The following is a 60,948-nucleotide window of genomic DNA, read 5'->3' on the forward strand; positions in this document are numbered from 1 at the left end:
ATACTTATAATATTTTTTTATATACTAAGTAATATTTTAAGTTGATATTTCACTAAATTTGAATTGGCGATTAGTTTACTTCAGATTAAAAGTTATTTTCATATTGACACTTTTTTTTTTGTGTAAAACACAAGCTCATAGTTTTCTAAATATACATTATCTGTAATTAGCTTTTGATATTGTTACTAGTTCATACTTTTAATTTGAGTCCACATTTTATTTTCTAAAAAAAGCTGGTCATGATCATGCACATGAATTTGCAAAAATATCCGTGACATCATTTTCTTCAACCTCTTGGCCGCATGTGCTTCACCCTGAAACCCTTTCGCCGTTTTTCCAAGCAGCTGCCATGGCCAACTCTTCTATAGATTCCGACCCAATGGATCGCCTCTCTAATCTCCCCGACGAGTTGCTTGTCACAATCATCTCCTTTCTCTCCACTCATATCGCCGCTCGCACCTCTGTCCTCTGCTGCCGCTTCCGCCACCTTTGGGACGCCTCTCCTTCTCTTGCGCTCATTAGCTACGTCCTTCCTAGACCCCAATCTAAAAACTTCATTGCCATGGCCGAACGTGCGTTGCTTCGCCGCAATCCCTCCCACCCCCTCCACAGGTTGTGCCTAAAGGTATCCCACTGGGACAGGCAAAATGCCATAGCGATCATTCCGTCCTTGCTTACCAAGGCCTGTTCCCTCGACTTGCACCACCTCACCATGGAAGGTTTCTCTTTGTCAGATTTCTTACCTATTCTCCCCATTATTTTTACAATTAACTCTCTCAGGGGCCTTTTGCTTCATCTCTTACCCACCCCTTGCCGATATCCTGAAGAACTTAATTTTCCTTCTGGAATCAATTTAACCTGCCTAAGAAACCTTTCCCTTAAATTGTTTGATATTGACATGGCCAATTTCAACAAACTTCTCTCTGAATTGTGTTCTTTGGAAGATTTACATCTTCATATAAGAGGCACTCCTGGGTTTAGCCTTTCCTCTCAGACAATAAAAAAACTCAAACTGATTATTACCCGTAGAACTGAAAAGCTTGATATGGTAGGGTTATATCTTCCTTTATTGGAGTCACTTCATTTGGAACTTCAGTTCACTTTTAGAAATATGTACCACATCCATGCAAAGGTTCCTTCGTTAAGAACATCTGTTATTAAACTTGGATTTGTTCGTGAGAAAAATATCAGTACTGTTGATGGGCTGCTGAATTGTATCTCACATGTGGAAGAGCTAAGCCTACATTTACACGATTGCACGGTCATACACTTTATCCTCTTAATTATTAGTTTTTTGCACATGTCAGTTATGTTTTCTTTCTTCTCCTCTGATGCACAATTTTAAGTAGAACTAGGGTATTCTTAAGCTCACCAAAGTGTTTGGTGAGCTTAACTCCAAAACCCATCACACTTTGGTGAGCTGAACTCCAAAATCCATCAAATCAGTTCCAAATGACGAATCCGAACTGTTGGAACCCGCCTACCTTACGAGTGATGCGTCTACATGTGAAAATTTTAAACATTCGAATTAATTTAGTATAAAGTAAATCGGTCAAAATTAGAAGGTTAATAAAATAATTTTAGTGCATCATTTTTGAACGTTTTATGACCGCTTGACTTTATACTAAATTAATTCGAATGTTTAAAATTTTCACATGTAGATGCATCACTCATAAGGTAGGCGGATTTCAACGGTTTAGATTCGTCATTTGAAACCGATTTGATGGATTTTGGAGTTGAGCTCACCAAACACTTTGGTGAGCTTAAGAACACCCTAGTTCTACTCGACAATTTTATATAATTACTTGGTAATGTCCGGTACAATTGTAGGTTGATGCTTTACTTTGATATTTATGACATGTGTTTGATTTGTACAGGGTATGAAGCACCCAATTCCTATTTTGTTGGAATCAGGAAAAGATGTGCCACATTTTCATAATTTGAAGCACTTTGATGCGACCCTTTCTTTTCACGAGCACAATTTGGTAGCTGTCATTAAGATGCTCCATAATTGTCCTATTTTGAAATCGCTGAAGCTGGTTCACGAGGTGCGTAACCTTTTTAATTTTTGTTTTTTGTTCTACTTCTTGCTCTCAAGGCTAGGGTTGGGAACTATCAATCCATGAGTCTCCTAACTTCTTGTGTATCTCTCTTTCACAAAATAATAGTTGGTATTATATCAATCAAACCATTATACAGTAAAAGAAAGAGCAACCAGAGTACAAGTTTGGTATTACAATTATTTTGTTAATCCTGATTGCTTCTCTCTGGTTGGGTTTCATTTGTAGCCTACCCCAACTTGTTTGAGACTAAAGGCTTGGTTGTTATTGTTGTTGATTTCTCCTCTTTGTGCTATTGTTAGTTTGTTACTTGTGGCTGATGAGGTTTAGTTTTAGTGTAAAATCTGCCCAATTAAACTAATTGAAGGTTCAAAAATATTTTGCTGTACTTTGCCGATGTAAGCTAGTCCTAAATCAAAGTTTTTTTTTTTCTAAACTACTCATTCAGAAAACATAGAAGGCACTTTAACAGTGTAAGCCAATCCTAGATCACATATTTTTTTTTATTAAAATTAGTCGTACTTGTATAGTGTCATTTCCATTCATACTATACAGTCCAAACCAGTGGTCGTTCTACCGATGAGATGTGGCTAATTAAAATCCTTATTTGTTTGCGAATTACATTGGCCTTGATATCCTTTGTTTCGAGTTCATTGGACAGCAAGAATGTATTTTAGTTACGGCTACTTGAAATTTGAAGAGGATGAATTAAATTAGTTTTTATGTGATGGAAAGGGACTAGGCCTTTATATCCTCTTTCTATTTGTCTTTTCAAATTCTCAAGTTTATGCTACTGACTATATAAGTATACATTTTGTTTTCCACTTTAGGTTCCCGAGTTGACTGGTTTGATATTAACGAAAAGGAGTATGAAACATTGGGCATCAAAGCTGCCGTGTAATTCTGATGGTAATAACTGCTATGCTTATTACAGAAATCTCCATTTGGAGGAGGATCGTAAAGAATTCATGAAGTTGCTTAGCAAGAAATGTCTCTAAGATGCAAGCTTGTAAGTTGTAACTAGGACATGCTAAACAAAAAAGTCATTTTCATAGCTTTGCTTGTATTGCTTATTTTTGTTGGAGCTAAATATCCTAGCCGTGTGTCGTGTTGATATGATTTTAATTATGTTTGAAACATGTTGTCAAATGCTTTTGTTTTTGGTTCACTCTTATGTAAAGTTAGATCAAATTTAGGCATGCATGCATGTTGGTTGATGTGGAATGTGTTTATATTGTTATGTTGGTCCTTGGTGATATTTTGGTTAGATAAAATTATAAATCATCAAAGTTATATTCTTGCTGATTCAACTCAGCTTAAAGTTTCACTTTCAACAATTTAACAAGATATACCAAAACGAAAGAGAGAAAATGCAAAAAAAAAGGATTAAATGCCTTACATTTGGGTACTGTTTAATTTAAGCTGACGCATAGAAATAGCTAGATGTCAGCCATTCTGAAGATGTCCATTGATACACAACAAGAATGAGACACCTTTCGCGAGGATAAAAAAATGACTTTTTGCGACGGACTACTCTCATTTTTCAGCTTTTTCTTTTTGCGACGGTACTTTTCGCGAGGGAGTACCGTCATAAATTTGTTTTTTCTCTCGCAAAAAGTATCTACATTGTTGTAGTGGATATATGGAAAAACTTTGGCAAACAAATAGCAAGAAACAGTAGTTAAACAACAGCCCAGAAATAATGACCCAGCTGGAACTTCCCTCTTCTACAGTTTTCCTTAATTAACAATACACAATACAATTGTTGTTCTAAGTCTAATTGTTTACAAATATTTGTAGTAATTGCAGATGTGGTAGTTGTATAACTGTGCGGGAAATGGCCAAATTTTTTATTTTTTTTTAATTCTGATAGAGGCTAGCTATCAGTTGTAAACAATATATATATATATTTTTTAAATTCTGATAAAGCCATTAAAATATTTTGTGATCCAATAGGCCCTTAATAAAGCCTATTAATTCCAAATCTGCTCCTTGTCAATTCCAAGCCCAACTTTATAAATTCTAAATCCTATACCCTACTAATAAGTCTTTTAACTTTTGAATATTAATACAGATAGAGTCGAATAAAAATATTGATGCAATCAGGCCGGTATTAGAACTTTTGTTCAAGAGGGTATAGAAGAAATTGGTAAAAAGGGAGGGGAGCAGAGAGAAATGAAGGCCTGATCGGATATGTCCGAAATCAGTTACTTGCTCCATAATGGTAATTAAATTCAGAGGTGAGCGGAGCAAAGAGAACAGAAGAAGAGGTGCGTTCAGCGCAAAAGATAAGCAAAATTTTAGCAATCTTATCACCTCCAATTTGAAGTACGTATAGATGAGGTGAACTTGTTGCCTTCTCTCCTCCCCTTTTGTCTTTCTTTTTTTTTCTGAAGCACACCTTTAGAGATGACAAATTCAGCTATTGAGTTGTATTATGGAGCACACCTCTTCTCCCTTCCGCTCCCCTCCCCTCCTGTCCCTCTTTGATTTTTCTCTTATGGAGCCGAACTGCACCCACTCCATAAATCAAGGCTTAATTTTATACCTCAACAAGAAGTGATTAATTACCTCCAGAGGTGCTAATATACAATTTACTAGACAACTTGAGTAACCACAGTCTTAGAACTTCTTCTCCTAACATCCATCTCAACTAATAGGAATGTTATTGCTGAAATGGGAGGATTTGCTTCAAATCATAACAAACACTACACTCGACACAAACACTTCATGAAATCAAATGTAGATAGAATAATCAATGGGGTTTTATTGTCAATGACATATAAATTCTTAAAGTTTAGAGGGATTGCAATTAAATCACCATCTTTTGAGTGTCATTTTGTATAAATTCTAATATAAGCTACTTGTTTCCAAAACTGTTTAATTAGTTATTAGTAACCCTAATGATATATTTTAGATATGCTTGGGAGCATTAATTGTTGCTCGTTTTGTGTTTTATCAGACATTGTTGCTACAGAAAAATGTTTATTCTTTTTTTTCTTTTGAAGGTTAGTGGTTTTAAATAATTATTAACAATTTTATTGATAAAAAAAAAAAACAAATTTAGAATCGGTCAAATGACCGCATTTTCTAAATCTACCTTTTTATTCTAATAAAATCCTCTAAACTCCTCTAATAGCTTAAGAAAAATGCTTATTCAATAGCTCAAGGATATGTAAGACGTAAAACCCACCCGTTTTTGATAGGAAACGAGCTTTATCAGTATGAAAAAAGATGTAAGTTATAAAATTCAAATCTAATTAGAGTTTATGAATAAAATAAAAGAGTCTGAACTACTTTTTAAATATAAAGGTAAAGAAACCAATTTTTGATCTAATTGCTAAATGCAATACCTTATCTGTGAAATGTCACGGGTTCAAAATTTGATGAAATTTTTTATGAATTTTTAAAAATGAAATGTTTCTCTTTACTTTATCATGAAAAAAAAAAATGTTAAAATGTTATGTATAAATCTTTATTTTCCTACTTTGTGGGTTTTGAACTCATAATCTTCTATATGAAAGCCATGTGTATTTGTCACTAGACTAAAAACAAGTTCTTGAATTTCTTACATTATTGTCAAATAAAAAAGAATTGATCTGAATTTGTCAGATCAAGATCCAACAATGTAGAATACACTTGATATTGTACATCCTTGCTCTGGACTCTGGTTTAATGGCTATTAAATACTAGATATGTTATTTAGTTATATTACCAACGTAAATTTCAAGTGGGCCTTGGGCTTCTTTTGTGGGTGATAATGGGCCCCTTTGGGTTAGATATGAAAAAGTCTTTAGGAATTGCTGATTTAAGATTGTTTTTTGTTCTTTAGATGATATGTTCCTTGCAGTGTTATTAAATTTAGATGGGACCGGATGTTTCAACAGAAAATAAACCGGAGACTGTTAACAATCCGGTTTGGTTCATTAAAGGGACTGCATATGGATTATAAACAAATTTATGATAATTATTTTAAAAAAAAATTAACGATTGAACTAGTTGACCTATTGATCTGATCAGTACACTGTTGACCTGATATTTAAGAGGTGTATATTCGGTTTGATTCAGATAACATTGGTTCCTTAAATTGTGGAAGCACAAGTTTGAAAATGCTTAGAAGTCTGCAGATGACATGAGGTATGTAGGTACATGATGATATCAAACCTAATAGACTTTAATAAATCATGAAGTGTTTTGCAATTAAAAAACACAAGCAATTCATAATTCACAAATCCAAAATAAAATAGCAAAATAATTTAAATCTTACAGTTCTGAATTGAAGATGTCCTTAGGCAAAAGCGTTAATACTGATCTTCAATGGTTTTCCTCAAATCTGATGATGGAGACCCTTTTGCATTTTCTTTACTTCTCTCTTTCAAAATGAACGAAATGTTTTCAAAATCAGATCCCTTAAATTCAGTGGGCAAAAAAAAAACATTTTTGGAATGGGATCCGTCTATAGCAATCTGAATTTTTCCATTAAAAATTCAAATGCCTTTTCATCAATTCTTTAAATGAAATTGATGTACAATAATAACATAAGTCACATAATAAAATAAAACTAACACAACCAACATGGGAACTGTAACGTAGTGGAAACCGTAAAATTTTAAAATAATAAGTTTCGAAATAATAAACTGAACACGAATTCTTTTAAATTATAATCTGATATTTTGAGATATATTGAATTTTAACATTTAAAAGATATCAAGGATTATTATGTAAAAATTTCTATTTTTTTTTTTTTTTTTTATTATTTTATCAATTCTTGAAACTAGAGGGACCAAATTGCAAAAATCCAAATATTAATCAAAACCCTTCTTTCTTCTCTTCTCTTCCGTTTGATTCCGTGTGCATGTGTGTGTGCTTTGTGGGTGTGGTAGGTGGCCGAACCAAGAGAGAAAGAGAAAGAGAGGGAGAATTAAGGGAAATTGCTCGGAGATTCGAGAATCGAGCTGAACGAACGTCTGATTTTCTCTTTTAGCTTTCTAATTGGTAAATCTCTTGACTTGATCCTTTCGAAACCTAGTTCTCGATTCATTGTGATATTGGTTTTAAACTTGAAATTAGGTGTTATGATTCGATCGTGTTTCGAAACTTTAAAACCTAAACCCTAACTTCTTTAATTTGAGTTTCTAATGATTAAGGTTTGAATTGAAATTGGTAATGTTAATTTAGTTGTCAATTGAATGAATCAGGTTAGTATAGGTATGGTTAAGAGTTGATTAATCTAAACCCCAACCTATCTGATTGACCATCGATCGAAATGGATCTGGTTTTAAGCCAATTTAGGGTTTCTGATATTGAACTTGAAATTAGAAGTTAGCATTTGTCCAATTAAATGTTTTAACCCTAGATTCAAATCGTATTTAACCTAAACTAAATTGGACATATAAATTGGATATTTAAACAAGGATTAAACCAATTGAATATGGAAAATAGGTGGAGGTTCAATAAGACAAGGGAATTCAGAATCCTTCGAGACGTCTGATCCGTAGACGAACATAACGTGATTCGAACAGGTGCGGGGGTTCACGGAATTTATTTTGAGGTTTATTTACGAATTAAATAGATCGTTTTAAATAGCATGTTGAATGTCTGATTGCTTGCATCATTGAATTATTGCATAACTGACTAAATGAATCGATTGAACTGTGTTAATCTGTTAACCTTGCATATTGGTATGGTTATATCGATTGTTTGTTCCTTGGTTCTGATATGGATTGAAACCACAGTACTGAATTGTTATATATATTGTTTGTTACTGCAAAATCTGGGTCGCTCCTAGACTTTGATTCAGGAACCATATGCGCATTTGGGGAATGACCCCACTGATTCCAGTACCGGTTGGAAAGGGGAACTGTTATTACTGTGATCGTAGGATTACTGAACTGTGGTTTACTGATTACTGTTTATTGTTTACGGAATACTGAATTACTGAATACTGTTTTCCCGGTTATATTGATATAGATGTTTGATTGAGAACCAGAATGAATAGAACGGTTAAGCTGGAAGAGATAGATTCAGATATCTATCCTTTAAACCGGAATGGTTTAAATGCATTTAAGTCCAAACATCTTATGTGTTTTCGATTGAAACTCTCTTTAAAGAGGTTAAATGTAGAAATTCATTTGAATTTCATTTCTTTGATATTGCATTCATGATTCGTAACTGTTTGATCGTATATAATTCTGAAATAGGTTTCTTATAAATTCAGTAGCCCAACGGAAATTCCGCACTGGGAAAAACTGCGAATAAGTTTTTCTCACCCCTTTTTTTTCCATTATGGAATTTTCAGGACCGAAGGAATAAGACGTCGGGATCGAGCAGTGAGGAGCCAGGAGGGTATAGGTATATATGCCTTAGTCTGAGATCATTTTGTACTTGTTATAGTACTCTGATCCTGTTTTGTTGTTTATAAGTCCATATTTACCAGACTTGTGTAAATTATTTCCGTTTCTTTTGAATTTATGTTTATATAAGTTTGTGTTTATGCTTTCTTTTATATATATATGATTGTTATGCATGTATGTTGCTTAATTGGAAAATTGGGGAAAGGATTTTTAAAAGGGTTGGATGGCCGGCGTGGAGGGCCTATACTCCACGGTACCCGAGAATCAATTAAATGGGAAATGGGTTATTTTAAATCAGAGTGTGTATTATTTATCAATTATTCAGGAATCTTTTAAAGTAGATTAATAGTATGGTTTGGGATGAAAAATCCATTCATCTCATCGTTCTTGCCTAGTGAATATATTAAACCTATATATTCACGGCATAACTGCACAACCCCTGGTTCCGGGGTGTGACAGTTATTGGGTGGTATCAGAGCATGGTTTAAAAGCCTAACCAGACGTAATAGGATACGTGACTGGGGTAAATATGGGTTAGATATTAACAATAAACTGACTGAACTGTATACTGAATTGTTCCGATTATTGAATAGACCATAATGGAAAGGGATCTTGCGGAAATGTTGATCATGGCATATGAAAGGGGTCGTACAGCTGAACGACAGACACAAGGACCCGCACCTGATACTGGACCAGCTGGAGAAGAGTTCCGGAAATTGTACGAGTCTTTCATGAAGTTGGCACCCCCTCAGTTTGATGGATCGGGGGGATATTCTGCAGCTGAGGAATGGATAACGAGTTTAAAAGCGAAGTTTGCACTGTGTCGAGTACCAGATGAGCACAAGGTGGAGTTAGCGGTACAGTTGCTGGAAAAGACTGGAAGGCACTGGTGGGAAGGAACAAGGATCGAGCATGTGGGAGGCGAGGAAGGCATCACGTGGGGATGGTTTGAACGGAGGTTCGAAGAGCAGTTTCTGAGTGATCTGCATAAGGAAGCTCTAAGGAGCCAGTTTCTGAATCTCCGACAGAATGAGCGGTCGGTGGAGGATTACAATAGGAGGTTCTTTGATCTATCAAGGTATGCACCGGACGTTAGGGGTGATGCAGTGAGGTACCGGAGGCAGTATTTGGACGGGTTAGACCCGAGTGTAGCACTGGCTATACATCATTCAGCAGCTGATGGGGTTCCGGCTTTAATGAAATGTGCAGAGCAGACGGAGGTGTATCTCAAGAGGAGTGCACAGCAGAGTCAATCCAGGAATGTCCGACCTAAGACTGATTCGCACAAGCAAGCAAGTGGATCGGGGGCGAGACCACCAGCTCCTCGATACCCTACTGGAGGACAAGTAGTGCCGAGTTTTGCTCCTGGAGCTACGAGACCGTGGTGCCGTACTTGTAGGCTGCCACACACCGAGTCCGAGTGTCGTCGCATCAACCAGACTTGTCTTCGTTGTGGCAGCAGGGATCACTGGATAAAGGACTGCCCTGGTACTTATTCGGGCACACCTGGTAGCAGCAGTAGTGATTATAGAGGGCCACCGGGACAAGGACGTGGAGGCGTACCGGTGATTCGAGGTAGAGGCATGGCACCACAGTTGAGGGGAGGCCGTACCGGAGGACGAGTGGGTGTGCACGCGGTGGATGTGATAGAGTTACCGGAGGAGAGCACTGAGATAGTTGCTGTTCCGACTCAGACTGATTTACTGGCAGGTATTATTTCTATCTCGGGACATCTTGCTTATGTCTTGATTGATACGGGTTGTAGCCATTCGATAGTTGCGAGTTCATTGGTGGATAGATGTGGGTGGGCTACGGAGTTGAGCGGGCGAGTATTAGATGTTAATACCCCTCTCGGTTCAACTACCAAAACAGCACGAACTTGCCGAGACTTGAAGGTACGAGTAAATGGACGGGATTTCATTTCAGACATGTTAGTCATGGACATATCAGATTATGATGCATTATTGGGGTTCGACTGGTTAGTCCAGCATGTAGCTACGATAGACTGCTTGCACCGTACTGTTCGGTTTGAATTATCAGGTGAATCATGTATTTTTAAATGTAGAGGAGCTAAAGAAGTAGTACCATATATCTCCGCAATCGAGACGAGGCATCTGATTGAGTCCGGATGCCCAGCTTATCTCGTTATGATTATGAATTCTGATATTAAAGTTCCGGAAATATCTAACATTCCAGTTGTTTCCGAGTTTGTAGATGTTTTTCCTGATGAGATTTCAGGGTTACCACCGGATCGAGAGATTGACTTCAACATTAACCTGATGCCTGGCACAATTCCGATTTCGAAGGCACCTTATCGGATGGCACCTGCTGAGCTAAAAGAATTAAAAGTGCAATTGGAAGAGATGTTGGAAAAAGGCTTCATTCGACCGAGCACGTCGCCCTGGGGTGCACCGGTGTTGTTCGTAAGGAAGAAAGATGGTACTCTGCGGTTGTGCATAGACTACCGAGAGCTAAACAAGGTGACCGTGAAGAACAAGTATCCGTTACCGAGGATTGATGATCTATTCGACCAGTTGCAAGGATCCTCGGTTTATTCCAAGATTGATCTGAGAACCGGGTACCATCAGCTCCGTATTAACCCAAGTGACGTAGAGAAGACAGCTTTCCGAACTCGATACGGGCACTATGAGTATCGGGTTATGCCATTTGGGTTGACAAATGCACCGGCAGCATTTATGGACTTGATGCAACGAGTATTCCGAGATCTGCTGGATTCAAGTGTGGTGGTATTCATTGATGATATCCTAATTTACTCACGATCACATGAGGAACACGCAGCTCATCTGAGAGTTGTGCTACAAAAACTGAGGGATCACAAGCTATATGCAAAATTTTCGAAATGCGAATTCTGGATGAATAAAGTGGCTTTCTTGGGGCATATTGTATCTGGCGAAGGTTTAGCTGTGGATCCTGAAAAGATTCGAGCAGTAACGGAATGGAAAAGGCCAACTACGGTTACGGAGATTCGTAGCTTTCTCGGCTTGGCCGGGTATTACCGAAGATTTGTGGAAGGCTTCTCTCAACTGGCTCGACCACTTACGGAATTATTGCATAAAGGAGTTAAGTTCGTTTGGGGCGAAAAGCAAGAAAGGAGTTTCGAAGAATTAAAGAGTCGGTTAATTTCAGCACCGATTCTTACTATGCCGATAACTGGAAAAGATTACACGGTGTTTACCGATGCTTCTCGTGCTGGTTTAGGGTGTGTATTGATGCAAGAAGAACAAGTAATCGCATATGCTTCCCGACAATTGAGGCCACATGAACAGAATTATCCGACGCATGATCTGGAGTTAGCAGCGGTTATCTTTGCACTGAAGATCTGGAGGCATTACTTATATGGTGTTAAATGTCAGATTTTTACGGATCATAAAAGCTTGAAATATGTTTTTACTCAAAAGGAATTGAACCTGAGGCAACGGAGATGGCTGGAGTTAATGAAGGATTATGATCTCGACATTCAGTATCATGCGGGTAAAGCGAATGTGGTAGCCGATGCATTGAGCAGGAAGAGTCAGATGAATTTAGCAACCGTGGTAACAAGTGAAGCGCGGCTGATCGAGGAAATGAGACTAATGAGTCTACATGTCGGAATATCTCAAGAGTTGGCGAAAACCGTAGCAACTCGCTTGACTGAGTTAGAAGCGGGTTCGAGTATGTCAAAGGAAGTGAGGGTTATTTCTGCAGCAATTGAAGTGAGACCGGATCTACATGATTGTATCAAGGCAGCACAGCAAGGAGATCCGAAATGTCAAAAATTCCAAGAATATGCAACATCGAATCGAGACACTCCTTTTAAATTGGATGACGAGGGTATGTTGAGATTTGGCAGTCGTATATGCATTCCGGATGATTCGGACTTGAAGACTCTGATTCTATCTGAGGCACATGATTCTGGATATACGATCCATCCTGGTGAAGTTAAGATGTATCAGAATTTAAAGCGGTATTTCTGGTGGCCGAACATGAAGCGAGATGTGACAAAATATGTAGAGAAATGCCAAGTCTGTCAGCAAGTAAAAGCCGATCGACGGAAATCAGCTGGACTACTTCAACCGTTGGATAAGAAGCGAAGGAAGTTCGAGGTAATCGCGATGGACTTTGTATCTGGTTTTCCGAGAACTACTGGCAGATACGATACCATATGGGTGATCGTGGATACATTGACCAAAGTGGCGCATTTTATACCACTTGGAACCGATACATCAGGTCGCACTTTAGCCAGCTTATTTCTGAAATCTTTTGTTAAGTATCATGGATGTCCGAGAGAGATTATATCTGATCGAGATACCAGATTCACTTCGCATTTCTGGAAGAGTTTCCAAGAAAACATGGGTACGAAGTTGAGATTCAGCACAGCACATCATCCACAGACCGACGGACAATCGGAAAGGACCATTCAGACTTTAGAGGATATGTTACGAGCTTGTGCTTTGAGCTTTCGAGGATCATGGCTTGATCATTTGCATCTGGTGGAATTTGCTTATAACAACAGTTATCATTCAAGCATTGGTATGCCACCGTATGAAGCACTGACTGGCGAGACTTGTCGTACACCTTTATGGTGGGGTCCAACGGGTATTCACCCGTCTACAGGGCTAGAAATGATTCAAGAAGCAGCGGAGAAAACGCAAGTGATATTGAGCCGATTGAAGTCAGCTCAAGATCGGCAAAGGAAGTATGCAGACGTGCACCGAAGACCACTGGAGTTTCCGGAAGGTGATCATGTATGGCTCCGAGTATCTCCAACGAGAGGAGTACATCGGTTTGGAGTATCAGGTAAGCTAAGTCCGCGGTATATCGGACCATTTCAAATTCTGCATCGAGTTGGACTCGTAGCCTACGAGTTAGCATTGCCACCGGCATTGGACCGGGTTCATCCAGTATTTCACGTGTCTCAGCTTCGCAAGTATGTACGGGATCCGTCACACTGCATTGACCATTCCAACCTATTCCTTGACAAAAACCTGACCTATACCGAAGAACCGATGCGAATATTAGACCGAAAGGAGCAAAGGTTGAGGAATCGAATCATCGATCTAGTGCTAGTGCAGTGGGGCAGACATTCAGAAAAAGAAGCGACGTGGGAACTCGAGACGAAGATTCGTGAGCAGTATCCTGAGTTATTCGACGATTCAGGTATACAGTTAAGTTCAGAGGACTGAACTTTGTTTTAAGGGAGGGAGAAATGTAACGTAGTGGAAACCGTAAAATTTTAAAATAATAAGTTTCGAAATAATAAACTGAACACGAATTCTTTTAAATTATAATCTGATATTTTGAGATATATTGAATTTTAACATTTAAAAGATATCAAGGATTATTATGTAAAAATTTCTATTTTTTTTTTTTTTTTATTATTTTATCAATTCTTGAAACTAGAGGGACCAAATTGCAAAAATCCAAATATTAATCAAAACCCTTCTTTCTTCTCTTCTCTTCCGTTTGATTCCGTGTGCATGTGTGTGTGCTTTGTGGGTGTGGTAGGTGGCCGAACCAAGAGAGAAAGAGAAAGAGAGGGAGAATTAAGGGAAATTGCTCGGAGATTCGAGAATCGAGCTGAACGAACGTCTGATTTTCTCTTTTAGCTTTCTAATTGGTAAATCTCTTGACTTGATCCTTTCGAAACCTAGTTCTCGATTCATTGTGATATTGGTTTTAAACTTGAAATTAGGTGTTATGATTCGATCGTGTTTCGAAACTTTAAAACCTAAACCCTAACTTCTTTAATTTGAGTTTCTAATGATTAAGGTTTGAATTGAAATTGGTAATGTTAATTTAGTTGTCAATTGAATGAATCAGGTTAGTATAGGTATGGTTAAGAGTTGATTAATCTAAACCCCAACCTATCTGATTGACCATCGATCGAAATGGATCTGGTTTTAAGCCAATTTAGGGTTTCTGATATTGAACTTGAAATTAGAAGTTAGCATTTGTCCAATTAAATGTTTTAACCCTAGATTCAAATCGTATTTAACCTAAACTAAATTGGACATATAAATTGGATATTTAAACAAGGATTAAACCAATTGAATATGGAAAATAGGTGGAGGTTCAATAAGACAAGGGAATTCAGAATCCTTCGAGACGTCTGATCCGTAGACGAACATAACGTGATTCGAACAGGTGCGGGGGTTCACGGAATTTATTTTGAGGTTTATTTACGAATTAAATAGATCGTTTTAAATAGCATGTTGAATGTCTGATTGCTTGCATCATTGAATTATTGCATAACTGACTAAATGAATCGATTGAACTGTGTTAATCTGTTAACCTTGCATATTGGTATGGTTATATCGATTGTTTGTTCCTTGGTTCTGATATGGATTGAAACCACAGTACTGAATTGTTATATATATTGTTTGTTACTGCAAAATCTGGGTCGCTCCTAGACTTTGATTCAGGAACCATATGCGCATTTGGGGAATGACCCCACTGATTCCAGTACCGGTTGGAAAGGGGAACTGTTATTACTGTGATCGTAGGATTACTGAACTGTGGTTTACTGATTACTGTTTATTGTTTACGGAATACTGAATTACTGAATACTGTTTTCCCGGTTATATTGATATAGATGTTTGATTGAGAACCAGAATGAATAGAACGGTTAAGCTGGAAGAGATAGATTCAGATATCTATCCTTTAAACCGGAATGGTTTAAATGCATTTAAGTCCAAACATCTTATGTGTTTTCGATTGAAACTCTCTTTAAAGAGGTTAAATGTAGAAATTCATTTGAATTTCATTTCTTTGATATTGCATTCATGATTCGTAACTGTTTGATCGTATATAATTCTGAAATAGGTTTCTTATAAATTCAGTAGCCCAACGGAAATTCCGCACTGGGAAAAACTGCGAATAAGTTTTTCTCACCCCTTTTTTTTCCATTATGGAATTTTCAGGACCGAAGGAATAAGACGTCGGGATCGAGCAGTGAGGAGCCAGGAGGGTATAGGTATATATGCCTTAGTCTGAGATCATTTTGTACTTGTTATAGTACTCTGATCCTGTTTTGTTGTTTATAAGTCCATATTTACCAGACTTGTGTAAATTATTTCCGTTTCTTTTGAATTTATGTTTATATAAGTTTGTGTTTATGCTTTCTTTTATATATATATGATTGTTATGCATGTATGTTGCTTAATTGGAAAATTGGGGAAAGGATTTTTAAAAGGGTTGGATGGCCGGCGTGGAGGGCCTATACTCCACGGTACCCGAGAATCAATTAAATGGGAAATGGGTTATTTTAAATCAGAGTGTGTATTATTTATCAATTATTCAGGAATCTTTTAAAGTAGATTAATAGTATGGTTTGGGATGAAAAATCCATTCATCTCATCGTTCTTGCCTAGTGAATATATTAAACCTATATATTCACGGCATAACTGCACAACCCCTGGTTCCGGGGTGTGACAGGAACGAATATGCTTCGAATGGAAATAAATCTGCTACGATCCTAAAGAATTGCAGATGGAAGAAGGAAACGACCATAGAAGGAAAAATCGGCCGATTCCGATCTGATTCGGCCGATTTGAATCGGAATCAGCCGCCGGCTTGGAGGGAAAAAAATTAAAAAAACCCACCGATTTTGGAATCGACCGATTTAAAAAAAACCTAAACAATCTTTCTTATCACATACTCATTTTTTACGTATTTTAAAAGATTTTTTTTCTTACTTCAATGTCGCCCATATTTTTGACAATCTGTGAATTTTTTTGTAAATCTAAAGTCACAGATGTTTTTTACGTAATTTTATGTTTCAAATGAGATCCATGATGAAGTACTTTTGAGTTGTCCGCCGCACAAGTATTCATACCTCGTCGTGCAAGTATTCATACCTCGTCATGCAAGTATTCATAACTCGTCGCGATCTCGATCCAGACTGCATCACCTCTGACTTCTTATCCATCGGCTCCTACCGATACGCCGGCAACAAGGCAGGTTGTCACAAGTGATCTATGAATACTTTCCCAACGAGGTATGAATACTTGCTCGACGAAGTATCAATACTTGCACAAAAATGTATGAATACTTGCTCGACGTGGTAGAATACTTGCCCGACGAGGTACGAAACTACATGACAAGATATGAATACTTACGCGACAAACGACTCGAAAGTATGTTATCATGCATCTCATTTAAAAGAAAAAATTACGTAAAAGACGTTCGTGATATTAGATTCACAAATTTTATCACAGATCGTCAGAAATATTGGCGAGATTGAACGGGGGAAAAAAAATTCACCTCTAAAAACGTGTAAAAGATGGGTGTGATGTGTCCAGTTTTTTTTAAATACTTGATCTATTATATATTAACACTTGTGTCCATATGTATTCATATTTGCTCACGCCAGTTGTAAAATCTATCAAATATTAAGCAGTCCCTCAAGTAATTAGTGGTCCACCCAGTAAATGAGCGGCCCGTCAACTTAATAATCGATAATGACGCATTTTGTTTTGTCTTTAGTGTTGGAAGTTTTGATCCCCTTTTAATTAGTGGTCAACAAAGACAATTATTGACCGGGGGATAAATAAGGGAAATGAATTGGAGGATAGTTAGTTAATCCCTTTAATTAATTCAAATATCTTCTTATCAATGCAACATCGATCAAGTTGTATACTCAGCGGATTTTATATCATGATAAGATATTATAACTTTTGTGTGATAGTAAAATTTCAAATCGCATGAAATATTTATAATAAGAACAAATTTAATCAATGAATTTTATATCGTGCTCTGTTTCGTCATGAGAAAACAATTTTAACGTTAAACACACATGAAATATTTAAAATAAAAGATGATCTCGAGTTTTAATTAACAGCATATTGTTCTATATAACAGTCTCAATTTTCGCTCAGATAATGGGCTAAGTTTGGTCAACCACCATAGAATTTAAGTTTGGAGATTAATTTCTCCAATTATTATTAGTTAGCTGTGTGCATATAATGTGCTACGAATATTATATTTTGCATGTCAAACAATAACAGAGGCTTTAATGCTTTATTGTTTTAGTATCTAATAGGTGAAGCTCTGTATTTGAAATTTGGAGCTTTGGTGGCTCTTAAATCTTGAGTCATAACTGATAAAAATAGCATTTATTTAGAGTAAATGGATATCTCCAGTTGCATTGACTGGACATCATTGTAATTAATATTTAGTAGAGCCTCCAAATTTATTTAGCTTGACCAAACTAGTTTGAAACTTGAAAGACTTGTGAAAGAGCATTAATTATTGCTTGACTTGAAAGAATGTGTTTACCAAAAAAAAAAAAAAACAGTTATTACTTGTATAGTATTACATGGGATAAATTAATACTTATATATATAGACTAACTAGTCTGAATTTTCAGTAATACTTAGCAATAAGCTATCATGAATCTCAAAGTAAGCTTTTCAATTAATTAAATCAGATGCAATATAAAATAAAAAAAATAAAGTGCAATATCAAACATGAAAAAAATCAACCCTTTCAAAAGTCAAATTGAATAAGCTTTTCTCTAAATTAAACTCTAAACTGAAAAATTACTGTTTCATAATACCTTTACAAATACCTTATCATAATCATCTCTATTGCAAACCAACTGTCCTTCTAGTGTTGGATACAATGTCATATCTGATACCTCATTAAATTTCAATGGAATGCAGGTCATCCCCTTAGCAAGACATGCCCACGGTCAAATCAAAGTGCACGCTTTGCTGAGGAGCCCGTTTCCCCTCAGATGGTTACAAGATAACATGGGATTGTATTTCTCCCTTGTTAGATGTTGAATAGTACAGGCGAGATTGGGGTAGTCTGTGATGAAGAATAGATGGGCAGGTGGGGGGTTTTGTGAGACCAAAATAATTGAGAATCTCATGTCTTTCACATCTGTGAAATGCAAAATGGAAATATCTTATGGGCCAAGATTCTTAAGTGCTTTATGTTTTTCTCAATGTTATAAAAACCGGACCGTATATCGACCTGGAAAATCTTCGAATCAATGGTTTACCGGTTGGACCGGTGGGACGAGCTGAACTTTTTTTTTTCATTATAAAATAAATGGACATTGACATACTAATACATGAAGCTTAACATATTGTTATCGGATTAACTATTAAATAAAGCTTATAATTAACTTAATAAGTAGTTTTGATATGAAATGAACTAATACAGTTTGGTTTGACCTTCATATGTTTACTTACATATGTTGTTAAGTCTTAATTGATTTACTTCAATATCTCATATAATAATTTATTGCAAATACAAGATACAAAATGTGAATATTTTTTGAAAAAAGAATCAATAGAATACAAGACTACGAACCATATATATAGTATAATCGTGTCATACATTTTTAATATAAATGAAAGGCACATAACTAGCTAGCTTTCACAAAAAGTGTATTTCAATCATAACTAATTTGTGATTTAGGAAACAACAATATTCTTTTTCACACAATACGCATGAATAGCTTATTCAGCGTTTCACATGTTTTTTGCATTATGGATTGCGGACATGTCATTTTCCTTGTACTAAGATGATAATTTAGGCTATTTATTTTATTAAACAAGTCATCACTAATGTTCAGAATTATTTGTTCCAAAAATATTAATTACAGCTTTGTGATTGGTTTGTCAACTTTATTTTGTTATGGCCAATTTTGATTCCGAATTATTCAGGTAAGAAAAATGAATCGCCTAACTTTTCAGTTTGAATCAATTATCAAGTCAAAAGTTGATGGAGGTAAAGTAGATTAATTTGAACAGTTTAAATTTGTCGTTTAAACTTATTCAATTATTTTTAAAGTTGGTGACAAATACTCATACTATCGATATCATAATAACCGGAAGTATAATCTTGAATTTATGTACAATATTTCATGGATAAATATGTATATACTGACTTTTTATATATTAATAAAAAAATAATAGAATGACAATGAGAAATGCCTAATTAATATGAGGAAAAATTGTCAAATTTTCGCTGATTAATTTTACACATATGGATAAAAATGTCACAAAAAATTACATATCTCAATTGTGGTCCCGTAAAAGCAAAAGAAGCTACTCATTTTAATTGTTTCCTTTAATAATAACAAAAGGTATTTTAAATAAAGAAAGAAAATATTTATCAAAGATAAGATTGATATATATAAACGGAAAAAAATAAATTTAATTTCTCCGATTTGTTCGCAGTTCCTCCTATTTTGTATCCTATATTCCTATGTTCTCTTTATGTTCTCTTTATTTTTATTAAAAACAAACTATTATATTTTATATCCCATGTTCTTTTTATTTTTATTAAAGATAAACTATTTTAATTTGTATACTATGTTCTCTTTATTTTTATTAAATATATATAAACTATCATATTTTGTATCCTGTATTTTTGTCAAAGACAAACTATCCTGTTTTATATCCTATATTATTTTTATTTATATTAAAGACAAATTATCTTAGTTTGTATTTTATATTATCTTTATCTTTTATTAAAGACAAACTATCCTATTTTGTATTCTGTGTTCTCTTTAATAAAGACAAATTATCATATTTTGTATCCCGATTTTTTTATTTTTATCCAAAATTTAAATTAAATTTCAAAAATTAACCGGTTTGGCTGTCAAATTTTAAATCTACCCAAACCGGTTAACCGTTAACCGGACCCTGGGTTTGGTTAACGGTTTAGCGGACCAATGGGTTCGGTTAACGGTTTAGCGGACCAAGGGTTCAGTTAACGGTTTAGCGGACCAAGGGTTCGGTTAACCGTTTAGCGGACCAACACAATGGGTTCGGTTAACGGTTTAGCGGACCAAGGGTTCGGTTAACCGTTTAGCGGACCAACACAATGGGTTCGGTTAACTGTTTAGCGGACCAAATTTTCAATAGAAAAATTATAGAAATTTAAAATTATAGAAAAATTTAAATTATATATGAAATTTAAAAGTATATGTATATGTATATGTGTATATGTATGTGTATTTTTCTATAATTTTAAATTTCATATTTGATTTACAAATTTTTTTGGTGTAAATTTGATAAATCTAAATACGAATTTTCATGTATATTTTCAATAGAAAAATAAAAAAATTTAAAATTTTCTGTTTTAAAAAAAAGTAAAAAAAAAAAAATTGGTAACCGTATATTATTTATGTATATGTATATGTATATGTATATGTATATGTATATGTATATGTGTATGTGTATGTGTATGTGTATTTTTCTATAATTTTAAATTTCATATTTGATTTACAAATTTTTTTGGTGTAAATTTGATAAATCTAAATACGAATTTTCATGTATATTTTCAATAGAAAAATAAAAAAAATTAAAATTTTCTGTTTTAAAAAAAAGTAAAAAAAAAAAAAAAATTGGTAACCGTATATTATTTATGTATATGTATATGTATATGTATATGTATATGTATATGTGTATGTGTATGTGTATGTGTATGTGTATGTGTATGTGTATTTTTCTATAATTTTAAATTTCATATTTGATTTACAAATTTTTTTGGTGTAAATTTGATAAATCTAAATACGAATTTTCATGTATATTTTCAATAGAAAAATAAAAAAATTTAAAATTTTCTGTTTTAAAAAAAAGTAAAAAAAAAAAAATTGGTAACCGTATATTATTTATGTATATGTATATGTATATGTATATGTGTATGTGTATGTGTATGTGTATTTTTCTATAATTTTAAATTTCAAATTTGATTTACAAATTTTTTTGGTGTAAATTTGATAAATCTAAATACGAATTTTCATGTATATTTTCAATAGAAAAATAAAAAAATTTAAAATTTTTTGTTTTAAAAAAAAGTAAAAAAAAAAAAATTGGTAACCGTATATTATTTATGTATATGTACATATAATTTTAAATTTCATATATAATTTAAATTTTTCTATAATTTTAAATTTCTATAATTTTTCTATTGAAAATTTGGTCCGCTAAACCGTTAACCGAACCCATTGTGTTGGTCCGCTAAACGGTTAACCGAACCCTTGGTCCGCTAAACCGTTAACCGAACCCTTGGTCCGCTAAACCGTTAATCGAACCCATTGGTCCGCTAAACTGTTAACTGAACCCAGGGTCCGGTTAACGGTTAACCGGTTTGGGTAGATTTAAAATTTGACAGCCAAACCGGTTAATTTTTGAAATTTAATTTAAATTTTGGATAAAAATAAAAAAATCGGTTTTGTATCTATATGTTCTTTTTATTTTTATTAAAGCCAAACTATCCAGTTGACTGCGACAATCGAGTATGCGTCCTCTGGTATCTGAGGTGCAATTTAAATCCGTTTTCAAATTAATCTTAATCGGGTCGAACTTAATTTGTGACAAGCTAACAGAATAGTTAGAATTTATCACTTGTACATCATCATCATGCACCTGGGTGATACAGATTCTCAAATATAAGCTTTAGGATCTGTGAGGCTGCCATGCGGGAACTGGAATGGGCTTGGATTCGGATCCAATTTAAAAGAAAATTTCACTCTGATTGATTTTGGATTGCCAAGGGGGTTGTTTGTAAATTCCCCAAGACCTGCGCATGTATTTTGAGCTTTTAGAAGAGTCTAAGAGGTAATTTGGGTTAAATTGAGGTTTCAGGGACTTGTTTGGAGGTTTTAGAAGTCTCTAAGGGTTTCTTTGGAAATTTCTACCAACTTGCTATAATCAAAGTTTTCAAGGGCCTACGTGCAAATGGCGTGCTTCAGAAATAGCTCATTAAGGTTGTGCTCCAGAACGCGGAGGGTAACGCTCATTAAAGGGAAGGGAGGGGAGACGCGCTCAGACCGCTGCTGCCCGCCTCGTTTACTCGCTCCAGAAATGAGGAGATCCGAGAGGAGAGGAGAGGAGAGGAGGGGAGACGGCACTGTGGCAGGGGGAAATCAAGTGTACAAAGCTGCGAAATTCGTACCCCCCGATTTGGGGTGTAGACGGAGTAACACGAGCGCGTTCCCCTTCCTTCCTCTCCTGTCCCCTTCCTCTGTGCGACAGGCTTCTGGAGCACAGCCTAAAGAAAATGAAAGAGACAGAAAGAGAGACAAACAAGTAGTGATTTCACCTCCTCAGTCCTCACATCCCTAATTTGGAGTTACAAAATCTATAAAATTTTGCTTAAGTTTTTTTATATAGATTTTGCCTCCACTCATCTTCTCTCTCGTCCATTAACCTCCAAAATTTATTGTTCTAAGCAACTATATGACTTTGGTCATATCCGGTGAGGACTCACTTTCCCTTTGCTCTCTTCTATTTTCATCGCGTACACTACAACATAATGTACACTACAAAATAAAAAATAAAAAACACAATTTCTCCTACGACCGGCATCAGCTGCCGGTCATATCGCCGGTCGCAGAAAGTATTTTTCCCAGAAAAAAAAAGCGCTAGCGAAATTCCATCGCGCCATTAACCCTTTCTCTTCTCTCTCGCTCTCCGTCTCCTTCTCGCTGCTTCCTGTCTCTCACGCCTCTGTCTCTCGCATCTTCTCACCATCCTCTCTGCCGCCTCATCATCCCAAAAATCAAGGTTCGGTGAAATAGAAGGCAGCAATCGTTGGCGAAAGTGGAGGTATGTATTTTTCTGTTTCTTCTTGATTTTTCTGTTTTGAGTGAAAGCCCTTGACGCTCTTCTCCCTTCTCTCTTCTCTCAACTCTGACCCGACCTCTCCACCCTATTTCCAAGTTTGGTTCTCAAGTTCTGATTTAGCGTAATTTAGACATTTATCCAGTTAAGGGACTGTTCTGATTTAGGGTTATACCATGCATTTCATTTATAAGCTTAAATCAACTGCCAAACAAGTTCCTAACTTGGATTACAAACTGAAATAGAATTTTTATAATGTGAAAATGAAAGTGTTGAATTGCATGAAAATAAGAAACTTAATATATTGATTTGTTATTTAGAACGTCTACAAAAAAAACTCAGTCGTTACATTGAAGCGCAGTCCCTATGTCGACACAAATCAACAGTTTAGATCAATTTCCCAACAGACCTCTTTCCAGCCCGCTAGCCCAGCATTCTATCCTTAGCTGAATCTGCACGACCGTGACAGGCGAGGCAACAGTGCGGAAGCGTGATTGAGCAACAGGTGGCACGGGCAGTGCGCAATGGGGCCTGCCTTGGCCGTTGGGTATTGGGCACTCACGATGATCCACGCGGAAGCCACCGAACGGACAGAGATTAGCTGAGCGCCATGTGGGATCGTCTGAATGGAGACGACGTGCACTCTTATTGGATATCAATCGGACGGTCCGAATCTAAACATAAATAAATATTATGTTAATTTGGGTGATATGAAGAGCAATGATAGGGTGTGATGTGCTTACCAAGAAGGTTTGGTGAGCACAATTCCAAAAGTATATCATATCGACTTCAAAACGTCTAATCCAAACCATTGAAATCTATGTATTTCATAAGTGATGCATGTACATACAAAATTTTGAAAGTTTCGAGTTTATTTGTTACAAGGTCAGACGGTCAAAGAAATGAACTTTTTATAAGTTAATTTATAAGTTGTTTTATATATTCAATTTTTATTATTTCTTTGACCGCTTGACCTTGTAGCAAATAAACTTGAAACTTTGAAAAAATTTCATATACATGTATCACTCATGAATTACATGGATTCCAACGGTTTGAATTTAACGTTTGAACTTGATCCGATATACTTTTGAGAGTGAGTCTATGGTACTATGCATATCACGGGTTGGCACCATGCTACGGCTCTATATTTGAGTTTTCAAATTCTAACGGTCGATCCGAACCGTTCATCTTGTTTTCCATATTAATATGTGTTTGGAGACCAAATTTTACATTTTTTGAAATTTTTTTACTAATTTTTAGATATTTAGAAAATTACTTGATCTGAAAATTATGGACCATCCAAAAACAGTGATTTTCAATAAATCTAAAAAAATAGTAAAAAAATTTTAAAAAATGTAAAATTTGGTCTCCAAACAAATATTAATATGGATAACAAGATGAACGGTTCGGATCGACCGTTAGGATTTGAAAACTCAAATATAGAGCCGTAGCACAGTGCCAAATCGTAATATGCATAGTACCATAGACTCACTCTACTTTTGAAGTTATGTTCACCAAACTCTCTTAGTGAGCACATCACACCCTAGCTTTGCTCTGATATGAATTCTTCTTTCTCATTAGGAGTCCACCCAGATGCAAAATCCTAATGATATCTGGATCGTTGGATGGTCAGTGCAGACCTCAGTGCCACTCTTTTCCAGAGCAGCAGTTAATGAAACTAGCTTGTACAACTTTACCCTAATTACTAGGGGATGAAAACAGAGTGGATTCGGAGTAATATCAAATTTGTATCTGGTTTTGAATGAACGGATACGAATACGGATACAGATAGTAAACAAATGTTAAAATTTAAAAGTAAACTAAATCCTTAAACAGTCCACTAGGCCAATACCATTGAAATAAACACTCCTTATTCTAATAGATACCTGTCTACCTGACTAGATCTGAATTCTTATGGTTGAGACCAACTAGTTGATCAACTGGTTCAACCTAATATTAAATTGATCTGACCCAACTATTCTGAGTGCTCCCAAATTGATCGAATTTGGAAGTATTACTACTATTGGGTGCATTCAATAATTACATGAAACAATATTACTTCATTTCGCATTGGAAAAAAACGTGTCTTTGATAACTTCAGTGAACTATATATCTGTTGGGTTTTCTTTTATGAATGTTCACAACATCAAACTGTTTGTAATCAATTTCAGATTATATATATATATATATATATATATATATATTTTTTTTTTTCTAAATTAAAGCAAAATACAGGGAGCTGAAGTGATCTTAATTTAAATGGGCCTAAAAAAATATATAAGCCCATTTATTTGTCCATGGGCCTTCTATAATACTGTGTTGCTCTTTTATGGCGTAACAGATTTTTAGCACTGGCATAATTTAAGATATAAAGGACCGCTATCACTACAAACAACTGCCATTCATATTCATAATACAACGAGTCATTTTTCAGCAGTACATAATTGTTTGGTACCACATTCAAATTACTTACCTTATCCAGGTACGTACATATATGCAAACACTATATAAACCATGAACTGAACACAATATTTACTATACGCACATATACGCGAATCCCACCGAAGAGACGAGCAAGCTAGCTAGCTAGTTAGCTAACAAGTTTCATTAGTAATAGATAATATCTGTACTTGATGCATGCTAATTAACTGATTGGATCTAAATTAACCCTAGCCCAGAGGATGTCATCTTGAGGAAGGATGTGAAAAGCTGGCTCACTGCCAGGCACGACACCGAGCTTGTTGTATGCCGCAGGGGAGATATCCTCATAGTGACCTGGAACCTTTGCTTTAACCGTTGACCCATCATCACCGATCAGCGACACAGTGTAGAGTGTTGCTTTAACCGGGTGGCAATGGAACACAGCATAGGGGTAACGTTTTGCATGGCAGGCCACCAGCTCAGATGCCTTTACCTGAATATATGTGTGTGTGTATAGATATATAAAAGTGAAAACAATCTCAAACTTTATATATAGAATAGTAAAAATAATTCTTTATATGTCGGTAATATATTGGATTAGAGTGTTTCTGAGTTCACCAACCCTCTGAAATCTGAAATCAACTCAACTCTAAAATCTATTAGATTTTTTGTATGCAGCACATTACTCATAAAGTAGACGGGTTTCAACGGTTTAGATTTGTTATTTGAAATCAATACGATAAGTTTTATAGTTGAGTTCACAGAGAGGATTGGTGAACTTAGGAACACCCTAGTTCTGCTCCTCTAAAAGCAAGTAGTATTGAAGTAAACATGCACGGTTAAAATAAAGGTATTTTAGAGCATCTACATCCCTGAAATTCTTGGAGTTTCTAATCTGATGTGGCAGTTTTTAAACCAGTTTCAGGGATGCAGATGGGTTTCTTATTTAGCAACTTTACTCCAAAGTTTATTAATAAGAAACCGTTTATAAACTCTGACGTGGCCAAATAATTCGTTGAAAGTCTTTTCTCTTGTAATTTATTTGCTGATGTGGCAATTAGGAAACTCTAATTTTAGTTTCAGGGATGTGGGGATTTAGAAACTTTCAGAGACAAAATTTCTAAAAATTAGTTAACAGTTATTTAGAAACTCTAAGAGTTTCACGGATGTAGATGCTCTTATTTGTTAATACTATAATCACCTTGTTCAAGCCTGTGATGGTATATTTCTGGTTTGGGGTTGCGTCCTTTGAAACAAAAGTAGACATGGTACGGAGGTTCCTGGAATTGAGACTAGACATAACGAAGTCAACCATGGACTCGAGTGATGTGGCACAGTGCCAGTGCTTGATCTGACCGGCCGTAGCATTGGCCTCGCACTCGGCAAGGGTCTTCTTGATGGAGGAAGCCATTTCAGAGCTCGGGTCGATGGAGAGGCGGGAGAGGATGTCAGGCAGCTTGGACGAAGAGAAAGGGATGGAGTCAGCGACCTGGCGGGGGAGAAGCGAGGCACCGGCAGTAGCACGTGTGAAATGGAGTGTCATTGTTGATCCAATTCGGAGGCTCTTCCCCAAGAAGAAGATGGAGCCAACGCTTTCTTCTGTAGCTGCCTGTGAGGCCTCATTACCTGCGAAGTGAAGCCATATCTTTAGAGAGAAATATACATATCCACCAATTGCAAGAAACTGTAGGAGGGAATTTGCTGGTTGGATATATGTGGCACTGGCACTGCTTTACGCACGTGTGTTCATATATAATGTTTGATTTACTAATTGAATCCTTTTTTCTATAATTTCTCTCTGCTGCAATTTTGAAACTTCTTTCATTAAAATAAAATTTATGCAGGGGGGATTAATTATTAATGAGACTAATAACCTATCATGAACGAAAAAGCCAATATATTTTGCATTATTGTCATTACATGCGCAGTCGAGTGCGATATTAAGCTTGTTATATACTTGTATATCAATTAAAGACAAAAAAAAAAGAAGAACAAATTAATATTTCTTTAAGATAATTAACAAGAGTTCCCCACTAAAATGTATTTAATTGCATCTGTTGCATTTATTCTAATTTGTTTCATTTAATTTTAATCTTTGAATAGAACTAGGGTGTTCGTAAGTTCACCAAAGCTCTTTGTGAACTCAACTCTAAAATCTATTGAATTGATTTCAAACGACAAATCCAAATCGTTAAAATCCTTCTACCTCATGAGTGATACGTCTATATGTGAAAATTTTATAGTTTCGAATTAATTTGGTATAAAGTCAAGTGGTCGACATTATAAGATTTATAAATTAATTTTAATGCATTCATTTTTTTGACATTTTTTACCACTTGGCTATATACAAAATTAATTTTAAATTTTAAATTTTTTGCATGTAGACGCATCAGTCGTAAAGTAGAAGGATTTTAACGGTTTAAATTTGTCATTTGAAGCCAATCCGATAAGTTAGAGTTGAGTGCACAATGAGACTTGGTGAACTTAGGAACACCCTAGTGCTACTCTTAATCTTTTATATGTACATAGTTAGTAATAAGATTGTTGATAGTTTGTTTCTACAAGAAAGGGAAAAGGAGAAATTAACTGGAATAAATGAGATCACGAATGGCACTTGGCATTGGAGTATTGGGAAGGACGGACCGCCAGTAGACCTCTGCCGGTGAACCGGCATCACTCACTCCAAATACTAGAGTAACCTGAAAAATAAAGATAGCAATTCAATTGATCGCTTGATCAAAAGTAGAAACATAAACGAAATAGTGATGAAACAAATTTTAATTTGCTACAAAGCAATATGCAAACGCATACGTACTGTAAAGCAACAAACCAGTGTTTCAAGTAATGTTAATTAGTACTTAGTAGACTTAATTTGATATATAATATATATCGAACTTCCCGTATATATAATAATATAATCTTTTATTTTTCCTTTCTATTTTTGGAAGGACAATATAGTCAGTAGTTGCCTGTTTAAAAATTGGGATATGTTGTGCTCACCAAAAGGAAGGAAAAGAGGAGGAGAAAACGAGCCATGGCTAGGAATAAGAGAGAAGAAAAGATAAAGAGAATGTTAAGGTTTTGTGGTGCCTGGCAATAGAAAAAACGCTGGTATTTATAGAAGGGGAGGTACCGATCGAGGTGATTAATGTTCACTCCGTAAGAGGGGAGGGGAGGGGAGGGGAGGGGAAAGGTGACTAGAGAGGGAAAGATGAGTTTGCATCTTCTGCATTAAAACATCTTGCGTCTGATCAGGATCCAAGCCAATCTCAGCCGTTTGCATTATACTTGTTTATATTAATTTGTATTTGCATATAAATCTCATACGGCATGTTTTCTTGTGGAGTACCCCTTGCTTCACACGTAAGCCGCTAAATAAGAAGTAAAATATCCACATAAAAGCCGTTTAACGAGAAGTAAAATTGAAAGAGTAAGATGGTGCAAGAAGTGAGCTAATCCGAAGTAGTTACACCACTCTTTGGGCAAATTAACTTAGTTAACACTTTGCATGTAGGACCTACTATCATAAATTTATTTTTTATCAACATCTTACTTCTCCAGATGAATTAATTTAAACCATAATTTTAACTATATACGCAAGTAATATATATTCTCATTAACTTTACTCAACAAGCAAACATAGACAAAAGAAAATGACATGAAATCAAATTACATAATTTAATTTTATATTTATAAAATAATCTTTTCAGTTATCCAAAATCATGATGAATTTTGTCATTATATTAATATCAAAAATGTAATTTACATGGCAAACTAAGGAGAATTTTGTTTTCATTTATTATACGTATTCAATTTTATTTTTCAAGTTTCCTAAATTTTATTATATTTTAATAAATAGAATTTAGATTATTAAAATTGATAAAAAAAAATATATATAATAACTATTATTCAAAAATTATAATTGATAACAATTATTTAAAAAATAAATATTCTTATAAATATTTTTCACAAATTACGATTTCACACAATTATTATGTACAACTATAAATTCATTTCAATACAATTTCATCACTATTTTTACTCAAAGGTATAATTTTTATTTTCATATACCAAAAATATTTTCACCCACATAATTTCCCTATAAACGGATAAATATCATGTGCTATGAAAGCAAAATATGGGCCCGTATATGTCATTATTAATTAGATGGGAACATATATGTCATATTACCCGAGCACATGAAAGCAAAATATGGGCCCGTAAAAGTTTCTTTCTTCTGTGTTTTATGGAATCATGATTGGATGGGAACATATATATCATGAAAATAAATCTGCTGGAATTCTTGGCGAATTATAGGACCCTGGAATCCTAATCTCAACTGTTGATTTTTACTTTTCCTAGAACGTTTTCGAGATCTGTGCACATAAAAGTTTGAACGGTTGATATTCGGATTTCAGGATCTTGTAATTCCTCTCGGAATTACAACAGATTCGGTCTCATATATCATAATTCTTAGATTTTGATGTGATATTGTTTTTACGTGTATGCCTTTATGTCTTTTGTTGTTAATAGAACTGTTGTAAGACTTATCGTATTTAATTTTGGTACCTATTTTGAGTATCAAATTAAATATGCTTGATTTCTATAAAATTAGTGGTCATATCACTACTTTTCAAAAAAAAAAAATGTATGTCATATTCCCGTCCTTATTTTGATTAAAAAAATCTAGTACTCTTGCAAAAAATATCAGAAACTTTTATGTTTTAGAAACAAGTAAACATTATTGAAAAGAACAAAAAATATGATCAAATTTTTTCGATGCCATAGAAAAAACTTTAACGTTTCACAATGTTGCACGGTTGGTAAAAATATATATATATATATATCATTGCAAAAGAATTAAAAATCTGTTGCATTTCCTTATTGTTATTTCCTACAATTCAACGCTTAAAATTTCTATCAAATAATTATAATTTGATTTAAAGGTTACATTAAAAATATAATAAAATAATTTGTTGACAACTAATTCAAACTTTTAAATTAATTCGTTGACAATATTTTTGTAACAACAAACTAATTTTAATCAAAAGAACTTAATTTGCTGGCAAAAGAAATTAAAAAAAAAAAAATCAAATTCAAGTATTTAAATGGCGTAACTTTTGATTAAAAATATGATATTTTATTATTATAACTCGAGCATAGCCCGTAACGGTTGTTTTCAACAAAAAAAATCGTCTGAAGCCCAAAAAATAAACTTGTAAATTTAAAATTGACAATAACAAATCAATATAATAAGTTTCTTATTTTCATGCAATTCAACACTTTAATTTTCACATTATAAAAATTCTATTTCAGTTTGTAATACAAGTTCGGACATTAATTTGTGAATAAAATAACATAGGTTAAAGGATCCGCATCAAATATACGGTTCATTTACATAATGAAATTTTATGTTGTTGCCGAAGGAATAAGAATTTTTTTGATAAACCATAATTAAGAAAATGATTTTTACTAATTCAGCATGATTGTTTTTTTTTTTTTTTTCAAAAACCCGAAGAACCGGAGGAGCCCTCCGGTCTCAAAATTTTCCTTTACTCAAGACCGGAGGAGCCCTCCAGTCTCCCATAATTTTAACCGGTTTGGTCCATTATAATTGCATTATAATTCGGATGCCACAGAAGATCCAAAATTTAAAATAAATCAAGACCGGATGGCCGGTCCGGTCTCTCCCTTTAGTCTGAATATGATTAGTGCGTATCCTCAGAAATATCTCATATTTTGCGTATCCTCTAAGATATCTCATATTTTGTGTGACCGATGCGTCTGGTACTTATTGGGGGATAGTGCAGGGCCAGTATTATTTGAGCTTTGAGATTCGTGCATAATGTATTTGAATGGTTAAGATTTTCCAAAAAAGTCACACAAAATATGAGATATCTAAGAGGATGCGAATTCGAATACGACCAACCTGAGTTAACTGTTTGGCACCTCTACAAAAATAATAAAACAAGACCGGATGGCCGGTACGGTCTCTCCCATAAATAATTTATTTTCGAGGCACACCAACTCATAATTAATAAAAAAGATAGTCTTATAGTTAATAAAACATACCAACTTAATATTTGTTCGCTTACAAAAGTATGCTACAAAGTTTCAGGTACAGCTAGTTGTACCAGTTTAAAACCTTGAATCAACTCTCGTCTAAGACTGCAAGTGCACAATCATATCCGTATAGTATAATAAGGTATCGATCCTCAGGGACGGTATAATTCGACTCTAAATTCCTACTAATCTGAGTTAGGTACTAGAAGTGTAAAAGGTTGGGTTTGGTTTGTTTATATTTCCTAATTTCAAGTGACGATTCAATTAACAGTAAATGAAAGCAATTAAAGGTTTTGGTTTTGAACAATGATAAAAGGCGTTCCCAGGGTTTCAGGTTTCATCCCAAACTTTGCCCTCTCTGGACTTATCATCCGACTCGCATCATCTCTGATGCGACCCGTTTGATGCGACTCGCATCATCTCTGATGAGGGTCGCTTAGCCCTCGAGCTGAGCTGACATGTGTTCGTATCTAAGTTGACTTCTTGTGCGAGGCTTCAACCTGTAGCTCTCACCTACTGGTATCTAACCTAAATTGATTGTCTGGTTTGCTAGAAGTATCCATAACCTTTCGATAATGGAAAGTTCACCTCTCGGCTACTATTATATTCCAAATCACTTAGAGAGCAGAGATCAAGAGAGAAGAGAGAGATTGGAGATTGCTTGAAGAAGAAGAGAAGATTGCAAGATCCTCTCCAATCCACCTTGGATCTTCGAGCTTCATCATGATCTGCCCATTCTCCCTCTCTTTTATGCTTTCTTTTACCATGTTTGAGTAGAACTTTAGTTCCTAGGGTTAGGATGTAGTCTCTAAACTTTGTCTTTGAGTTGCACGTTGTTTTGATCTAAGTTTGAACTTGTGTGATTCTTTGTTTGAGTATTCATTGATTGCTTGATTTTGATTGCTTGATTGATTCTTGATTGTCTACTGTTAGATGTCTATAGCATCTCTTCTAGTAATTTGACATTGATGTTTCTTGCAATTGTGATTGAGTATGTGAGGTAGATCTAAGATCAATAGTAGCCGAGAGGTGAACTTTCCATTATCGAAAGGTTATGGATACTTCTAGCAAACCAGACAATCAATTTAGGTTAGATACCAGTAGGTGAGAGCTACAGGTTGAAGCCTCGCACAAGAAGTCAACTTAGATACGAACACATGTCAGCTCAGCTCGAGGGCTAAGCGACCCTCATCAGAGATGATGCGAGTCGCATCAAACGGGTCGCATCAGAGATGATGCGAGTCGGATGATAAGTCCAGAGAGGGCAAAGTTTGGGATGAAACCTGAAACCCTGGGAACGTCTTTTATCATTGTTCAAAACCAAAACCTTTAATTGCTTTCATTTACTGTTAATTGAATCGTCACTTGAAATTAGGAAATATAAACAAACCAAACCCAACCTTTTACACTTCTAGTACCTAACTCAGATTAGTAGGAATTTAGAGTCGAATTATACCGTCCCTGAGGATCGATACCTTATTATACTATACGGATATGATTGTGCACTTGCAGTCTTAGACGAGAGTTGATTCAAGGTTTTAAACTGGTACAACTAGCTGTACCTGAAACTTTGTAGCATACTTTTGTAAGCGTTCCTTACGTCTGAATATTTGTGAGCGTTCCTTACGTCTGAATATTTGTGAGCATATTCTAATTAAGAAAACACACCAACTCATAATTGTTTAGCGTTCCTTACGTCTGAATATTTGTGAGCGTTCCTTACGTCACTGCACAGTCACCGCACTGACACACCCAAAAAGGATAAAAATTGGTGAGAACGGAACCTCTCGGTCTTGAAAAGAAAAAAAAAGTGAAAAAAAGTGAAAAAAAGAAAAAAAATGAGTCGCTGCTGATATCTCCATATTATATCTAAATTACAGCCCTGATTTACACTAAAACCTGTGTTTTAGAGCCTATAAAAGTGGACTCTTTACTTATATTTCGATGAAATGTGGTACTGCTATGCTTTGTTTGGTATTTTGCAGGAAAAAAGGGCGAAAAACTGGATCTGACAATTTTTCATACGGCCCGTATGACATTCCCTACGGGCCGTACAAGATCTTCCCAACCACACAGAAGGGTTCCACAACAGAGGCACAAAGTCTCCAAGACAAAGCACAGGCATACGGCCCGTACGGGGTCCCCTACGGGCCGTACGACGCTAATTCGGAAAATCCAGCTGGAATCTGAAATGAGCATAATTTAAGGAGGCCGAAAAGGAAGCCTCTTGGGACGTGATCTGGAGCATTAAATGAGATATTTCCTCACCGAAAAAAGGAGATTCACCACTGGAAGTTGGACAAGCTTTCTTGGAGCAAAAGACAAGAGGAGGAGAAGAGGAAGAGAAGTGAAAAACGCGAGTTTGCAACGGATCTTCGAATTTTCCACTGTTTTGTCATGAACTCCTTCATTTCTTGTTATTTGTGTTATCTTATGAACATGAGTAGCTAATTTACTTTGTTTCTAGGGTTAAGATGTAGTTTCTAGTTTGGTTTTGTTTGCATGCTACTTGGATTTTGTGTTGAATGCTTTGTTTTTACCTTGTTGTGTAGTATTTTGATTGCTTTATTTGTGGTTGCTTGAATTGATTAGTCATCCCGTTAGATGAATGCGCACATCTAAGTGTTAGGAGCCAAGTCTATGACATTTAATCCAACCGAATAAAGTATATGAAGTAGGGTGAAACCAAGGAGTACCCGAAAGGTGAAACTTTCCTTGAGGCGAAAGTCCTTGGATACTTTTAGTAAACCAACAAGTAACTTGGATAAATTAGGCCAAAATGCGAAAGTTGAGGTTTAATGCATCTAAGAGGGAAGTATTTGAGTCCGATAATCGAGTACTAGGCCAAAATGCGAAAGTTGAGGTTAGGTATCTAGATCTGGTCGATAGAAACCCTAAACATTAGTATCAACGCAGAAAACAGTAGTGCAACATCAACTCGGGGTCCCCTACGGGCCGTACGGGCCGTATGCCTCGGGGCTGAACAGAAATGAAATCTGAACCCTGGAAATGCCTTTTTATTCTTATTAAACAAAACCCCAAAAATATTTATTGTTTTGAATATCATTATTTATCTTTTTAAAACACCAAAATCACATTTGCAACTTCTAGAGTTTATTTAATTTAAGTAAAGTCCAGTTAAGTTTCAACCGTCCCTGTGGATCGATACTTGATAATACTACGCGATTAGGATTGTACACTTGCAATCTGAGTCGAAAGTGTAATCAAGGTTAAAAGGTACAGCTTGTTATACTGAAACTTTGTGCATACTTTTGTGTGAACAGCTGCACAGTCCGCCGCACCATCAATTTAAAAAATGTGAGAAATTGTTAAGACCGGAGGGCTCCTCCGGTCTTGAGAAAAGGGAAAATTTGAGACCGGAGGGCTCCTAAAGTCCTTCTGATTTTTGGAAAAAAAAAAAGTAATCATGCTGGATTAGTAAAAATCATTTTTTTAATTATGGTTTATCAAAAAAATTCAAGGAATAACGCAGTAAAACGCCAAAGAATAGTCCCAATTCCGCAGTAGATCTAGGAACTTTTAAAGGAATTAACTGTAGAACTGATGTGGTTTCTTAGTGACATTGAAAATTTTTCGTTCTCATTCTGATTCTTTAACAAAAATTTATTATATCTCTTAAAATAAAGTTATTGACAAATGTGAGCTTTTTTTTTTTTTTTTTTTATAAAAGACATAACAGCCCGTTTCATTTTACTGAAACCAAAAGGGGTAACATAAGTGTCTGATACATCAAAATTAAGGAACAGTAATCAAACAATAAGGGCCGCAGACCCGCAGTCGTCTCTTTTCCTTCCACACCACCCCTTGCCGACGCCCAATTTCTCTTAAATCCGATTTTAAGTTGAGGAGAGGTCAGATTAGTTCATTTATAAAAGACAAAAATGATGTGATAAGTTTCAGTGGTCCTTCAGATAAGTGTCTTTACTCTTTGGCAGCCTCTGCCAATGCTTTCAGAAAAAAGTTTCAGTGGTCCACTCAAAATCTCACCTCTTATATATGTCCACTGAAAATTAAAAATCAGTAATTTTTTTTTCTTTATTTATTATAATTGTTTTTAAATACTATATTTTCGGCCAACAGAGAATATAGCTAGTATACTCGATCGGCCAAATCAGCCTATAAATGGTTGACAGAAGGGGCAAAGATTAGATGGCATTTTCATTTCATTTGGAGAAGCAAGGCGCCCCCATCAGCTCAATTTTTTGCTTACCTAGTGCTACAGGAACAGGATAAGATACTGACAAAGACAGTATTGAGAAGAAGAGGTTTCACCTTGAATATGGACTGTGTATGTTGTAGACAGTGTCTAATAGAATCAACCTTACACCTGCTAGCTGTACCTATATATGTCCAGTTGCGGTCTCAGTTTGGTACCATGTGGATGTGGCCATACTGTTAGCAAAACCAATTTTCCATGTGGGGCAATCAGTAGAGGCAATTTGGTAAAATTCTTGGACCATGGTCAAGACTCAAGAGAGAATGGTCTACGCGTTTCATTTGCACAGCATGGCACATTTGGAGGAATGCACTAATCTTCAATAATCAGAGGCATGAGGTCAAGACCATAGCATACAAAGCGGTACGTGCTTGACATGGGATCGATTGTGGTTAAAACATTTTGCTCCTACAATGCGGCAATGCCCGCTTCAGCAGCTCATACGAACGACCCATTCATTCGCATTTTCTGACCTCCGCACGCGAGAACACACCAATTTTGCCCAAGGAAATGTTAACAGAACGTCTACAAAAAAAAACCCAGTCGTTATATTGAAGTGCAGTAAATCAACGGTTTAGATCAATTTCCGAACATACCTCTTTAGTTCCTGCCTGCTAGCCAAGCATTCTATCCTTAGCTGAATCCGCACGACCGTGACAGGCGAGGCGACAGCGTCAGTGCACGACAGGTGGCACGGGCAATGCGCAGGGGGGTCCTCCTTGACTGCCAAGTAATTGGGCACGCACGACGATCCACGCGGCAACCACCGAACGGAAACGGTCAGAGATTAGCTGAGCACCATGTGGGATCGTCTGAATGGAGATGACGTACACTCTTATTGGATATCAATCGGACAGTCCGAATCTAAACATAAATAAATATTATGTTAATTTGGGTGATATGAAGAGCAAAGCTTGGGTGTGATGTGCTCACTAAGAATGTTTGGTGAGCACAATTCCAAAAGTATATCAAATAGACTTCAAATGTAGAATTCAAACAGTTGAAATCCATGTACTTCATGAGTGATGTATGTACATGGAAAATTTTGAAAGTTTCGAGTTTATTTATTACAAAATCAAGCAGTCTAAGAAATGAACTTTTTATAAGTTAATTTATAAGTTGTTTTATATATTTAATTTTTATTATTTCTTTGACCGCTTGACCTCAATGGCAGAACTATATGTTAAGTAAAGGGGGCTAAGCTCCCCTATCCTTTAACAATTTTGCATTTTTTTACCTTGAAAATTTTAAATTTTACAAAAAATATCACTATTAGCCCCCTTCATAAAATAAAATTACATGACGCCTATTCATCCAGTCCCCTCTATCTCAATTTCCTAGTTCCGCCCCTGCTTGACCTTGTAGAAAATAAACTTGAAACTTTAAAAAAATTTCATGTACATGCGTCACTCATGAATTATATGGATTCCAACGGTTTGGATTTGACGTTTGAATTCGATCATAATTAGTACTATTATGATCGGTTATTTGAAACAACCAATCATAATTCAAATTTTTAGGATCGATTATTTAACCGATCCAGATTAGTGTAATTAGTATCGCCTTGATCAGGATCAATTAAAATCTGATACTAATGTGCGTAAATAACTGATCCTAATTTTAATTTTTCCACTAGTAATAGTCTTTTGGAGATGTGCTCACCAATCCCTCTTGGTGAGCACATCACACCCTAGTTTTGCGCTCTATATATATATATATATGTAACTACCAATTGCAAGAAATTGTACAAGAGAATTTGCTGGTTGGATATGTGGCACTGTCACTGGCACTGCCTTACGTATGTTCATATATAATGTTTGATTTACTAATTGAATCCCTTGTTTCTATAATTTCTCTCTGCTGCAATTTTGAAACTGTTATTGTTTTATTAAAATAAAATTTAAGCTGGAGGATTAATTAATTAATGAGAATAATAACCTATCATGAACGAAAAAGTCAGTGTATTTAATTTGCATTATTATCATTACATGCGCAAAAGCACAGTCGAGTGCGACACAAAAAAAAAATGTATTTATTTGCATCTGTTGCATTCATTATAATTTGTCCAGTACGATGTCTGCGAGAAACATTTAATTTTAATCTTATATGTTTATTTCATTCAAAAAAAATTTAATCTTATATGTACATATAGTTAATAATAAGTTGATTGTTGATAGTTTGTTCCTACAAGGAAGGGAAAAGGAAAAATTAACTGGTATAAATGAGATCACGAATGACACTTGGCATTGGAGTATTGGGAAGGACGGACCGCCAGTAGATCGACCTCTGCCGGTGAACCGGAATCAGAGCAACCCGAAAAATGAAGATATATATATAGCAAGTGATGATCTATTGATACTTGATCAAAAGTAGCAACATAAACGAAATAGTGATGAAACAAATATTAATTTTCTAGAATGCAATATGCAAACGTATACTAGCTGCAAAGCAACAAACAAAACAAGTGTTTCAAGAGTGTTAATTAGTACTCAATAGACTTTAATTTGATAATATCGAACTTCCCGTATATATAATATTATAATCTTTTAGTATTTTTTCCTTTCTATTTTTAGAAGGACAATATAGTCAGTAGTTGCCTGTTTAAACATTGGGATATGTTGTGCTCACCAAAAGGAAGGAAAGGAGGAGGAGAAAACGGGAATCGAATCCTCTGCCCACAAGTGAGTTCGACCGTTGGATCTAATTAAGACTCGTGTTAGTTGATTGGCTGCATATATATTGACGGAAAAATGAGTTACTTTCCCCGTTAACTCATTCTTTCATTTCCCTCATCTCTCAGGCGAACCACAAAAAGATCCAGGAGATTCTCACCACCATCTCCTCTCCCTTCGACTCTCATGGCGTTGAAGGAAAACTCCTCGTTGTTGCCTCGCATTTCCTTCTTCCATCATCCTTCTAGCTCATACCTTGATTTCAGAAACCCTAATTCTTGAACTGTCAAATCGTTGGACACTGAGTTCTCAACTCCGGTAATGTCTCTCTCTTAGCGTGCCCTCTAACGAAAGCAAGTAAGACAATTGCTTTTTCAATACAAATTGATTGAACTGAGAACGAGAGGTTGGAGAAGCAGAAAATGAATGCTGAAATTAAGAAAGATAAGTCTGACAAGGTTAATTATTTTGTCTCCTCCAACGCCATGAGAGTCAGAGGAGATGGTGGTGAGAATCTCCTGGATCTTTTTGTGGTTTGCCTAAGAGATGAGGGAAATGAAATAATGAGTTAACGAAGAAAGTTGCTCATTTTTTCCGTCAATATGCAACCAATCAACTAACACGAATCTTAATTAGATCCGACAGCCGAACTCATTTGTGGGCAAGATTTCCTGCCCACAAGGGGGGCAGAGGATTTGATTCCGATGAGCCATGGCTAGGAATAAGAAAGAAGAAAAGATAAACAGAATGTTAAGGTTTTGTGGTGCATGGTAGTAGAAAAAATGCTGGCATTTATAGAAGAGGAGTAGAGAGGGAAAGATGAGTTCTCATCTTCTGCATTAATGCATCTTGACTGTATGATTAGAGAGTACGACTAATATAACATCAGTGTCATTTCAGTCTATATAACACCAACTTCAAAACCTATCAAATCGAGTTCAAATAGTGAATCCAAACCAATCTACTTCATTAGTTGTGCGTTTACATGTAAAATTTATAAATTTTTGAGTTTATTTGAAATCAAGTCAAGCAGTCAAATGTTTGAGTTTTAATACATTCATTTTTCAATTTTTTTTGCTGCTTGATTTGATATTAAAATAACTTGAAAATATAAAAAGTTTGCATGTAAACGCAGCACTCATAAAATAAATTGATTTGAACAGTTTTGATTCACCATTTAAACTCGATTTGATAGGTTTTGCAGTTTATGTTATATAGACTGAAATGACACTGATGTTATATTAGCCATACTCCTGATTAGAATCTGAGTCATTCTCAGTTGTCTGATCAGGATCTGAGCCATTCTCGACCGTCTGATTAGGATCCAAGCCAATTTCGACCGTTTGCATTATTATACTTGTTTATACCTCTATCTGCATATGAATCTCACAAGGCATGTTACTCTGTATATAGGATCCACGTCATAAGTTTATTTTTCAACATCTTACTATTCTAAGCCAATTACTTTAAACCATAATTTTAACTACGTACCCAAACAATTTAAAGCTCATTAACTTTGCTCAACAATTAAACATAGACAAAAGAAAATAACATGATATCAAATTACATAATTTTATTTTCTAATTATAAAAGAATGTTTTCAGGTATATATTCAAAATTATGATGAATTTTGCCATTATATTAATATCATTGATGTAATTTGCATGGCTAACTAAGGAGAGTTTTTTTTTTCATTTATTATACTTATACAATTTTATTTTAATTTTCCTAAATTTTATTATATGTTCATTAATAGAATTTAGAATATTATTAAAATTGATAAAAAAAATTATAATAACCATTTTTCGGAAAATTATAATTGATAACAATTATTTCAACAATAAATATTCTTATTAATATTTTTCCTCAAATTAAGATTTCACACAATTATTCTGTACAACTAAAAATTCATTTCAATACAATTTCATGACTATTTTTAAGCATAATTTCACCCACATAATTGTGTGACTATTTTTAAGCATAAATTCATTAATATTTTTTTTATAAATGATTTTTTTTTTATACACCAAAAATTTCACCCACATAATTTTGTAACAAATCGATACGGACAAATATCATGTGCTATTAAAGTAAAATATTGGCCCGTAAAAGTTTCTTTCTTTTGTGTTTATCTATGTACTAGGTACAAGAATGGAAGAGTATATGCGAGAGTAAAAAGTAACTATTGCAAGAGTATTTTGACAGAATGTGTTTTTTCTATTAGCGACGGCAGTATCTGTGAGGGCATACCGACAGTATAAGTCGCAGATATTCTCCCATTCTTGTATTTAGGAATATAAGTATTGGATGGAAAAATCCGAACATGTCATATTCGCCGTCCTTATTATTTTGATTAAAAAAAATCTAGTACTCTTGCAAAAAATATGAGAAACTTTCATTTTTTTTAGAAACAAGTGAATATTATTGAAAAGAATAAAAAATATGAACAAATTTTTTCGATGCAGTTTCTTACGGCTGTAAAAAAAAGAAAAAAGAAAAGAAAAGAAAAGTCTGTTGTGTTATAAAATATATTTATGTGGATGTTCATTCTATAACTTCTAATATTAATTATCATTTCATTGCCCACTACCTCCACTACCTCCACTATCTCCACTACCATGTGCATTCATTTTCTCCTTTATTATTGTAACATCTCTTTCTAGCCTATAAATAGAGGTTTTGTAAATAGAGAAGATGACACACATATTATATACAATAGTTGAGAAAAAAATTATATTATTGCTCTCTTTATCTCTCTTGTTATTTACTTACTTTTGTTGCAACTTTATCTTAATTTTACAACACGTTATCAGCACGAATTGCTCGGAAGAAGTTGCAAAGTAATCATGTAAGTACTTTGTGTGATTAATTATTATATCTTTCATTAATTTAAATTTCATTTAAATTTTTGATTATATTTGTTTTAGTTTATAAGAATCATTCCTTGAAGTGAATGATGAAATAATAACCTGAAGTTATTATCAAAACTAAATGTTTATCAAGAACCTGAAGTTCATATTACCTGAATATAATAATAAGAGTAATAACCTGAAGTTATTATCACAACTAAAATCTTATCAAGAACCCGAAGTTCGTATTACTTGAATAAAATAATAACCTGAAGTTATTATTATAATTATTTACAACTTGAAGTTCTATTAGAAATTTAGTATAAAATTAATATAATAACCAGCAGTTATTATAAGTCATTGGATGAATAATAACCTGAAGTTATTCTCAATTAAAAAACCTGAAGTTTTATTAGAAATTTTTATATAAAATCAATATAATAACCGGAAGTTATTATAGGTCATTAGATGAAAATATAACCCGAAGTTATTTCAAATTAAATTTTGCAATTGCACAGCCAAGCAATTTAATAACCAGAAGTTATTAAATAAAATATTTTATTATAACCTGAAGTTATATAATATTAACATGAAGTTATTAATACATTTAAATTTATTTATTTATTTATTCATGCAATTTACATATTCTTTTATTTATATTTATTTATCTCCCTTTTCATAATCTGAAGTTATGATATTAATAACATGAAGTTATGACATTGATAACCTGAAGTTATAGCATTCATAACCCGAAGTTATGGCATTCATAACCCAAAGTTATGGCATTCATAACCTGAAGTTAATGCGTATCTATTTTGTAGTACATATGACAAATCTCACAAAGTTTGAATTTATCTCCTTTTTCATTTATCATAACTTGAAGTTATGGTAGTAATAACCTGATGTTGAAAATACATATCAATGAGAAAGAAAAACGTCATGAAGATGTTTGTTTCAGATGTGGGATGATAAATCACTGGTCGCGTACATGTTGTACACCAAAATATTTTGTAGAGCTATATCAAGCCACAATCAAGAAATAAGGGGAAAATGTGAAAAATAACTTTACTGAATATGACCCCCAAATAAATGTCATATGGATACACATCTTGATGTATCAGATTTCTTCCATAATGTCAATGAAGAAATATATATTATTACTTAGGGAGAACATATAGTATAAAAAAAAATTATATTTATGTTTAATTAAAATTTAGTTTACTTTTTATTTATTTTTATGAAAATAAGTTTAATGAATAAAAGTAATTTATTTTTGCATTTTAAAGGAAAATGACTGACGCAATGATAAGTAATGAAGATCCATGTCTGGTAGACAGTGGAACAACTAATACCATATTGAAAAGTAAGAAATATTTTTCATAATTGTATCTTGGTGAGACTAATATTCACACTATATCTGGCACAAGTAATTTAATAGAAGGTTCCGGAAGGGCTTGTATTTTGTTACCTGAAGAAACAAAATTAATAATAGATGATGCATTATATTCAAGTAGATCCAGAAGAAATCTACTAAGCTTTAAAGATATTCGAAATAATGGTTATCATATTGAAACTATGAATGAGAAAAATTGCGAGTATCTTCATATCACATCTATTAAGAATGGCCAAAAGATCATAATCGAAAAGATGCAAGCAATGTCATCTGGATTATATAGTACTTATATAAGTAAAATAAAATCAAATATGGTTACTAACCCGAAGTTAAACGTTACTAACCAGAAGTTAGTTGATCCAAAATTATTTACATTATGGCATGATAGATTGGGTCATCCAGGAAATATAATGATGAGGAGAATAATTGAAAGTGCAAATGGGCATCCCCTAAAGGACTTGAAGATCTTATTATCAAAAGATATGACATGCGAAACATGCTCTCTTGGAAAACTAATTATTAGGCCATCTCCAAATAAAGTTGGACCTGAAGCTCCTTCATTTTTAAAAAGAATTCAAGGAGATATATGTGGACCTATTACACCTCCATGTGGACCGTTTAGATATTTTATGGTGTTAATTGATGCATCGACACGCTGGTCACATGTGAGTTTGTTAGCAACAAGAAATGTCGCATTTGCTAGACTATTAGCACAAATTATCCAATTGAGAGCTAATTTTCCGGATTATCAAATCAGAAGAATCCGGCTTGATAATGCAGGTGAGTTCACTTCTCAAACTTTTAATGATTATTGCATGTCTATTGGAATTACGGTAGAACATCCAGTGGCCCATGTTCATACACAAAATGGTCTGGCAGAATCGTTGATTAAAAGATTATAATTAATTGCTAGACCATTACTCATGAGGTCTAATTTACCGTCTTCCGCATGGGGACATGTCATATTACATGCTGCTGCACTAATTAGATTAAGTCCGACTGCTTATCATAAATATTCCCCATTACAATTGGTCTCCGGAAGAGAACCAAATTTGTCCTATCTAAAGGTATTTGGTTGTGCAGTATATGTTCCAATTTCTCCTCCACAACGCACAAAAATGGGACCTCAAAGAAGGTTGGGAATTTATATTGGTTTTAACTCTTCTTCTATTATTAGATATTTAGAACCATTAACAGGAGATGTTTTTACATCAAGATTTGTTGATTGTCATTTTAATGAATCAATATTCCCAAATTTAGGGGAAGAAAAATAAAAACTGGATAAACAAGTAACTTGGAATTCATCGTTATCTTATCTTGACCCCCGAAGTGGTCAATGTGAACTCGAAGTTCAAAAGATCATAAATATGCAAAGAATTGCAAATGAATTGCCTGATGCATTCACAGATACGAATAGAGTTACTAAATCACATATTCCAGCTATAAACACACCTGCTCGAATTGACATTACAAAAATATCTAATGAATCTAATGTGCGTAGAAAATGTGGAAGACCACTTGGTTCTAAGGATGTAAATCCACGTAAAAGGAAAGAGCAGAATAAAGCAGTTGATCCAACCCCAGAAGAGGTTAATGGTAAAACTCCTGCAGAAGTCAGTAAAACCCCAGAAGAAGTTAATAGTAAAACTCCTGAAGAAGTACATAAAATCACAGAAGAGATTAAAGGTAGAACTCACAAAGAAAATAATGTACCAAAAACTCTAGAAGAGTGTAGACATAGAAATAATTGGCCTAAATGGAAATATGTCATACAAGCATAATTAAGTTCATTAGAAAAGCGGCAAATATTTGGACCTGTAGTCCAAATGCCCAAAGATGTTAACCCTGTAGGTTACAAATGGGTATTTGTCATAAAAAGAAATGAGAAAAATGAGATTGTGAGATATAAAGCAAGGCTAGTGGCACAAGGCTTTACACAAATACCTGGAGTTGATTATGAAGAAACGTATTCACCTGTAGTGGATGCGATAACTCTCATATTTCTAATAAGTCTCACAGTTGCAGAAAATTTAAAAATGCGACCTATGGATGTTGTAACAGCCTATTTATATGGTTCACTTGATAGTGATATATACATGAAAGTCCTAGAAGGATTGAAAATGCCTGAAGCATATAAGTCAAAACCTAGATAGATGTACTCTATAAAATTAAGAAGATCTTTATACGGATTAAAACAATCTGGTCGAATGTGGTATAATCGACTGAGTGAGTACCTTCTAAAAGAAGGATATAAAAATAATATAATTAGTCCGTGTGTTTTTATTAAAAGATCAAATCTAGGTTTCACAATCATTGCAGTGTATGTTGATGATTTGAATATTATTGGATCTCCTGAAGAGATTGAGAATACTGCAAAATTAATGAAGAATGAATTTGAGATGAAAGGCCTTGGTGTAACAAAATTTTGTCTCGGCCTGCAGATCGAACATCTAAAGAATGGAATATTTATCCATCAATTAAATTATGTTGCAAAAATATTAAAGAGATTCAATATGGATAAAGTTCATCCTTTGAGCACGCCAATGGTCGTACGATCGCTAAATGCAGAAAATGATCATTTTCGCCCACAAGAAAATAATGAAAAAGTGCTTGGTCCTGAAGTACCATACTTTAGTGCAATTGGGGCATTATTATATTTTGCAAATAATACGAGACCCGATATCTCATTTGCAGTAAATGTGTTAGCAAGATATAGTTCCAAACCAACCAGAAGACATTGGAATGGAATTAAACAAGTATTTCGATATCTTTGCGGAACTAGAGATATAGGGTTATACTATAAAAATGATATAGAATCCAATTTAGTTGGATATGCAAATGCGGGATATTTATCGGATCCACATAAAGCACAATCTCAATCAGGATATGTATTCACCTATTGTGGAGCTGCAATTTCAGGGCGATCGACAAAACAAACTCTTACAGCTACATCTTCAAATCACGCCGAACTGATTGCCTTATACGAGGCGGGTCGAGAATGTGTTTGGTTACGGTCAATGATTCAAAATATTCAAGAAGAATGCGGACTTGAAAACATCAAGGTAAATCATACTCCGCTATATGAAGATAATGCAGCATGCATTGCACAAATCAAAGAAGGATATATCAAAGGAGACCGAACTAAACATATTGCACCAAAGTTCTTTTCGACACATGACCTACAAAAGGAAGGCGTAATAGATGTTTGCCAAGTCCGATCAATCGACAATCTTGCAGACCTATTCACAAAATCTTTACCGACAAAGGTTTTTGTACAACTCACAAAGAAGATAGGTCTACATCGATTGAAGGATATTCAATGATATCAAATTGAGGGGAAGCATTATACGCACTGTACTTTTTTTTCCTTAACCAAGTTTTTATCCCAATGGGTTTTTCTTGGTAAGGTTTTTAATGAGGCAATACATGGTCCTGAAGTATCATGTTGATCCTGAAGTATCATGTTAATATTGATCCTGAAGTATCATATTAACAGCGTATAATGAAAGATGAACATCCAAGGAGAAGTGTTATAAAATATATTTATGTGGATGTTAATTCTATAACTTCCAATATTAATTATCATTTCATTGCCCACTACCTCCACTATCTCCACTACCATGTGCATTCATTTTCTCCTTTATTATTGTAACATCTCTTTCTAGCCTATAAATAGAGGCTTTGTAAATAGAGAAGATGGCACACATATTATATACAATAGTGGAGAACAAAATTCTATTATTGCTCTCTTTATCTCTCTTGTTATTTACTTACTTTTGTTGCGACTTTATCTTAATTTTACAACATGTTGCAGTTACTTGCGGTTATTTCCTACAATTCAAAGCTTAAATTTTCCACATTAAAAAAATTCTAATTTGATTTAAATTAAGATTATATTAATAAAATAAAATAAATAATTGTTGGCAATTAATTCGTTGACAATAAATTTTTAAGTACAAACTAATTTTAGTTAAAATAAATTAATTTGAAGGCCAAAGAAATCCAACATAAAAATACAAATTCAAATATTTAAAAGGCGTAACTACTTTTGATGAAAAAAATATGATTTTTTATTTTGACCTTAACCCAGTTACGGTTGTAGCCCGTAAATCTGAAACTCGAAAAATCTCATTTATATATTTTCAATTCAATAACTTCTAAATTTAAATTTACAATAACAAATCAATAGGGTGCGTTTGGATGGAGCAATAATTGTTACATTCTGAAATTTTAAAACTTGATTAAATGGATAAATCGATAAATTGACTTAAATAAAAAGTTTAATTAACTTAACGATCGTTCAGAAATTTTCTGACCAACTAAAACGAAACTAAAATTTCGTAATATAAATAATGTATGAAATTATGTATATTAAAAGTTAGAGTTAAACATAAAATAAATTGACTCGTTAAGTAAATGACCTAGTTGAAATCTAGATTTAAAATATAACAATACGAATTATTTGTACACATAAATTATGAAATTTATAAATCTTGTTTATTAATGAATTATAGAAGTTTAATTAAATAGATATATATAAATAGAGATGTACAATTAATACCAAATGATTTGAATATTAGAATAGAGAAATAAAAGTACAAAATATTCATACGAAATTAATTGCAAAATTTTACGAGACTTCGATTCGAATTTATAAAAGAAACAGACTTTAAAAACCAATTAAAAGAAACAATGTTTAAATTCTGAATTGTTTAGACCATTTGATTCATCTAGCACGGATCTTAAATGCTGCAATTTAAATGTTGGAATTTTATTAACCACCCATCCCATCCAGCACGAACCTTAAAGCAGCCCCATTATTAAAACCCCTTTCCTCTCCTTCCCTCCTCTCCCTCTACGTGACAGAAGCCCCCCCCCCTCCCCATCCCGTCCCCTCTCTTCTCCTCTCCGCCAAAACCAGAGAGGGCCCCGCCCTCCCCTCTTCCGTCGCCGGCGAACCCCACCGGACCCGCCCTTCTCTCCTCTCTTCCTTTCTGGCCATGGGAGCCCCAACAGCCGCCGAAATCTCAAGCAAATATATCTCAAAGCCACACATATAGGTCAGTCTCGCAAAATCATAACAGGTCAACGCATAAGTCAGCAGCGTCACCTTAATCCAGCCACCTAAACAGGTCGGTCTGGCAAATTCTGACAGATCAACGCATAAGTCAGCAGCGTCACCTGAATCCAGCCACCTAAACAGGTCGGTCTGGCAAATTCTACAGATCGACGCATAAGTCAGCAGCGTCACCCTATCCAGCCACCTAAACAGGTCGGTCTGGCAAATTCTAACAGGTCAAACGCATAAGTCAGCAGCGTCACCCTATCCAGCCACCTAAACAGGTCGGCCTGGCAAATTCATAAACACAGGTCAACGGATAGGTCACCGTTACCTTATCCAGCCACCTAAACAGGTCGGCCTGGCGGATTCATTCACATCAAGAACAATTAATAGAACTAATCAAATAATAACCATACCAACATGCCAAGTAATCTTAACCAAACAATTCAAATCATTCTCAGTTATGCAAGAATCAATCTACAACATGAATTCCAAAATATGCAACAATTAATCATTCAACATGACAAACGAATAAACAGTTTAATTCCTGAAAATAAAGTATCAAACAAGTCCAAGAATCCCGCACCTTATTATGACGAGCGTACCGCTTAATTTAAAGATCAGGCGTCTCGAATTGCCTCGCGAAATCTGGCTCGACTGAGCCTACACCTATATTATACGATTACTTGGTTTAGTTCGGTTACATTCTCAAAACTTAAATTCCAAAAGCCGTCTTTCAATTCGTCAATTCTTTTATACCTTTCGGCTCATTTATAATCATTTTAATTCAAGTCCAATTCCAAATTTACATATACACATCATGTCATATTCATTTCAATTCGATTCAAGTATATCCCAACCGCAAAGGCACGGCTATCATTCATATAAATTCACATCTTTTTCATATTGGTCCTCAATTAATCTAATTTAAAGACCCATAATTTAGTAAAGGTTTAAGCCTCATATTTAAAATTTACAATTCATTTCAATATTTCAAGGCTTATGAAATTACAAGCCCAATTCAATTTTAGCAATTCAATTATGCATTTATTAAAGGCCCATAGCCCTTAATCCATTTATCTATATTTTTATACATGTCATTTCTCAAATCAATTCAAAGGCCCAATCATTTAAATCAATTTATTCACAAGCCCAATTCAATAAGGCTCAAAGCCTTCTTCTATTTTATTTATTATTCAAGGCCCAAGCCCAATTAATTATACATCAATGCAAAGCCGAATTCATACTTAATTTATTCAAGCAATTCGATTGAGTCGGGAAAATCAACAACCCGTACTCGAAACTTAACAAATTCACATCCTACAACATTAATCAATTCATCAATACACACAATTCACGAATTTTAGAAATTAACCGCAAGAGAGGATGTCAAGAAAAGTGATCGGTTCCGAGGGTTTCGCCTCGCCTCGCGGCCATCTCACTCGAGCACATGCAAGCACCATAGCCGCACCAAGGCAGCATCAAGCCAACTCCAACACGGCACCAAGTGAGCACCGGGACAGCACCAATCAAACCGAGGCAACCCATATCCTCAACCCTAGAACCTAGGGTTTCATGGGAGGGGAAGGGGGCAGAAACCGAGAGAGAGAATGGGGGCGGGCTGGGTTTTTCCGAACCAAGAAAGAGAGAGAGGAGAGCAGTGGGGCGGCGGCGGCGCTGCTGGCCGTGGCAGCGGCGGAAGGGGAGGGGGCCGCCCTGTTTTTGGCGGAGAAGGGAGGAGAGGGCAAAGTTGACCTGTATAGGTAACTTTGATTCCGTGTGTTTGCATTTGTGTCAAGTTGACCTGTATTGGTGACTTGTAAACCGGACCTTAGGAAATGGTTAAGCCAAACAGCAATTGCAGATGGGTGTCTGATAAAGGGTCCAGCGGTTGGCCATCTGTAGGCGTCTGTAACCCTACAGATGTGGGTTTGATAACGGTTCAGCTCGAGAGAACATCTGTAATTGCTACAAGCCCTAATGAACTGAGTTATGAATCGAGTTAAGCCAAAATATATGTTGTGTTTTGAAATCCATCTTGAAAATTCCGTAAACTGTGTTGCAGGTTGATTTAACTGTTGTCGTGCATTGGCATTCTGTTATTTATGATTATATGTATCTGTTTGAACTGTTATTGTTTGGGTTTCATTTTTGAATATAGAGTCTGATTGCAAGTCCAATAATTCAACTGTGGCAAATTCGCACTGAGAATTTATTCTCACCCCCACTCTCCCCGATTATTTTCAGGTTTGTTACTCGGACGCAGCGAATGAGGATATTGGCAATGCATATAAAAGATCCACTGCCTTGCGTGTATATGTGACACTTGATAGATACACGCGGCAGGCTGTCAGACCCCGGTGGATTTGGGGTGTGACAATAATAGCACTAATTCGAAAATAGCACTATTCTTTTGAGATTAGCACTATTCTTTTGAGATTAGCTCTATTCTTACTCGATTCCTATTTTCAAGCAATTCAACACTTAAATTTTAACATTATAACAATTCTATTGTATTTTGAAAAACAAGTTCGAACATAATTTGTGAATAAATAACATATATAGGATCTTTCATTAAGTATACATTTCATAAAGAATAGAGAATAGAAGCTACACTAACTATTCCGAATAACAAAAATGTTATTTAGATGTACATTGCTATTTCAGAATAGCCTCTATTTTAAAATAGCTCATATTTTTGACACATTCAAACATATCATTACATAATGAGATTTTATGTTGTTGTCGTAGGAACAACACAGTAAAGCGCTAAGGAATAATCCCAATTCTACAGTTCATTTAGGGTATGTTTACATATGTCAAGAATATAAGCTATTCTAGAATAGGGGCTATTTAGAATAGCAATTTGCATTGAAATAATATTTTTGTTATTCGGAATAGCTAGAATAGCTACTATTTTTTATTCCTTGTAAATGTTGGAATAACTACTATTCGAAAGTGTAAAGAGAGGGAAAAAAATGCTTCTTTCTCGAATTTTTACCAACACAGTCACAAAATGACAAAATTGACATTATTTTATGTTATCTCCACGTTGTACGTAAGACCTCACTTGCTTATATTTTCTCTTAATTAGTACCTTGTTAACACTATTATTTATTAGTTACAGCTATACACTATTTCAAATGTACAATTCAAACAACATTTACTAATCCAAATAGCACTATTTTCACACTAATCTAAAAATCACTATTTTTCTCTATTTTTATTTATTATTCTCAAATTTTATTCTAGCTTCCATCCAATCTTACCTTTAAATTTTTTTTAAAGGAATTAGTTGTAGATCTGATGCAGTTTCTTAGTAACAATGAAAAAAGTTCGTTCTCATTCTGATTCTTTAATAAAAATTTATTATTTCTCTTAAAATAAAATTATGAACAAATTAATATGGGTTATTAAAACTAAAAAACAAATATGGGCTATTAAAGATAAAGTTCATTTATAAAAGACAAAATTGATGTGATAAGTTTCGGTGGTCCACTGAAAATTAAAAATCAGTAATTTTGTTTCTTTATTTATTATAATTATTTTTTAAATACTAATATCTTTCAATCCCTTATAACATAAAATTATATAATTACAGTTACAGTGCCCGCATCAGCAGCTCATTCAACCGACCCATTCGTTCGCATTTTCTGACCTCTACACGCGCGAGCACACCAATTTTGCCGAAGGAAATGCTAACCTAATGTCTAAAAAAGAAAAAAAAAAAAAAAAAAAAAAAACCAGTTGTTCGATTGAAGTGCAGTCGTTATGCCGACACAAATCAACGGTTCAGATCAATTTCCGAACAGATCCACGCTAGCCCAGCATCCTATCCTTAACTGAATCCACGCGACTGTGACAGGCGAGGCGACAGCGCGGGAGCGTGATTGCGCGACAGGTGGCACGATCAATGCGCAGTGGGGTCCGCCTTGGCCCCCACGATCAATGGCCAGCCACGGAACAGACAGAGATCGTCCGAATCTCTACGACGGACACGCCCGACGATAAGGATTTTGGAAAAAAAAAAGAAGGGGAACCTGTCATGGGCTTCCGTGCGTGCTCTCTTGTTGGATATCAATCGGACGGTCCGAATCGAAACATAAACATTATGTTAATTTGGGTGATATGAATTCTTGTTTGTCAAGAGGAGCTCTCTCCATATCTCCATGTAGACCTTAGTGTCACTCTTTTCCACTCCAGAGCAGCAGTTAATGAAACTTTACCCTAGTTACAACTAATTATGTAAAAACTATAATTAACGGATTCTTTCTGCTTTATTATCTAATAAGAAATTTGCATGTCTATTTGTTCACTCGATTTTATTTGCGCCAAATTACTTTTGAACTTTCAAAAAAATTAAAAAATGTCTCTTGTTACATCAACATGCTACACCAAAATTAGTTCCCTCTGAACTAGCCATCAATAGTCTCATTTCTCCTCGGTAAAAGTGTATGCACTCATTTTTTTTTTTCTTTAAAAAATTTCAAGAATCTTCATTATGGTTGAAGTAACCCCTCAACTACCGCACATATTTGAGGAAACTCCTGTCCAACAATTTTATGCACAAATAGTTGATCAACTTTGACTAGATCTGAATTCTTATGGTAATTGAGACCCAACTAGTTGATCAACTGGTTCAACCAAGCAGTTAATTTGATCTAAACCAACTATTCTGAGTGTTCCCAAATTGATCGAATATTTTGCATCAATTATAGCGTTGTTAACAAAAGAAATATCACTATCTTAGCCCATAAACTGAGCCCAACTTGGAATTGCTATTTTTTTTTTCTGAGTTTTGGTTATATGTGCCAATGAATATTTTGACATTATATTTTAGATGAAACAACATCAATTTAATGGCACATTTATCACAAGCATAAAAAAAAATCTGCTTCTTTTTCTTTTTTTTTTCTGATTTTCTTTTTTATCATGTACCGTACACGTACTTGTACCAAAAAAATTTATTGTTACCGTACACGTACTTGCACAAATTAACAATGCATATATAAGACACTTCAACTGATACAATATTTTTAATGGCTGAATCTACATATAGAGCTAATGGCTAGTGGATACAGTCAAAAAACACAAACCAAATTTGTTAATATATACAACAGCTAGTTGCGCTTAATTTTGACAAGGAATTCATTAATTGTCACCAATAATTTTAATGAGGCAAAGGTCGCCTAAACGAACACCGTTCGCCTCACAAAACTTGCTCCACCCCTTACCAATTGCAAGATTATTGTAGTTGCCACAAACTTTGTAGTCACATTACGTGACGTGATTAAACTGATAAATGTTACCATGACTAAAGTTTCTTTGCTATCTATCCCGTAATGCCACTCCAATGGTCAATATTTTAATTAGAGCAGGTGCCATGCATGCTTCCTTTTTTTCTCGGGATTTTTGTCGCCTCTTGAGCCATAGTCCACTTGTCAAAAGCAAAGTAACCCATTTCAACCAGTGTTTATATGCACTAATTGGTTTGCTCAATGTCAGGCTGAAGACTACCGCTTTAATTTGTGCTCCAAAAAAACGTGGCCACAATATTCTTATAGATTAAGAAAAGAGAGCTGAGAAGATGTGGACTCAAAAAACGAATTCATATATATCACTTAAGATAATAGAATATTTTTGTTTAAATCGAACTGTCCGATCAGAATCCGCACAAATATTAAAGAAACTATGTGCTCTTAATTTGAATCAAATTGATCTGAATTTTGATCGAACGGTCCAAATCTGAACAAAAATATTTTGTTACCCCACACAATGCAGACTCCAAAGAAATAATAGAGGAGAGAACGTCAGCACGACACTTCGCATAACCATAGTAATAATATACGCGATTAATTGACGAATAATTTGCATTTTTTTCTTTTTTTTTACGCTTTCGAACTGAACTCTGAATAAAACGTGATTCTTTTTTATCCTTTTTGGCTTCTTTTTGTTTTCTTAATGTGCCGAATCATTTCATATATTCAAATTATACCCAACTCACGAATTTTTGATCCCATCAAGCCGAATCCGAACTATTCGTTTGCCACTATGCGCATATCTACAAAATTAATAAAACAGTGGAAGGATAATTTAAGTCGGTAGTTTTATGTATTTTTATATATTAGTCCTTGGAAATTGGTTTTCCAGCGGAACAAGTGTGTTTTTCTTTGTTTGACAGTCAATGAGGGCTGCTTTGACACTTTCTGAGTTACGTACGTATACACGTGGAAAGAAACCCAATTGGTGCATATGAGATATTTTGACACGATTCACCACTTGTTAGTCATCCCTAACTGGTAGCGACAACTGGACGGTCGTGATGAGACACCATAATTAATGTACTACTCATGGTTGGCTGGCGGCTGCGTTGTTCTTAACCTTTTTCATGTACAAACTTCCCATGTTTATGGATAAGTTCTATCAAATTTATGCCAAACCCTCCAAATTAACTAAAATTTGCATCCGTATACATGAAGAGGAGGGATCCAATTACACATTTTTTGGTGACACCGAATTGTACTCTTCATTTTTCAAAGTTTTCAAAATTCAAATAGTCGATCCACACTGTTCAACATAATGGATATATTAAAATGTGTTTGTAGATCAAATTTTATATTTTTTTCGAATTTTTTTACTATTTATTAAGTATTTAACAAAATTGCTATATTGAGACCATTGAATTTTTGTACCGTCTTAATAAATATTAAAAATATTCAACAAAATATAAAATTTGATCTGCAAGCACATTTTAACATATTCATCATGTTGAACGGTTTGAATCGACTGTTTGGATTTTGAAAATATAAAATGTAATCCAGTGTCACCATAAAAGAATGTAAGATCCCTCATATGAAAAATGTATGTTTTCAGATCCACACAATTATATTTGTGCGCTTGAATAAACACCCTGCAAGATCGTGCGATTTCACATTCATGTGAATAATTTTCACATTGTGGACATATTTGTGAAATTAAAATGATGACTGTAATACGACATTCTATTTATCAACACGTGCACTCAAAATTTCCAAAAATATATGTAACAGTAATTTGGAATAGAGGTGCTATCGGGTCGGGTCGGGTCCGGATACTATTATATTTTGACCCGTATTCTAAAAGTGTTCGGGTCCAAATTTCGATCCATACATTTATCTGTTTCAATTCGGGTCGGGTCCAAATTTGGGTACCTATTTACCCGTAGATATTTCGGATCCAGTCTTTCGGTTCCGGGTAGATATATACTCATAACTTGTTTGCAGATTATCGGGTCCGGTTCGGATACGGGGCGGTTCCGGATCCGGAGCGGATATATGTCACAAAAAAATCAGGAGGATGGAAAGAAAATAACTTTTGAAAAAAAAAAATATTGAAGAAAACATATAATTTTTAAAAAGTAAAATATTAGAGATGACAATTTCATTTTCTATGGTTCAAAAAATTTATGAATGAAATACTAATAATTTGTAGAAATGACATATCAATGAGAGCAATAAATTTTCATTATTATGCAAAGAATATCAAGGCAAATATTGAAGGATGTATCTATAGTAATAAATTTTATTTAAAAAATTAATGCGGCTGTTATAGAAGGAATAAATTTGGTATCCATCTATGTGTATAAACATAGTGAATATGTCCACTGCATTCTATTTTCTCATATTCTAAAAAGTACTGGGCTCACCACGGCTTATGCAAAAATTAATATGCAAAATTATATTTTTATATATTAATAGTTATTAATATATGTTTTATCGGGTATTTATACGGGTATCGGGTCGGGTTCGGTTATGGGTCGGATAATTAAATGAAACCCATATCCTACCCATTACAGTATCGGTTCCGGTTCAGATCCATGTCGGATATTAAATTATTAATTTTGTAACCATACTCATAATTTAACCAATTATATTTTTTAAACCATACCCTATCCAAATTAATCGGATCCGGGTCGGTTCCGGTTCGGTTCTGGTTCGGTTCCGGGTAATCGGATAAAAGTAGCACCTCTAATTTGGAAGCTTTAGCTATTTTGACTTGCCAGACCAAGCTATAAATGTATAATCCGTCGGAGTAAACCATACAGTTATCTACTTCTCTGTACAAAGTAAAGAGAATTTATTAGTACAGGATCGGCCATGGGTTCTATTCCCAGTGACAGCAAACCCCACGCGGTGTGCATGCCTTTCCCAGCACAAGGCCACATAACACCCATGCTCACAGTGGCCAAGTTGCTTCATTCTTCCGGCTTCCACATCACCTTCGTCAACACCGAATACAACCACCGCCGCCTCCTCCGTTCCCTCGGTCTGTTTTACTTAAACACATGTGTAGCATTTAAGTAGTAATTATCAGTAACCACTAATCACCACAGCATGTACCACAAGTTTGATCTGTATATATCTATATATATTGAGATTTGATTGTTTAAAAAATAACTGATAAAGCAAATTATTAGTTCAAAAAGGATATATATTAGATATATAACTGTATTATAGTTTTACTTTTCTATAATTTTCTTATTAGTTATATTTACAAGTACGTTCATCAATTTTATATATCTTTGCTAAATTGATTTGATATTTCATTTATATTAATTAGCACTCGTTATTTCGGCCTATTTCAGGTCCTACCAGTCTCAATGGACTTCCCGACTTCCAGTTCACGGCGATACCCGATGGCCTTCCTTTCTCGGAAGAAGACAGGACGCAAGACGTACCACCTCTATGTGAATCCACCATGACCAACAAAAGCCTCCCGTACTTCAGGGATCTCCTTTGTAGGCTCAATGAGTCGTATCCGACCACTCCTAAAGTGACATGTGTTTTCTCAGATTTCATCTCAAGTTTTGCCATTGATGCAGCCAGGGAGATAGGGATCCCATGCGTGTTGCTATGGACGGCAAGTGCTTGTGGTTTACTTGGTTATCTCCATTACCGGACGCTAGTGGAGGAAGGTCTCATTCCTCTGAAAGGTTTGTGCACTGCACACAACATGATTGATTATGTGGATAATTAACTAGCCATTTAATATCAGCACTGGAGATTGGTCAAGATATGCTTAGTGGGGCAAATACAAAAAAGTGGTCTAAGTTTGATAGTGATTTTGCGAGCTCTTATAGCAATTTAATATCAACACTCTGTTGTATTTGAATTTATTAGAGGGTTAATTACCAGGTGTCCTGGGATCTAGTAAATTATCTTTTTATTTTAATACAATTGTTAGATGGCTATTTGCGACTAACCTTTACAAAAAAACAAAAAACTAGCCATTTTAACTAGATTTTTTTAATATACTCATGATTCATTCAGAAATATAATATATATTACTTTTGTGTGTCCTCTGTTAATTAAAGATATGGATCAGCTAAACAACGGATATCTCAACACGCCAGTCGACTTCGTGCCGGGATTTAGTGACATGAGGCTAAAAGACTTCCCGAGCTTCATTCGTACAACCGACCCAAATGACATTCTTTTCAAGTTTTTCCTTGACGTAATGAACCGGGCAACCACGGCATCAGTCATTGCAATTAATACGTTCCGCGAATTTGAACAGCCGGTTTTAGACCAAATTGCTAAAATGCTGCCTCCCATGTATGAAATAGGACCCATTTCGATGCTTTCACACCAAATAAAGGAGAGCTCGCTCAAGTCGCTCAGTTCAAACCTTTGGAAGCTGCAACCTGGTTGTCTCGACTGGCTTGAAGGAAAGAATGCAGGGTCGATAGTGTACATCAACTTCGGTAGCGTGACTGTCATGACAAACCAACAATTGGCAGAGTTTGCGTGGGGGTTGGCGAATACTGGATATCAGTTTTTGTGGACAATTAGGCCAGATCTTGTTAGGGGTGACACTGCGGTTTTACCGGAGGAATTTTTGGAAGAAACAAAAGAGAGGAGACTGTTAGCAAGTTGGTGCCCACAAGAGGCAGTTTTAAAACACCCGGCAATCGGAGCTTTTCTCACACACAGCGGATGGAACTCGACTTTAGAGACTATATCCGGTGGGGTGCCAGTGGTTAGTTGGCCTTTCTTTGCAGAGCAACAGACAAACTGCCGGTTTGGGTGCACTGAATGGGGGATAGGAATGGAGATCAATAACAATGTAAAAAGAATTGAGGTGGAAGTATTGATAAGAGAGATAATGGAGGGAGAGAAGGGGAAGAGGATGAAAGAGAGAGCACAGAAATGGAAGGAGAGTGCAGCCATGGCGACACAAAATGGTGGACCTTCATTGGTCAATTTTCAGAAATTGGTAAATGAGGTGCTCCTTCCAAATAATTCAGGCTAGGCTAAACAAAATTCAACAATGTATTGATATGTTACTTGTTATAGGCTTATAGCTAGCAATAAAGGAATTGGGTTTTCTCTAGAGACTTTAGACAAAATTTCTTCAAATTCAAGACAAAATCATTCAATTTGTGTTGAAATCCATACAAATGGCACTAGTACAAAAAACCCCTTCACTGACTGTTCAAATACCCCTACACCGACTGTTATAGCGGCGTCAATAAAGCCGACGCCAGTGAAGGTTACCTTTTACTGACGGGTAAAAACCAGTCAGTGTAGATTCTCAATACTGACGGTTTTGAAAAACAGTCAGTGTTGATGTTCAACACTGACGCTTTAAAAACAGTCAGTGTTGAGCACCAACACTGACGCTTTAAAAACAGTCAATGTTGCATACCAACACTGACATTTTAAAAACAGTCAGTGTTAGTGTTCAACACTGGCGCTTTAAAAATAGTCGGTGTTGATGTTAAAAACGTCAGTATAGATATTAAAAACAGTCACTGTTAGCAATATAACTGTCAGTGTTGATATAAAAATTTCGATATGGTTCTGTTTATATTTGGGTTAGCCTCCATATTTTTGCTAGCCATATATATATTACCATTCGACATTCATTGACATTAAACAAAATATCATGCAAATAATTTAAACAACATAATATATTCATTAACAAAAAAACCACACTACAATAAAATGTACATAACACAAACAAAACTAGTGAAAAGCCTCGCTTTGTTTTGATAGTGACGATTAATATTATACATAAAAAAACAGAATAAGTTGCTAATACTAAGCCACCTGACCAGTTTAGTACTGCTAATGTCTGTGCTAACTAATGCTAAGCCGCCTGACCATCATCCCACTTGACACCATTGTGCTTGATCATTCAATTAGCGGGTCTTCGCCTGAACTGGATCTATTCATCGATCTAACTGGACAGGTTGGAGTTGAGACTTGAGATACCTCCATTGTGCTTTACGCGATTAATTGTTTGCAACTACTTGGAGAAGGCAATGCTTGAGTTTTAGGCTTCATGATCCAGATGAAGTGGTACATCCGTTCCAGCAACTAAAGCATAGCCTGGAGAGGACTGTAAAACAAGAACGTAGATATTAGAGATCTGATATTGGTTTCAATTAATCTCAGTTGCTTACCTCTTTTTTTAAAATTTTATATTATTCTTCTTTTGAAATTTTTTTGTTTATAACTTTACATGAAGTTTGTAAATCGAGCAATACCAAATCAGCTTTTATTTCCATTTCATATAAAGGTAAGAAATTTGACATAAGAAAGGTCCATTCTAGTAGCAGGACAAGAAACTTGCCTCCAAATTTTCTGTTATTATAATTAGTACTCTTTGAACTAACTTTATTTATGAAATCTCTTAAAAAAAAAATAGCTAATGTTATTACCTCCAAGTTTATTATTGAGCTAAGGTTATTTTTTCGTTTGCTGAAGAAATTATAAACATATGACAAGTCTATTGATTCTGTAATTGGAAATAAAAATGTAAAAAAAATAAAAAAATAAACTTAACTGGAACTCAGCCCCTATAATCTCTGATAAATATAACCTATTCAACAACTACACCTTATTTTTCATGGAAAATTGATGACTCTAAACTGTAATTCAGCTAATGTGGAATGATATGTTTTTTGTTACCTTTTGAGGAAGCTCAGAGTAAAGAAGGACCAATAAGAAAACAGAAACAATGTACCGTCTTAGACTCTTATCCTTCTATCAAGAAGAACACCAATCTGTCATTTAAAAAGATTTTCCCCTCAACATAAATAAAAAAATATAGTAAAGGTTTGTTAGACCTTGCTAGTACATAAATAAAATCAACATTTTCGGACATAGATGTTCTTAGATAACACAAAAGAAGAAATTGCAACTGTGAATTGCACATGTGAGAAACAAAGGATATATCCTTTAGAACCATGGTAAATTACCTCGTGTACAAATAAAATCACAAACTAAACTTCTTTATTGTAAGAGGAGGTGCATGTATAACCTTTGCAATAAGCTTTCAATAATCATTTCATCGTATTGTGCAGCTACAGTGTTGCACTGCTTGCTAAATACACCAGCAGCTCCAATCTGTTGGTTAATTTCTGCAATAACTGTACAATACAAACACCAAGAGGATAGTTCTTAGTTTATTCCATGGTTCATTAAATATCCACTTAGTATTTTTTTTACTTTCACAGTATACTATTCTTCTGTTAAATTTTGCAAAATGAAATTTGAATGAGGAAGTAAATGAACATACTGTGGGACCCGCAATCAAAGAAGTCCCAAAATCAGCAATGGCAGCACAACCATTGGCACAGCAAATGTATGTTCGTACCAGTTGATTTGTTGCTAACTAGAATGTCTCCCATATCAAACTGCCAAAGGAGTACGGTAAATTATTAGAAGTTGTGGTTTAAATTTAGTATGGTAAATAAGCTCTACTTGAAAGTTACATGCAGATGTTACTTGTTTCGTCTTCTTTTCTTTCTTTCTAATATACATGTGTCATGATGCCATTTATCTTAGTAATTCAACCAAGATTTCAAACAAACCACAGCAGATCAGTTTGGTATAATTGTATATAAACCGAAAAGATTATCTCCGTCTAGAAGTATTCATCATTTATCCGTATATTTTTAAAAAAATTAGATGCGTCCTCTTTTATGATCTTACTCAGATGCAACATTGGATACAACAATGACAGTAGCAAAACATAAGCACAAATCTCATGGAACAGACAATGGGTATCACGACTTAATTAATAAATAATAGCTGAAAGAATAAAAGTAAAATTGCATAACCTGTACATTTGACACCCAATCACACTTCTTGCCAAATGGAAGATGCTTCTTCAAGGATTGCGCGGACAGGGAGCATGTTACCTACGGGAGACCCAAAAATGCTCTGTCGATATCCTTACACACCATTGTATATGATTTGTTTTTG

At 34.9% G+C, this 60,948-nt stretch overlaps 3 protein-coding genes and 2 long non-coding RNA genes across 6 annotated transcripts; 3 read left to right on the forward strand and 2 right to left on the reverse strand.

Moving 5' to 3' along the window:
• Window positions 1–315: 315 nt before the first annotated feature.
• LOC144575989 (F-box/FBD/LRR-repeat protein At1g51370-like) lies at window positions 316–3,058 on the forward strand. Its single transcript, XM_078326262.1, has 3 exons — window positions 316–1,261; window positions 1,878–2,048; window positions 2,891–3,058. Exons 1-3 carry the CDS (start codon window positions 350–352, stop codon window positions 3,056–3,058), a joined length of 1,251 nt encoding a protein of 416 aa, XP_078182388.1. The 5' UTR covers window positions 316–349.
• A 3,629-nt stretch (window positions 3,059–6,687) lies between these two features.
• On the forward strand, window positions 6,688–8,590 carry LOC144575970 (uncharacterized). Its single transcript, XR_013518572.1, has 3 exons — window positions 6,688–7,055; window positions 7,503–7,582; window positions 8,359–8,590. It is a non-coding gene; the product is annotated as an uncharacterized LOC144575970 (long non-coding RNA).
• A 16,790-nt stretch (window positions 8,591–25,380) lies between these two features.
• Window positions 25,381–39,136, reverse strand: LOC144575306 (BURP domain-containing protein 6-like). 2 transcript variants are annotated; one of them, XM_078325399.1, is made up of 5 exons: window positions 39,098–39,136; window positions 38,348–38,376; window positions 28,007–28,118; window positions 26,621–27,045; window positions 25,381–25,912 (listed from the first exon to the last, which is right to left on the reverse strand). In XM_078325399.1, exons 1-5 carry the CDS (start codon window positions 39,102–39,104, stop codon window positions 25,643–25,645), a joined length of 843 nt encoding a protein of 280 aa, XP_078181525.1. In that variant the 5' UTR covers window positions 39,105–39,136; the 3' UTR covers window positions 25,381–25,642. The 2 variants fall into 2 exon arrangements, with proteins under 2 accessions (XP_078181525.1, XP_078181524.1); XM_078325398.1 differs by lacking the exons at window positions 38,348–38,376; window positions 39,098–39,136 and adding an exon at window positions 28,420–28,509.
• Window positions 39,137–55,798: 16,662 nt separating this feature from the next.
• Window positions 55,799–58,073, forward strand: LOC144575787 (7-deoxyloganetin glucosyltransferase-like). The gene is made up of 3 exons (XM_078326034.1): window positions 55,799–55,999; window positions 56,319–56,666; window positions 57,048–58,073. Exons 1-3 carry the CDS (start codon window positions 55,831–55,833, stop codon window positions 57,983–57,985), a joined length of 1,455 nt encoding a protein of 484 aa, XP_078182160.1. The 5' UTR covers window positions 55,799–55,830; the 3' UTR covers window positions 57,986–58,073.
• Window positions 58,074–58,878: 805 nt separating this feature from the next.
• LOC144575968 (uncharacterized) lies at window positions 58,879–60,148 on the reverse strand. Its single transcript, XR_013518571.1, has 3 exons — window positions 60,002–60,148; window positions 59,705–59,744; window positions 58,879–59,077 (listed from the first exon to the last, which is right to left on the reverse strand). It is a non-coding gene; the product is annotated as an uncharacterized LOC144575968 (long non-coding RNA).
• Between the last annotated feature and the right edge of the window lie 800 nt (window positions 60,149–60,948).

The sequence above is a fragment of the Carex rostrata genome, chromosome 24, assembly GCF_964058835.1.
Source record: "Carex rostrata chromosome 24, lpCarRost1.2, whole genome shotgun sequence".
Lineage (NCBI taxonomy): Eukaryota > Viridiplantae > Streptophyta > Magnoliopsida > Poales > Cyperaceae > Carex > Carex rostrata.

What these genes read in the sequence shown, in the direction of transcription:
- LOC144575787 (XM_078326034.1), top strand. Translation starts at nt 55,831, where the DNA reads ATGGGTTCTATTCCCAGTGACAGCAAACCCCACGCGGTGTGCATGCCT. An exon ending in CCGCCTCCTCCGTTCCCTCG is followed by an intron (nt 56,000 to 56,318) that starts GTCTGTTTTACT and finishes GGCCTATTTCAG; the next exon opens with GTCCTACCAGTCTCAATGGA. An exon ending in AGGTCTCATTCCTCTGAAAG is followed by an intron (nt 56,667 to 57,047) that starts GTTTGTGCACTG and finishes TGTTAATTAAAG; the next exon opens with ATATGGATCAGCTAAACAAC.
- LOC144575306 (XM_078325399.1), bottom strand. An exon ending in TCCTCCTTTCCTTCCTTTTG is followed by an intron (nt 28,119 to 38,347) that starts GTGAGCACAACA and finishes TTTATTTTTCAG; the next exon opens with GTTACTCTAGTATTTGGAGT. An exon ending in TCGTGATCTCATTTATTCCA is followed by an intron (nt 27,046 to 28,006) that starts GTTAATTTCTCC and finishes TTCACTTCGCAG; the next exon opens with GTAATGAGGCCTCACAGGCA.
- LOC144575989 (XM_078326262.1), top strand. Translation starts at nt 350, where the DNA reads ATGGCCAACTCTTCTATAGATTCCGACCCAATGGATCGCCTCTCTAAT. An exon ending in TACATTTACACGATTGCACG is followed by an intron (nt 1,262 to 1,877) that starts GTCATACACTTT and finishes TGATTTGTACAG; the next exon opens with GGTATGAAGCACCCAATTCC. An exon ending in CGCTGAAGCTGGTTCACGAG is followed by an intron (nt 2,049 to 2,890) that starts GTGCGTAACCTT and finishes TTTCCACTTTAG; the next exon opens with GTTCCCGAGTTGACTGGTTT.